This window comes from Eretmochelys imbricata, chromosome 2 (genome assembly GCF_965152235.1).
Source record: "Eretmochelys imbricata isolate rEreImb1 chromosome 2, rEreImb1.hap1, whole genome shotgun sequence".
NCBI classification, from domain to species: Eukaryota; Metazoa; Chordata; order Testudines; family Cheloniidae; genus Eretmochelys; species Eretmochelys imbricata.
Genome location: NC_135573.1, coordinates 78,840,443 through 78,912,531, shown reverse-complemented (window position 1 = coordinate 78,912,531; position 72,089 = coordinate 78,840,443).

Below are 72,089 nucleotides of genomic sequence, written 5' to 3'. Positions count from 1 at the left end.
GAGTAATTTTTCTGTGTTTCTGAGCCTATGAATTAAATGGTTAGCCTCCTTTCTTTAAAAAGGAAAGTTTCTCTCCCACTGTGGCCACATTTCTCTTGACAAAAATACTGAAGTATCATGGCAATTTTTTAGACACACACACTAAAACAGAAAACTTAAAACAAGTTAAGACGACAACAATGGGTTTCCCCATCACATCATTTGCAAAATACAAGCATTTAAAAGCAAGGGAATGACTAGTTAAGGAGTTCATAAATTGTACAATGGCCACACAAAACACACACAATTCTTATCAAATATTTAGAAATGCATATTTCTTCACAATACAGCAATCAGAACTTTAACTGTGGGAAGGTTTTAATGTACATTTATCAACTTGTTTTCAGAAGCTAAATATTTTCCTAGAGTGGCATTGTTAAGTGGAAAATATCAATTGTTAGATTTTTCAACTGACAATATATTTTTTTAGTAAAGTGCTTAGACCAGAGGTGGGCAAACTACGTCCCGCAGGTCGCTCCTGCCCGGCCCCTGAGCTCCTGGCCCAGGAGGCTAGCCCCCGACCCTTCCCTTGCTGTTCCCCCTCCCCTTCAGCCTCAGCTCACTGCACTGCCGGTGCAATGCTTTGGGTGGAGAGTTCTTGCTGGGCAGCACAGCTGCAGACCGCGACCCGACCCAATGCTCTGTGCTGCGCGGCCATGTGGCTGGCTCCAGCCGGGCGGCGCGGCTGCCTGTCCTGGTGCTCTGGGCGGTGCGGCTGTAGCGCCATCAGCCACTGATGGTCCAGGCAGAGCGGTAAGGGGGCAGGGAGCAGTGGGGTTGGATAGAGGGCAGGGGAGTCTGGGGTGGTGGTCAGGGGGTGGGGGTGTGGATAGGGGTCAGGGTGGTCAGAGGGTGGGGAACGGGGGGGGGGGGTTGAATGGGAGCAGGGGTCCTGGGGGGGCAGTCAGGGGATCTGGGGGCAGTAAGGGAGAAGGGGTAGTTGGATGGGGCAGGGGTCCTGGAGGGGCAGCCAGGAATGAGAGGAGGGGTTGGATGCGGTGGTAGGGAGCAGTTAGGGGCGGAGGTCCTGGGCGGGGGGTTGAATGGGGCAGGAGTCCCAGGGGGGCCGTCAGGGGGTGAGAAGTGGGGGGGGGGTTGGATAGGGGGTGGGGCCTGGCCACGCCTGGCTGTTTGGGGGGGCACAGCCTCCCCAACTGGCCCTCCATACAATTTCAGAAACCCAATGTGGCCTTCAGGCCAAAAAGTTTGCCCGCCCCTGGCTTAAACTACATTCAAACATTAGTCTAATAGGAATGTATATAGTATCAGTTTATGGTAAAGGCAAGTATATCTGTAGAGTTGCATTTGATAGCAACAAACAGCAATGTTTACATCTGTTGTAGATTTATATTTTGAGGTTACAGATGGAAGAATAATATTTATTTTTGTTCACAATTAAAGTGATATGCACAACAGTACACTGTTTATGTGGACAGTGTAAGATTTACAGTCTCCTCCGCTATTTGGTTCTGTGATTTTGGATCCTTGGCTTTTGTCATTGATGTGATGTATCTATCAAATCATCGACAATTATCAGTCTTAATTATAGAGACTTATTTGTAGGGTTTTCCAACTTTCTTTCCTAAAAAACCCAACCTCTTTTGAGGAGGAAATGAAAGCATGCTAAAATATCTAAATAAATGAAATTCCCAGGTCACAAGATGACTAAAATTAAAGTAAATGGCACTTGTCAAGCTAAAAGTGGCTTTGGTGAAGCCCTGCTAGAAAAGAAACAAACAAACAAAAAAAACCAAAACCAAAACCAAAAAAAAAAAACAAAACAAAAAAACCCACTCTTGTTCTCTAGCAAGCTAATTTAGCCAGGAGTATATGTGCAACACATCCTCCCTTCATTCTGAATGCTGGCAGAATGCCAAAATACTACCAGGATATCTAAGTATCCCATCCACTATTTGGACTTTGGCTCCATAGCCAGTGTCTAACCAACTAAACATTCAAATTAGTCAGAAGATCACGGATGTGTTCTTCACTTATTCTGATCTGCATCCCTTCCCTTTTATTGTCTATTATAATTTGCTAGTTATCCGGTCAGGGTATATTTTGTGTGAAAACTGAAGCAAAGTAGACATTGAGCAGCTCTGCCTTCTCTTTTCTGTTACCAGCTCACCTTCTCCATTGAGCAGTGGACCCATACCATCCCTGATCTTTCTTTTTTGTCAGACATATGTGTAGAACCCTTTCTGCTCATCTAACATTTCCCAACTTCTAACTCACCCTTTGCCTTGGCATTCCTGATTTTGTCCCTAAATGCTCACATATTCCAATGTATACTTCCTTAGTGACACGGCCCTCCTTCCATTTGCTGTATGTATCCCTCATCAGTGAAGCTCTCTGTGCCTTAGTCAGGACATCTGAAAAGCATGGATTTGCCTTTATTCAGTGTACTGTAGCTCTCCAAGCACCTTTATAATAATTGGGCCTACAAATTTACCCTGATTGTGATTCAGCCCTAAAAAGTGAGTGTAAGTTCATCAGATATCACAATAACCTGTAATAAATGTTGATGGGAAAAGGTCTGAAAGGACAGACAAAGACTGGATTTTGTCCAAACAATGTAACTCAAAGACAGTGTTAAGATTGGGCTTGGTAAACAAGGAAAGCGTGGAGCTAGAAGTCTGTGAACCAAAAATTGGTGTGTCAGAAACTAGACCTAATTTGTGGACAAAATAATGAGGAGATGGCCTCGTCTGCCCACCACGCCCTTTTTGGGTTCTTGAAGACAGACAGAAAAACTGGCTATTGGAATGAGCTTCACCATCATTGCTGCTAACCTCATCATCTCCTGAGACACTGGACCTTTGTCAACCCAATACTGAAAGATGTTCTGACCAGACTGGGCCAGAGAGAGGAACCCATCTGACATTGCCTCCTCTACTGGCTCCAGCTGAATCCAAACCACCACCGAGAATAAAATGGGACTGAACTGTACAACAGCTTCAGCCCATTCCAACTAACTACTCTTTCCCCCCCAAAAACAGTTACCACCATCTTTGGTACTATTTTAATCTGTCAAACAAGGGGTTTTCCCCTGCTTCCCAAAAGTCTCTCCAGCTAAAGGAAACAAGGGATGTTGCTGAACTGAAAGCCTTATTTAATACTTTACATTTCAAACGCTTTAACTGTTTTTTCCTTTTCTTTATTTCTAATAATGGTTAAAAATATTACCATGGCAACCACCATTACACTAAAGCTGAGGTCTCTGTGTACCAAACCTTGAACCTTGTTTAACACTGTTTAGTGTTGAACAATCACTGGGTCATGTTAACACCACTCATGTATTCCATCTAAATCAATACAATGCACCTTACTTGCAAGGTGGACAAGAGTTCTCTCTATTTTACCACTGGTCTAAGTACAGAGACTTGAGCCAAATTTGTATGATAGGCACTGTGGTCTAATAGATAAAATATGGAACTACTGCTTAGGCCAGATTCCGTCTCAGGTTCATGTTGGCATGGGTGGTGAGGATATCAGTTGGGAAGGCCTAAGGAGATTTCCCTTTTGTGTAGCCCTCTTAGGCATTGGGAAGAAGTAAGGAGCTCCCTTGCTAATCACCTGGTGCGTACACTGCCCCAAAAATCATGAGGAAGAGGCAGGAGAGGGCTCTACCCTCTACTATGCATAACCCAGAAATGTCTGTCTGCAGAGGAGATTAAGCTGCAACACTCACAGTGAGATATCAGAGCACAGGGTGTGTGGCTTCTCTGGGCTAGAGAGTGCCAGGGAGAGTATTTCCTGGTGTTCCCTCTAGTTAGCTCTGCACTGCACCTTACTCTGCGACTGTGCCTACAAAGAACAATCAAGCCCTCAAAGTGCAGTGTTCTGTTCCTAGCTCTGACACATTTTCTATATAACCTTTGGTAAGTCAGTTAAGTCCTAAGCCATGGGGGCATTTTGGTAGGAAATGCATCTGGAGACACTTCACCAAGGACTCTGGAATTTCCTCTCACACTGTTAAGTGGCCCTGCCGTATGCAGAAGGTGCTATTTATGTTTTTTCCTTAACCACTTAATTGACAGGTCATGTTTTGTAGTTCGTATAATGACGATTCCTTAACCAGTATACAATACCAACTCTTGGAAATTGCTCCTTGTAAGAGGCAATGCCAAAGTTTACTTGTGTTTCAGATGTTGTGGTGTAATGTAATTTTGGTGACAATGAGGATGCAAGGAGACAGTTTTCAAAGAGGAGCCATCTTAATCTCAAAAAGAACATAATCAAAAATTCCAGAAACATTCTAGTTTCCAATGATACTTAAACCTGCAAGAGTTGCAAGGAGGAGTTTTCCATTTACTCACATTTACAAGGGCCATGAAAACCTGCTGTACATATTGGGACTGTGACTGCACTCTTATTATTGAGAGACTACCCTGTTGCATAATAAAGTAACACTCAGCCTGCAGAGCAGAGACTGACTCTTCAGCCTCCACCCCAAAGCACTGGGACTATACCATCCACCAGAGGGCAACATGCTTATATCTCTCCACAATGAGAAAAATCCTCATGCTAGCTAGAAATTCACTCCACAAAGACTATTAGAATGGCAGTTATCCTGCTCTTATTCCTTACAGAAGCATAGAGTTCTGGAAAAGGGACTGGAATATTTTACTTATAGTGCAGATGGTTTAATAAAAAAAAAAAGACTTGGACAAAAAGTAATAAAAATCATACCTAGAAGAGACAGTAACTCAGACTTCAGGATTCATCTACTTTCTCTGTCATCAGTCTTTCACCTTATCCTATAAGCCTTTTATTGCTACCCTTGCTATCCCAAAATGCCCAGGTATGGGGTGGGGGCAGGCGGGGACGACTGCTGACTGCCCATTTTCCAACCACTGCTGCTATGGTGCTTCAAGGCCAGCATTTAGACCAAGCAGTTCCAACCTGGCAGTCCTGCAAAAGATACCTTTCCACAAATAAAAGGAAAAAACTTAGTGGTCAGAAGAAAGTTTTTTTGCAACATAATTTCTTTCAAACCTCTCATTGCCAGTTTGTATTTGGCTTTTTATTTAGAAGCCAGTGCAACTCAGGCTCTCAATTTATCAAAATGCCAGAGGAAGAAAAGCTCTATTTTGATCTAAGGAATGGTAGGAAGGAAAACAGCACAATACAGACAATGGATTTCAAGAAGGCAGACTTTAGCAAATTCAAGGAGTTGGTTGGTAAGTTCCCATGGGAAGCAAGTCTAAGAGAAAAACAGTTCGAGAGTTGGCAGTTTTTCAAAGAGACATTATTAAAGGCACAACAGCAAACTATCCCACCGCGTAGGAAAGATAGAAAGCATGGCAAGAGACGACCCTGACTTAACCAGGAGATCTTCAATAGGCTGAAACTCAACAACAACAAGTCCCACAAAAAGTGGAAAGTAGGTCAAATTATAAAAGGATGAATATGAATAATACAAGTATGTAGGGAAAAAATTAGAAAGGCCAAAGCACAAAACGAGATTGAACTAGCTAGAGACGTAAAGGGTAACAAGAAAATATTCTAAAAATACATTAGAAGCAAGAGGAAGACCAAGGACAGGGTAGGTCCATTACTCAGTGGGGAAGGAAATCAATACAGAAAACGTGAAAATGGCAGAAGTGCTAAATGACTGTGTTTCAGTTTTCACCAAAAAGGTTAGAAGCGATTGGATGACTAACATAGTAAATGCCAGTGAAAATGAGGTAGGATCAGAGGCTAAAATAGGGTAGACACAGATGTCTTCAAGGTCACCAGGGTCTGATGAAATACATCCCAGAAAACTCAAGGAGCTGACTGAGGAGATATGAGCCATTATCTTTGAAAAGTCGGGAGAGATTACAAAGGACTGGAAAAGGGCAAATATAGTGCCCATCTATAAAAAGGGAAATAAGGACAACCTGGGGAATTACAGTCCAGTCAGCTTAACTTCAGTATCTGGAAAGATAGTGGAGCAAATAATCAAGCCATCAATTTGCAAACACCTAGAAGATAATAAGGTGAAAAGCAACAATCAGTATGGATTTGTCAAGAACAAATCATGTAAAATCAACATAACAGCTTTCTTTGAGAGGGTAACAAGCCTTGTGGATGCGGGAAACCAGTAGATATGGTATATCTTGACTTTAGTAAGGCTTTTGATGCTGTTTCTCATGACCTCATAAACAAACTAGGGAAATACAACCTGGATGGAGCTACTATAAGGTGAGTGCATAAAAGGTTGGAAAACTGTTCCCAGAGAATAGTTAACAGTGGTTCACAGTCAAGCTGGATGCGCATATTCAGTGGGGTCCCACAAGGATCAGTTCTGGGTCCAGTACTTCATCAGTGATATAGATAATGACATAGAGTCGTGGTTCCCAAACTTGTTCCGCCGCTTGTGCGGAGAAAGCCCCTGGTGGGCCGGGCCGGTTTGTTTACCTGCCGCGTCCGCAGGTTCGGCCGATCGCGGCGCCCAGTGGCTGCGGCTCGCTGCTCCAGGCCAATGGGAGCTGCTGGAAGCGGCGCAGGCTGAGGGACATACTGGCCGGCACTTCCAGCAGCTCCCATTGGCCTGGAGCAGCAAGCCGCGGCCACTGGGCGCCGCGATCGGCCGAACCTGCGGACGCGGCAGGTAAACAAACCGGCCCGGCCCGCCAGGGGCTTTCTCCGCACAAGCGGCAGAACAAGTTTGAGAAACACTGGCATAGAGAGTACACTTAAAAAGTCTGAGGATGATACCAAGATGGGAGAGGTTGTAAATACTTTGCAAGATAGGATTAAAAGTCAAAATGATCAAGACAAACTGAAGAAATGGTCTGAAGTAAATAGGATGAAATTCAATAAGGACAAATGCAAAGTACTCCACTTAGGAAGGAACAAGCAGTTGCACACATACAAAATGGGAAATAACTGCCTAGGAAGGAATACTGCAGAAAGTGCACAGAATCTGGGGCTCAAAGTGGATCACAAGTTAAACAGAAGTGTAACACTGTTGCAAAAAAGCCCAAACATCATTCTGGAATGTACTGTATTAGCACGCGTGTTGTAGGCAAGACATAAGTAGTAATTCCTCCACTCTACTCCGTGCTGAGTAGGTCTCAACTGGGTGCCACATTTCAGGAAAGATGTGGACAAATTGGAGAAAGCCCAGAAAAGAGCAACAAAAATGGTTAACGGTCTAGAAAACATGACCTATTAGTGAAGATTGAAAAAAAAAATTGGTTTTGTTTAAGGTTGCCAACTTTCTAATTCCAGAAAACTGAACACCTTTGCCCTGCTCACTGCCCCACCCCTTCCCCGAAGCCCCACCCTCCGCTCACTCCTCCGCCTCCTTTTGTTGCTTACTCTCCCCCACCCTCTCTTACATGCTCATTTTCAATGCAAGGCCCAAACAGGACTATTTATTGTTTTGACAGATGTATTATACTAAGTTCAGGTTTTATTTGTTACAGGATGCTAGAACTGGCAGCAAAATAGTCAAAAAAGGTAATTTTTAAAAAAAATGAAATTTCACAAAGGTTTTCATGATTCTTCCCATTTTTCATAAACAGCTCCATGGTTTTTCTTTTACTAAAGTTATTGTAATTGTGTGTGGAATTAGGACCACACATTATCACAGCTGCAATGGATCCATTAAAGGCCCAATCCTGAGACCTAAATAAAAATCCATAGAGCACAACCACCTGTCCAGATACCTATATAAATAAATCTGTAGAAACCAACTCCCACACCTACATGCAGATAGGCAGATGTATTCGTGTACACAAATCTAGCATGCACTAACACATAGGGTGACCAGATATTCCGATTTTATAGGGACAGTCCCGATTTTTAGGTCTTTCTCTTATATAGGATCCTATTACTCCCCACCCCCATCCTGATTTTTCACACTTGCTGTCTGGTCACCCTACTAACACATATTCTTCTAGACCCCAACTAAGATCAGGGCTCCAGGTTGGTAGGTACTGGACATACACATAAAGAGAGAGAGTCTGCCGCAAAGTTTATAATGTAACAAGACAAAGGTGGGGAGAAATGTATGATACATTGGCTCTTCTGCAATTCCTAGTCAACAACATTCACTTTTTAAGAAATAATAGTTTTCTTTTAGAGCTCCCTTCTCTTTTAAGAACTTGTTATGAAATGAATACACATTTTATGTCAATTTTTTTGTGCAAGCCATCAAAAGGAATAAAAGTCAAAGAGTTGGGCTGCAAATTTTATTCACACAGGTATACACACATGCGGCAATACACACACCTCCCTACACAAAGACACAGTCTCTTACACACATACAATGCATGCATGCATGCACTTGCCTACACAGAGACACTTTCATACACTTTCAGGGGCTGCCTAAATCACCCAGCCAGGAAGGGAGGAGGGTGGACTGGAGGGGAAAAGATAGGGCGGGGGATTTGGAGGTGGAGAAGAGGATGGGGAGAGAAAGAGGCAAGGACGAGAGCAGGGTGGAGGTCAGAGGGGGGAAGTGAAGGAGAGAGGAGGAGGCTGGGGTGGGTATGTGGGGTGGATGAGGATGCAGGGGGAGGCAGAAGGCTACAGCTATGTGAGGATGTGGGGGGCACAGGGGTGTATAGGTATATAATGGGAGTGTAGCAGTGTATGGATGTGAATGGGGTGCAGGGCTGTGGGAGGTGGAGAGGATGGGTGGAAGAGCACAGTAAGGGATACAGGACTGGGATGGGTAGGTGTGGGGGGCAGGACAGGATGGGTCAGGGAGGGATGCAGTGAGGGGGATGGGGGTGCAGTCCCATTCCCAGCACTTGGAGACAGAGATACACATACCTCCAACTCCTGGGTGCTGGCAATGGGGTGACAGACAGACCACAGTTCACTGCAGGGCACATACCTCAGCTTGAGCCCAGCCACATGAGGAGCGTGGGGAGAAGAGGGCCAGGCAGCAGGGGGAGAGGCGCGCACCACAGGACCCCTCAGCAGCCACCTGCTGAGCGCTTGCAAGTCATGCTCGCACTAGTTCCTCCCCTGCTCTGACCCAGCCAATGGGAGCTGCACCTGTGGGTGGGGCAGCATGCGGATCCCCCTGGCCACCCCTACGGCTAGGAGCCGGACATGCCGGCTGTTTCCCAACTCGGGAGCTGCATGGCTGTTTCCCAAGCAGGGAGCCTTCCAGCCCTGCTGCACAGCGCAGCCAACCGGACAGTCAGACTGGTCAGTGGTGCTGACTGGAGCCACCAGGGTACCTTCTTGATCAGGAGTGCTGGTCCAAAACCAGACACCTGGTCACCCTAGGTTTGTTTGATTTGGAGAAGAGAAGACTGAGAGGGGACATGATAACAGTTTTCAGGTACATAAAAGGTTGTTACAAGGAGGAGGGAGAAAAATTGTTGTTCTCCTTAATCTCTGAGGATAGGACGAGATGCAATGGGCTTAAACTGCAGCAAGGGCAGTTTAGGTTGGACATTAGGAAAAATTTCCTGTCAGGGTAGTTAAGCACTGGAACAAATTGCCTAGGAAGGTTGCGGAATTTCCATCAGTGGAGATTTTTAAGAGCAGGTTAACACCCGTCAGGGATGGCCTAGTCTTGCCATGAGTGCAGGGGACTGGATTATATGACCTCTTGAGGTTCCTTCCAGTCCTATTATTCTACGTACTGAGAAGCAATACCAACAACTATCTTAGTTCATTGTAAAATACCATGCATGAGTACTGAATTGATTATTAAAGCTATGACATTGGCTTCTCGGGGTAATGCCATAAATGGTCACTGCGTTTGCATTCCCAGGTCACCACTAAAAGTAGCCAGCTTTGTACTATACCAGTCTAGATGTTAAAGAAACTGCTGTAGTTTATTTCGACCAGCTCGGCTGAACATTACAGTCCTTTCCTTACTGTGGTAGGACACCATTCTCAGCAGGAGTTTTGTGCAATGACCCAATTCCTACAGGAAGGATAGAAAGCAGATATGTGTGTCTGAGATCTTGTTTACCAGCAGGAAGAAATGGAGCGATCAGGATTATTTCAGTGTTTTAACATACGCTGTTGAAGAGAAGAGAAAAAAGGCATACTGTAACTGGAAGTAGAAGTCAGGTTATGTTCTTTATGAAATCAAAGATACAGACAAGGATGTATTCATTCCTAGCTTCATAATACATGCAGGGATCACTTTACATTAAAAAAAAAAAAAGATACCAATGTGATCTAATATTTTTGTGTAACAGCATACTTTCTTGTTCACCACTGATTTTTCCCCCTTTGCTGTTGGAATTCCTCAAGGAGCCATACTAGGGCTCTGAACCGGACTTCTGGGTCACTTACATTGACATGAGCTGGACCTGTGGGGACTCATCAAAATGGGGGGGAGCAAGGGGGGAGGAAGAAATGAAGCCACTGTCCTTTTCTATTCTCTGCTTCTTGTTCTTCTTTTGCAGACTTCAATATGTCCAGCCAGCATAGTGTGGCTAGGGAAACAATTAGCCAAGTCTACAAATTAGTTGTTGCAATTAAATTACTTGTAATTGCCTAGTGTTATTATATTTATATATACAGCAATTATTAGATGTACGAGATAAACGCCTTTAGACAAAAGAGCACTTACATTTCAATCTCTATATCACATGTTGCCACTGTGGAAGACTCACCACCGATGTGTTTCCTCATGGCTAGACACAGCAATACAGCTCTTCCTGTCTAGTACCCCGTGCCGACAGTTGCTCTGGCCCTGTAGTGGTTCTCGGCCAGGTCATTTATAGTTTCCCCTTCCAGAGTAACAGGAAGTCCAACCAACAAAAGTCAAACAAATCATTCCATGACCTCATGGCAAGGCCTCCAGCCCCTAACACTGGGCCCAGTGGACTTATACTCTTCTCTCTAGGCTCTGGGTTGTCTAGATCCCCGCTATGTCAGGAGGCTTCCCAGTGGCTGGTAGGCAAACCCAGACCCTCCCTCTACAATGGGTTCCAGACCAGGGACTTTGGAACAATCAGCCCAAGTCTGCTGTGTCACAAATCTTGTTGCTTCCTTCCTATCATTAGTCTTTCCTGAGGCCTTCTCCAGCCCCTTCCTGGGCTCATTGTAATGACCACCACCTCCTCAGACATTTAGTTCCTGTCCTTGTATGAGGGGCACACACAGGAGACCACGCCAATCCTTTGTCTTCCAGGTATCTCCCCTTTCTAATGCCAAGAGAATGACTGTAGAGTTCTTCCCTCTCTCCGTGCAACCCCTCAAACTTCAGTCCAAACACACTTTGGCTTTACCATCTCTGCCTCTTGGGGCTTCACTGCTCTGGCTTCCTCCTAGCTCAGGACAACCCACCTCTGGCCCCTGACTTCATTGCCCTCCTAGGCTACCCTTGAAGCTTACTCTAGTTCAGGCCTCCCCCATCCATTAGCCCAGGAGTGGAAACTCCCAGCTACCTCTCAGCTAAGTTTCCTTACTTTCCTACACTCTCACTGCCTTGTGCTCCTTCCTTTATGAAGGTCCAACTTCTCCCCAGCTGTGTTTGATCATCAATTATGCCTAATCCACCCAGTGGCCTGACTGGACTCAGGGTCCTATTGCTCTCTCCTAGAAGGGAGCACCAGCAGGTGAAAAGGATTTGAGGGAAAGGATGCTTTTGGGTCCAGTATACGGCTGTGCAATAGTTTCCTTCTAACCCTGACACTTGGGCCAGGGTCACCAATTTTTGATATTCAGTTAATTTAGACTACGTTTTGGGTTAATATGGGTCAATTAATGTTTTATGGGTGTAACTCAGGCAAAATTCAGAGCTTTCAGCAGAGTTTCAAGCTGAGTTTTGGGGAGTTTTGGCGAGGTGGGGTACACTGCAGGGCATTTCTGGCTTCTGCTGCTACTGGGTCCATATATTTATTGCTGAGGAAAATGTGCTTCAAACTACTTCAGAAACATCTAAGCCCATAGCAGAGCTATTTGCGGAGGCAGACAGTGGGACCAAATTATACTGTGAAAAAGAAATATGGAGGCATTGCTCACCTTTCTTCTACCGACTTGACTTTTTCTTGATAACAGAACCATTGTGCAGAAAATCAGTGTCAATTTCAGGTGTTCTGTCATGGATAGAACATCATTTGCATCACCTGAATCAGAAGGTTGCCTCTCCCTACAACTCTGTAATTACATGCTTGAGCAATTTCTGGAACAACTGAAACCTATGCATGACTCACAAAACAAGCATACGAATCAGCAAGAGGTTGATGTTTTGATGCACAATCTCTGCCACTCTTTGGAAATGCTCAGCAGATCAGTGAAAATGATAAAATCCTTAGAACTGAGTATTGCTGCATACAGTGCCATTTTTAATCTGCTAATAATCTTGCATTATTTTTGAGATCTCCCCTGATTTACAGCTTGGCAGAGGTTGCTAAACATGGGGAGCACATGGAGAATTCTGTTTCCAAGCTGGGAGATGTGGTCACACAGTGAAGGACATGTGAATGTCTCAGATACATTCACTGCTAGGCTTGCTACACAAACTTGCCAGCCACAATCACTTACAGGAGACTATGCCTGTTGGACTATCAGTTTCTTAAGCAATTTATTAATAATAAAAAAAACCAACCATGCACCTTTGGGTCAGTAGGGGCTTTGCTAGAAATGCAAAATATGTGTTAGTGGAAAATATATGTTTGCAGTGTTGCTCAGTTCATGCTTCCAGAGAGAATGGAAACCACAGGAAGCAGGCAGAGATCACTAAAACTCCTTTGCACATAGATTAACTAGTAATTCACTAATTCATACATTTGGGAATATAGCTTCTCATATTAGCTTCAATGGCTTTTCTTCAGCTATAATGTGGTTTATGCTACTGCTATTGTATGTTAATAAAAACCATGAGATTAGAAATCGTCCCCTGTGATTACTGTCCCAGAGCTGAAATGCGAGATGTGAGAAAATAGAGCATATACAATACCCAGAAACCAATGTAAACGCAGTTTTAAAAAATTAAGAGATTGGATGTAATGTGACATGGCTTCTCATGGGATATACTAATCCCACTCAGAAGAATTAGCCTACTCAGTTGTCCCTTTGGGACTTGCAAATAATGCGAGTAATGCACATTTAGGTGATAAATTTTGCATGCGATCAGAAGCAGTGTCATTTATTCTGTGTGGTTTCTCAGCGTAAATTCTAATTATTAAGGAAATTCTAGTCACATTATTATGGTATTATACTATCGGAATGGTAATATGGTAGGCAGCATCAGCACATTGGGGCAGACACTATCTTTTTGTTTTTGTTTGTACAGCACCAAGCACGATGGGTCACAGCCTACACCCGGGGCATCTACGCGCTATGGTAATACTAATAATAAATACCATCTAGTAGTTATTGCAAGCCCCTGGACACCAGGAAACATGGGCTTTTATTCCCAGCTCTGTCATGGTTGGCTGAATAACAGAGTTAGCCACGTAAACTATCTAGGCCCCTCACTTTTAAACTAGGGACAGTAATGTTTACCCACCTTTGTAAAGCACTGAGGGTCGAGTCCACACAGGGACTTAGGCACTGCAATGCTGAGCATCATAGTACCCAACTTTTAGGTACCTAGAAAAAAAAATCACAGGAACAACACTGATCCACAAAGCCTGATTTAGACACCTAGGCTCCCTATACACTGCATGGCGGGAGATAGGCACCTTAGAATGAAATCCACAACACCCCAACACGCTAGGTAGGGAGCTGCCTAAACTAGCCAATGGGAGATGTCGACAATAGAAATGTGCCCTCTCTCAGAGACAGGTGCCTATGTCTGGGCTACAAGAGGTGCCTAAATCTCCTTGCAATCAACAAATGGACCCTGCCTCATGGAATCAGGCAGCTCAGGCTCCTAAGACACCTCTTGTGGGAATGACTTGGAGGAGATGGTAGCACCACCAATGTCTACCTGGTAACTTTTAGCCTGCTCACCGGCTAGGATATAGAAGACCCAGGTTGAATTCCCCCTCTCTGCTACAGGGGAAGAATGGGAGACCTCTGTTAAAATCCTTTTTCCCTCTGTAGCAGAGAGGGGGAATTGTACCTGGCTCTCCTATAGTCTAGCAGGCGAGTGCTCTAACCACTGAGCTATGGGACATTCTAATGCCATGCTCCCTCTGTCTCTGATTGAAGCTGTTCCCCTGTGGATTAAATAAACAAAGGAGTGACTGGAGCTGGGCAGCCAGGAAAGGGACAGGACTTGGGGTTTCCAGGTTAGCCTAGCCCGGGCATGAGCAGCCACACCACAAAGCCATACCTGGGTTACTAGGTCCCCACTGGTGCTGAACTAGCCAGCGTTCTTAGTGCTGCGGTAAGCCGAGCTGCTCTAGGATTCTTTTCCAGGGAACTATGGGAGAACCTGTCTGCCCTGGGTACATGTGGGGAATGGTGGGAAGGCACTGAAGACCTATCTGTACTCAGCCTTCATTCTCGTTGCAAAGAGGGTGGATTAAAAGCCTAAATGCAAGCTTCGCCTAGGCTTTTTACCTATCCCGCAAGTCGGGCCAGCTAGCCCAGGTTAAAAGTGTTATGTTCATAACATAAAACACAGATAAATCAGATTAAAAATCACATTAAATACTCTTGCTGAAAGGTTGCCACATAACGATAACACACAGTAAGCAAAAACATCATCAAAGCAGGCTGTTCCCTCAGGCACAAAGACAATTTACCCCACCTTGTGTTAGGCTGGTTATTTCCAGACTGCCCACTGCTACATTACACACTTCACTGCAGAGCCCCTTAGCCTGCAAGCAGGACAAGGGGGGAAAGCGCCCTGGGCATTTAAGCGGTAACTTGCCATTTTAATACAGTTTTCAAAAAACCCCACTAAACTCAGGTCAGCTATTTGTGTGTGAGGATGTGAGGGTGGTTAAGAGCAACTGCAGTGAAGATGTAGCCTCACTTATGCTGCTGCCACCAACTCCAGCTGCTGCTGCTGGTCCCTGGCTCTGATCCAGCAGGGGGAGCCAGCAGCTGGCTGATTGCTCAGCAGGAGCCTGAGACATGTATAGTGGCTAAAATTTGCAACAGCAAGCAAAGGCCTGAGGTGGACGAGCCAAAGAGGTATGTCATCATCTCTACAGCTGTGTCATTCAACAGTTCCACTAATGCTTGGGACATAGAGTCCCATCCTCTGTGCTTTCCGACTGCAGCCATACAGTCTACGGTTCAGATGCTTGACCAATGGGTAGGATTGAAAACATACATTCCGTGGCAAGATGCTCTCAGAAATCTATGGGAGAGCGGTCCTCCTTGCTTCTCCCAGGCTGGTGCTATCCTTTGATTTCTGCATCAGGAAACTGATTGCACCTGGGAATTGTCATCACACAAGAAATATTCATTGCCCATGTTGAGACATCAGTCCTCAGTCCCAATATCACACCCCTTATTCCCCACTTGCACTCAATCCACTGCAGGATAATAACTCTTTAAGGAAAAAGAAGCAGTCCAACAGATTTCCTCTTGAAAGAGCTCTATTGCCAAGTAACTAGCCACGTCCAGCCCTAGTGGGTCCTGGAAAGAAAGAAAAGCCACTTGCAGGTAAGCTTCACTGTTCTTAAGTTGGGTCAGCTGCACACCTTGGGTTTGCATTATGCATAGGGTGACCATATTTCCCTTAACTGAAAATAGGACATGCGGGGCTGGCCCAAGGCACCTGGAGTTGCCACTCCCCCCGGCCCCCGAACATTCCTCCATGCCCCCAATTGAGCCAAGTAGCAGAGATGGGGAGGAGGGAAGAGCAATGGGCATTGTATGGGATCTGGGCAGCAACGCAGGGTGAGTGTGTGTAAGTACTTTTTGGCTCAGAGCCAGGAGGTGAAGCTATTGGACTCTAATCCAGCTAGCAGTGCAATGCCCTTTGGGGGCTGGGATAGCAGAGGGGCAGGAAGGAGGCTCTGGGTAGTGGGAGGGATCAAGGAGACTCCAGATAGCAGCCCTCGGGAGGTAGGGGGAAGCCAAGATGTGGCAGAAGCAGGTGACTGGAGGCGGAGTGGGGAGGGAAAGAGGCCAGTTGGGGCAATGGAGAGGGCTCCGGGAATTGACCCTGAAGGACAGAGGCGGGGGGAGGACATGAGGCCCGGGTGGGTGCTCCTGGGGCAGCTCGAGGGCCAGGGGCCAAGGCATGGGTGGGGACTCGGCGGGTTGGGGCATGCCGTGTTTGGTGCCCTGGCACAGGCAGATGCTGTGGAACCTCATTGGGCACTTACCAGCTGGGTTGCCTGGTAGGGCCTGGGGCCCACAACTTGCTGCTGCATGGCCCAGCTGGCCTTGCTGTCTCCATGGAAACCAGACACTACACGAGGCGGACACCAAAGAAGATTTTTAATTAGGACCCCAACAGTGCTGACCTCTGATTGGGCCACAGAATGAGCATGACACACCCCATTGCTCCCTGATTGGAGGGGCAGGGCATAGAAGAGACACATCAGCCAGGCTCCGGCAGGGCTCCAAGCACAGCACCTGCGCAGCCTCTCCGTGGTGGGTAGGGCACAGACCTCGGGCTGCCTGGGCCTCTCTCTGTGTGTGTGTGGTGTATAAGCATCCCCCCTGAATGTTGCCACTTGGCCCCTAAACATTTCTCTATGCCTGGTTTTCAAACAGTGGGGCATTTGTCCCATTTGCTCTTGTCAATTGATGGCAAGAGCAAATGGGACAGATGCCCAGTTTTGCCAAAAAAAAAAAAAAGTTAGGACATCCCAGAGAGAGCTTAAATAAAAGGGACTTTCCCAGCCAAAACAGGATGTATAGTCACCCGAATTACACCACACAATGTGACTGTAAAGGTTCTGAGTCTGAAAAAACTGTCACAAATGTGTCTGTCACGTTAGCAGCAGAGTCACAGATCAAGCTAAACATGAAGGATGCCCCAAGAATGAAATCCTGGCTATTCGCCTCCATCTGTGAAGCACTGGCTATGATCCCTAACAATCAGCAGCTTATACATATGTAACTCATCCTTCCCTGTACTACACTTCAGCAAGTCAGGTACTGTAACACTTGGTACAGCTCTTAAAACATTAGGTTAGCGTACAGGCTGGAATCCAGCACTGTAAGACATGAACTGATGACAGATTGAAGACATTTGGATTTGAAATAAGCCAAGAATCAAAGAATCAAAACAAAAATCAATGTATAGGTCTCCATAACTTCTGCCAATGAAGCAGAGCCGCACTGCTTGGCTGGAAACCCATTGCTGCCACCCAGTGGTGATGTAACAGCACTTGCCACCTTGCTGCTCCTGTGTGGCCAATATTGTGAACAGACAAAACAGATTATGGAGGCAACACAGGAAGTTTTAAAAGATGAAGTATTGTGCTTTTGGGATAATAGAAAAATGAGGTGGAGGCAGTGTATATAGATATTAGTTTTAAACTGGATAAGTATTAGGTGGTTTTAACAATTAGGTGTCTTTTCTGGCATTTCAACTGTAAACAACACACCTAACAACCTCATCAGGAATTAAGGTGACTAGATGTCCCGATTTTATAGGGGCAGTCCCAATATTTTGGGCTTTGTCTTATTTTGGCATCTATTACCCTCCCCTCCTTCCTGATTTTTCACACTTGCTGTCTGGACACCCTGTCAGGAATGGTTTTTGCCCCCACAGATGAGGCATCTGACATCTGGATGAATGCTTCTGCTAGGGTGACCAGATGTCCCGATTTTATAGGGACAGTCCTGATATTCAGGGCTTTTTCTTATATGGTCACCTATTACCCTCCACACACTGTCCCGATTTTTCATATTTGCTGTCTGGTCACCCTAGCTTCTACCTGCTTAACATGTAAGCATTCCAAGACACAATAGCTTTAAGAAATGTTGTGTATGGATGAAGATGGGTAAATAGAATGCCTTCTGCAGTATTCTGTAATACATTCAAAGTACTCATTGTTTATTTACTTTTCTTGAGGATGCTGCTGTTGCCAGCTTACATACACACTAACAATCAATTGTTTAAAAAAATACTTACATTTCACAGGAAAGTGGAAGGAAATACTATATTTATAGGGATGTTGGGCAAATAAAAAAATACTGTAATGGTAAAAGAGACCACCATATTTTATTGACATCATCTCTTAATTTGTCATCTTGGGAAACTTTCTTTATTTTTGAATATTATCAATATGCTACAGGTCCCATTTTCAAGTATATCCTGAACACACACACACAATACCCTAAACATATCTTGTACACACATGCACACTCTATACCAGTAGTTTTGAAACTTTTTTCCTGGGGACCCAGTTGAAGAAAATTGTTGATGCCCGTGACCCAACGGTGCTGGGGATGAGGGTTTGGGGTATGGGAGGGGCTCAGGGCTGGGGCAGAGGGTTGGAGTGTGGAGATGAGGGCTGCAGATTGGGGCAGGGAATGAGGGGTTCAGGGCTGGGGGGGGCTCTGGGCTGGGAGTGCAGGCTCTGGGGTGGGGCTGGGGATGAGGTGCTTGGGGGTGCAGAAAGCGGTTCCAGGTTTGGGGGGGGCTCAGGGCTGGGGCAGAGGATTGGGGTGCAGGCTTGGGGCACAGGTTTACCTCCAGCAGCTCCTGGACAGCAGTGCAGCCAGGGTGCAGAGGCAGGTTTCCCACCTGTCCTGACATCGCTGACGGCCCTGTACCCCAAAAATCTACCAGCAGCAGGTCTGGCTCCTAGGCAGAGGCACACAAGTGGCTCCATGCGGGAACCAGCCAATGGGAGTGTGGAGCTAGTGTTCGGGGCAGGAGCAGCGTGCAGAACCCCATGGGCCCCCCGCCTAAAAGCTGAACCCACTGCTGGCCACTTCCAGAGTGCAGCACGGTGTTGGAACAGATAGGCACTAGCCTGCCTTAGCTGGGCAGCACCGCTGATGGGACTTTTAATGTGCTGGTCAGCGGTGCTGACCAGAGCCACTAGGGTCCCTGGGTACTGAGCAAGGCGACCCAGTGCCTTATATTCCAAATATAGTGCCCATCTATAAAAAGAGAAATAAGGACAACCCAGGGAATTACAGACCAGTCAGCTTAACTTCTGTACCTGGAAAGATAATGGAGCAAATAATTAAGAAATCAATTTGCAAACACCTAGAAAATAATGGAGGTGATAAGCAACAGTCAGCATGGATTTGTCAAGAACAAATAGTGTCAAACCAACCCGATAGCTGTCTTTGACAGGGTAACAAGCTTTGTGGATGGGGGGAAGCGGTAGATATGGTATAGATCTTGACTTTAGTAAGGCTTTTGATACGGTCTCGCATGACCTCATAAACAAACGAGGGAAATACAACCTAGATGGAGCTACTATAAGGTGCGTACGTAACTGGCTGGAAAATCATTCCCAGAGAGTAGTTATCAGTGGTTCAGTGTCATGCTGGAAGGTCATAATGAGTGGGGTCCTGCAGGGATCGGTTCTGGGTCTGGTTCTGTTCAATATCTTCATCAATGATTTAGATAATGGCATAGAGAGTACACTTAGAAAGTTTGCGGATGATACCAAGCTGGGAGGGGTTGCAAGTGCTTTGGATGATAGAATTCAAATTCAAAATGATCTGGACAAACTGGCGAAATGGTCTAAGTAAATAGGATGAAATTCAATAGGGACAAATGCAAAGTACTCCACTTAGGAAGGAACAAGCAGTTGAACGCATACAAAATTGAAAATGACTGCCAAGGAAGGAGGAGTGCTGCGGAAAGAGATCTGGGAGTCATCGTGGATCACAAGCTAAATATGAGTCAACAGTGTAGCACTGTTGAAAAAAAAAAAAAGCAAACAATTCTGGGATGTATTAGCAGGAGTATTGTAAGCAAGACACGAGAAGTAATTCTTCCACTCTACTGCACCCTGATTAGGCCTCAACTAGAGTTCTGTGTCCAGTTCTGGGTGCCACATTTCAGGAAAGATGTGGACAAATTGGAGAAAGTCCAGAGAAGAGCAACAAAAATGATTAAAGGTCTAAAAAACATGACCTATGAGGGAAGATTGAAAAAATTGGGTTTGTTCAGTCTGGAGAAGAGAAGACTGAAGGACATCATAACAGTCTTCAAGTACATAAAAGGTTGTTACAAGGAGGAGGAAGAAAAATTGTTCTTCTTAACCTCTGAGGATAGGACAAGAAGCAATGGGCTTAAATTGCAGCAAGGGCCGTTTAGGTTGGACATTAGGAAAAACTTCCTAACTGTAAGAGTGGTTAAATACTGGAATAAAATTGCCCAGGGAGGTTGTGGAATCTCCATCATTGGGGATATTTAAGAGCAGGCTGGACAAACACCTTTCAGGGACGGTATAGATAATACTTAGTCCTGCCTTGAGTGCAGGGGACTGGACTAGATGACCTCTCAACATCCTTTCCAGTTCTATGATTCTATGCTACCACCCAGTACTGTGTCGCAACCCGAATGTTGAAAAACACTGCACTATACAATGTTTATACAAACAGTGTTCACCATTATAAGTCAATATTTACCCTCCACCTACAGCACGGTGGTATTTAAGGCACTTGGATACCATGGTGGTGGGCATGGTAAAAGAACCATGATAGAAAAAAAGAAAACCACAGTGGTTATTTCTCTACACTTATAACAGCAAGAAACTGCAGTGTGTTAGAACCGCTGGTTGGAAAGTATAGGCAAATGTATATATTTTTTTAAAAATGCCACATGTAAAATTGAATCTCTGTGAAAACTTAGCCTATAGTTTCATTTCATGTAGTTTCTTTAATGACATTGCTTTGTTAAGCAAAACAGAGAAGTTGACTGTCACAGCTCGGGGAAGGACCTGCAGGCCAAGGAGTAGATTCTCTTTGAAAGGTACATGTTCACTGTGACCTTCTAGGTGATTAGTAGTGTTCAGATATCTAAATTACATTGCACTCCAAATTGACCATTTTATCCAAGATCATTAAAGCTTACATCCGCTGACAGACCATGCAGCTTCTGAATGTCAACTTTTTAGCCAGATGACGTTTCTCAAGACAATTCACAGCACAATGTAACTTAAAAATATTTTCCTGTTGGAAACACATCATGGTTGAGAAACTGCTGCTTATCGGAACACCGTCATTATGATCAGTTTTTACAGCAAGGACTTTTTCAGTGCCACAGATTGTTTTGAACGTTGCTTTCTTTGCACTGTTAAGCAGGAATGCAGGAGAGGAACAAGGGAAAGCATAAGTACATAATTACATTGGAGATATATAAAAGAGGGTGAGGATTTACCTATATAGTGGCTAAGATGGTGTGTTTGCAGTCATGCCCGTAGTAAGGGACTGTACATTGCTGTGTTCCTCCAGGGTTGCCCCAGGGGTAAGATTAGGATATACAGTCTCTGTGTTGCCCTGGGGAAGGCATAAGCTGCGACAGGCCTGTACCTGTTACAATGTATGCTCCAATGTGCTGGCATAGCTAGGCCAGGAGGCATGTTGGGGGACGTGGAGTTACAGGCTCTCTGCACCCTTTCACCCACTTGTGCAAGTGTTTGTGTGCAGCACCTAGCAGCTGTGCCCCAAAGACTCCTTGATGCCAACTGGCAGAGGGCACAAGGGAGCATAAGGGTTCCAGAGATTCCTGGGGTCTGGTATCCACAGACTAGTTCACCAAAGAATGTCATGCAAGGTCTCTATGAAAGTCTGTCTCACACGGGTCTTCATAATCACTGCAAAATGTACGTATGGGTAATATGTAAGAAGCTCTGTATCTATGCTGAACATTTTGCTCTTAAGGTCTGAGAGTTGGGGCAAGTCGCTAGCAGTTTATAAACAAGTTTCTTTCAGGCAGAAGATGTTTATCTAATCAGTCTGCCCACGTGTAAATTAAAGTATTGTATGGTTCACAGTCTGAGCAAAGTGCTAATCAAGTGATTGCAAAGTCTCCAGGGGAGATCTGAGACAGGAAAACACAAGCAGCGGTTGTTATCCTTTTTGCAAGTGCAGACGATGGATTTTTTTTTTTTATTGTAACTGTACAGACAGAGACAAACTGCATCCTTCCACTGAGGAGCAAGAGAACAGCATGACTGGTCTCATGAATGGAAGATCACATCCAAGCCTGGCTGTGATACGCAAGAAGGATTTTGGGTGAACGTTTGCTCTGTATGCCATGACAATGTTATGTTCCGTTCAGCAAGTTAAGTTCAGGCTCCAGTGTGCATGTTACTATTTTATGTTATGTGTCACCCTTTGTTTCCAGTGTTTCCACTTGTTATCTTTCAAATCTCTGTTCTTTGTTAAATATACTTAGATTTGTTTGTAGAGAAAGCAAGTGTAAGTGCTGTGGGGTAAGTGGAGCTATGTTCCACAGTGTAACTGGTCAGTTGTGGTACTTCATAAATGAGATTTTCCTACTAGAGTGAAGTCTGCTGGAAAATGCACAGACTACACATTGATATTGTGGTTTGCACTGACATGTGAATTTCAAATCAAGAGCTGTAGCCAGCCAGCCCCACAGAGCTCATGAAGTTTACTGCTATTTGCCTTGTAAGTTCACTCCTCCAAAGCTAGCAACCTGAATGCACCAATTAAGTTTGCCATGAAAAGCAAGCCTCAGATAAAGGAATTAACAGAGGCACGAGTGATCAAGTACTGCTAAAGTGAAATGTGATTCAGGCTGAGAGAGAAAGAGAGAGACCACGCGCCAGTGTGTGCCGATACAGATGCAACTGAGTCGGTGGGTCACAAGTCCGAAGCTAGGCTGGCATGTTAAGAATGGTAATGAGGGAAGAAGGTATGTAGATTTTGTTTTTCTTAAAAACATTTCAAAGAACCTCAGAGGAAAAGAGGAGGCTGGATCAATGATCTTCTGCTTTTTCATGCTAATAATAATGATGATTAGCCTTTATGTCAGACTTTTATCCATCAATCTCAAACACCTTTACAAAAGGAGAAGTAAGTATCACTACCCCCTTTTACAGATGAGGCAACTAATGTACAGGGAGGAGAAATGACCTGCCCAAGGTCACACAGGCTACAGGTTGTTGACATTTGAATTTTGAAATGCAGACATTTTGAAAATTTGGGTGGTGGAGCTGGAGAATTTTGTTATAACGTCAGGAATTTTCTCCCCTCTGTCCCCCCAGCCCAGCTCCGTAAGTGACAGAGCAAGAAACAGCCCCAGATCTCCTGACTCCACTTCAGTGCCCTACTCCTTGAACCACACTGCCTGCCGAGTTTTTATTGTTACCATAGGATCTTTCCCTCTTCCAAGGAAAAAAAAAAAAAGGTAAAATGGATACTCCATGCAGATCTAGAATAATCAAGAGAGGAAAAGGAACAGTTTATTCAAGTACCAGTTATCTAACTGTGAAGTTATGACTGATTTTTTACTGTAAAGATATAGCAACATTAATTAATGATGGAGCAAATAAAGTGTTAACAGAGTTTGAGCACAAGCTGTAACATTCTTTTAAATATCCATTAACTATTGATTCGTTGATAATAAATTACAATGGGGCGTGTAAAATCCACCTGAATGCCAAATAAACTTCTTATAAAAGAGGTGCTAAAGCAAGAAATGCTAGATGAATTCATAATGATGAGACAAATGCCTAACCATAAAATAATGATTCAGGAAACCAAGTGAAACTGGTTTTTACTACATTTTCTTCATCATCTATCTAAAGACTCATCTCAAAAACTGCATAGGATAGAAATTAATGTATTGAGTAAAGCAGATTAAAAAAAAAAAATCAGAGAGTGGCCACACCTCTGTACACACCTCTGTATCCCATTTGGGTAGAGGCCACTGTAGAGAGGAGATTTAGATCCTCCAAAATACAAGGGATAAACTTTATCAACATTAATGGGAGTCACAGTTAAGGAAAAAGGATGCCTTTGTTTGGAACAGATGAATTAACTTCTCTCCAAATTTATCTGAGAGAGGAAACAAGCATGAATGGAACCTGCTATGACTGGTCTCTGAAGACTCAGCAGCCAGACCCATAAGATTTTCTTATCTTGCATATTCAGAATTGATGGAACACTGTGCAGACACACATGTAACATTTTCTGTTTACCAGTAGAGGCCGCCACACACTTCATAAAATTATCACATGTATATGACCAATTAGTGTATTAACTTAAAGGGTAGAGTCAGGTGGTGACCAGAAGCTGGATCCTCATCAGTCCCAGATTGTTGCTCTGTCACTTTTAGCAAAAATAAATGGCCTCTCTTAGCTTTGTTTTCTCTTGTGTGTTTTACTTGTTTTTTTTCTAGTCTCTCCTCCAACTAAGGGCATATTTTAGCTCGAGTTTAACCTTCAAACAATAAGACACGTTGACAATCTGGATGGCAAGTATAATTTTTGCCTCACATTTGTTACAGTTTGAGTCACCGGATATTTTCTGCAGCCTTCCTCACCTAACAAAAGACACTGAGGTTATGGTACAGGTTGATGGGCCTTGGCTCAATGGCAATGTAATGCATGTGCTTTCTTCTTCTTCTCCTCTCTTCAGGCATCCCAATGGAAGAGAATCAAATTCTGCCCTCACAAATGACTGCAGAATATGACCCAATGTATTTGTTATGGCCAACATTAGAAAAAAATGACACTTCTCAGGTGTGTTTGAGTTCTTACAGGTCTCACATACTGCAGTGTAACTTGACATTCATGTAAAACAGTCTTCCAGTCTTACATCTAGGTTTGTAGTCATTTTCATGCCTTCATAGTCATAAGGCTACTGCTGGGGTGTTTGGTGAATGTGTCCAGCCTGTACGTCTGTTTTAGGGGTATTTTTGCAGCCATCCAGGAACAGCCACCTGTCCCAGCACCTGAAGTTTTCAGTGGTAATTGCATTCAATGAATGTAGAAGCTTTAAAAGCAACAAAATAGCAATTTCAGGACTGGTTGACTCACATTAAGCTCATTTCCCAGTTTTGGAGGCTGTGAAGTCTATAGGCCAAACTGCACTTGTGCAGTTAATTAAGAGATACAGCCAAAAAGAAGGAATTCCTTCTTTTTTCTCTTGAAATCCACTACCTCTAGGCCATTATCTAAAGCCTGCCTAGATGCCAGCACGCTGGCATATTTGGGATTTCTTGCTGATTAATACAGTACAGCTAACATACTCAGCTGTCCGTGTTCAAATAATTACATAAAAATGCAGATGTGCCCCAAAGTCAAATACAGAGGGATACAGGGCCCGTTATTCATTAAATCCTTCTGGCAGAACTCCAATGGTATTGTGAGACTCTCTGCAGTGTATTAAATGCTCTTTCAGGAGTTAGGTGTAAGTATCCTGTTATTTGAAATATACAGTATGACAGTATGCAAGTATGATTACACAGAACAACGAATATCTGGGATATTGAAATAGCTAGGCAGAAAGTTGAGAACTGAAGGGGAAAGGATTAACAATGAGTGATAAAGGCGGTTGACTTTTCATTAATGCTGCTTCTGTGTGGAATTATTCTGAAGCTCAAACTAAAACCATTTTATACTGTATATCCCTATAGTGAAACAGGGATAATACAGCAGATATTAGAATACTGAGGCACTGTACAAATCAAAGTCTGTATTCGGTTTTCTATAGACAAAGAGCAACTATAAGGCCAAAAAAAAAAAAAAAAAAAAAAGGCAAAATGCACGTAAAATTCCATTACGAAAAAAAGTTGATTTTAACAGTTGCCTACTCTGTGCGCCATGGTCTATGTTTTTAAACCACTTTGGTTCTGCTACCTTTGTTAGATTGAGCTCCTTGAGTCTATCAATATAGGGCATGTTTTCTAATCCTTTAATCATTCTCATGGATCTTCTCTAAACTCTCTCCAACTTATCAGCGTGCTTCTTGTATTGCAGGTACCAGAGCTGGACATAGTATTCCAACAGCAGTCGTCAAAAGCCAAATACAGAGGTGAAATAACCTCTGTAGTCCTTGAGATTCCCCGATTTATGCACCCCAGGATCGCAATAATTCATAGCCACAACTTCACATTGGGAGCTCATGTTCAGCTGACTATCCATTCTGCCCCCTCCCCCCCACCACCACTCACACCCATTTTATTTTCAGTCACTACTGCACGGGATATCGTCCCCCATTCTATCACTATGGCCTACATCCTCTGTTTCCAGGAGTATACATTACATTTAGCTGTATTAAGACACATATTGTTTGCTTGTGCCCAGTTTACCAAGCAATCTAGATCACTCTGAATCAGTGACCGGTCTTCTTCATTATTTACCTTTCCCCCAATTTGTGTGTCATCTGGAAACTTTATCAATGACGATTTTATGTTTTCTTCCCGGTCACTGATAAAAATGTTAAATGGCATAGGGCCAAGAACTGATCTCTGTGGGACCCTACTGGAAACAGGCCTGCTAGGTGAGGATTCCCAATTTACATTTTGAGACCCATCAGTTAGCCACTTTTTAAATCCATTTAATGTGTGTCATGTTAACTTTATAGCATTCTAATTTGGTACCGCACAATATTTTGATTACAAGTCAAACACTTTACAGAAATCCAAGTATATTATGTCAAAACTATTACTTTTATCAACCAAACTTATGATCTTATATAAAGATAAAATTAATTTTACAGGATCTACTTTCCATAAATCTATGTTGATTTGCATTAGTTGCATTACCTTTCTTTAGTTCTTTATTAATTGAGTCCCATATCAGCCACTCCATTATCTTGCCTGGGGATCAATGTCAGGCTGACAGGCCTGTAATTACCCAGTCATCCTCTTTACCCTTTTTAAAATTGGGACATTAGCTTTCCTCCAGTCTTCTGGAACTTCCGCAGTGCTCCAAGACTTATTGAAAAAAAATCAACATTAACCATCCAACAAGCTCTTTTGCCAGTTCTTTTAAAACTCTTGGATGCAAGTTATCTGTACCTGCTGAGTGAAAAAATGTCTAACATCACTAATTTCTGTTTAACATCCTCCAAAGATACTAGTGGAATGAAAAGAGTGTTGATGCAGTCTTATCATATGTTGATGTCTGTTTTTCTCCAAATAGACAACAGAAATATTTATTGACCACTTCTGCGTTTTCTGCATTATTATTGATAATCCTACCATTTCCATCTACAAATGGACCAATACCATTGTGAAGATTCTTATTGTTCCAAATGTATTTTTTAAAAATCCTTCTTATTTTCCTTATCTCTTCTGGCCATAGATTTCTCCTTGTACCCCTTGGCTTCCCTTACCAATTTTCCACAATACTTAACTTCTGAGTTATATTATTAACAACTTCCCCTTTTTTTCCCATTGGTTGTACATTTTTTTTACAGCTTCCTTCACTTCCCCTCTAAAGCAGGTTGGTTTTTTAACCAGGACAGTCTCCTTTCTCACTTGTGGGATTGTGGCTTTTGGGGCACCTAGTAAGGTGTGAATGATAATTGGGGAATCATTTAAGAACATTTTTCTGCTTAAATTCTTCTTCCCAACTGAATTGGCTTATAATTGTTTTCAGCTTTGTGAAATAAGGCCTGTTGAAGCACCAAATATATATACATATATTAATGTTCGAGACTTTATTCTTTGAGGTTACCTAGATCCAATGACTACAAGCTCTTTCTTATTGAGCAAGCTCTTCTGTGCCATGGCAGTGGCCCAGGTCTGTATCTCTATGCCCAAGAGAACCACTCTGTAATGGTCTTTCCCCTCCCCCCATAGCTGTGGTGCAGGTTGGGGTGGTTTGAGAGAGAAGGTGTGGGATGTGAATGGGAACTGAACCAAATCAATCAATGGTACCGTCGCTCTTTACAGATCATGGTGTATGCGCCGATGAATTCTTTGGTGGCTGGTAAGTCCAATGTCTGAGTGACAGTCCCATCCACATGTAGGACTCACTCATGCACTAGCAATGCTCCGAATCTGATCGGCAGATTCTTTCCTTCTCTGATGCCGGTCATCGCAAAGCTTGATGCAGTCCGCCTCGCAACACCTCGCTCCATCTACAAGTGGACACCACCAACCAGAGCGGCATTCTACACCCCTTTCCTGATCATCCACAGAGATTCCAAAGGACAGTAAGTCATCTTTGCAAGCATCCCAAAATCTGCCCAGTGGTCTCTCTCTCTTTCTAGATGCTTCGTGATTATAGTACAGCACACTCTAGGATCCTGTAATCCAGCATTCGCTTGACATGTCCAAGCCACCTGAGTCTTTTCTTACTAATCAACATTCCCATAAATGACATACCAGCACAATTTAACACTTCCACATTTGTTATCCTGTCTTGCATCTTATTCAAAGAATTTTATGCAAGCATTTGATATGAAAGTTGTCTAGTCTTTTGGTATGTTTGGTGTAAGTCGTCCATTTTTCTGAGCCAAAAACCAAACCAAACAAACCAAATCAAAATCTTCTTCTGATGGGTGGTAGAACTGGTCAGAATATGAGTGTCCCCCTCAAAAGAAAGGTTGACTTTTCAGTGCAAAATCAAAACCTGAAAAGTTTTGGCCTAAATCTTTCAGCTGAAAACAAACAAACAAAACAAAAAAAAAATTGATTCAGAAGTGCTGTGGCAGTGCCTAAGAGGAGTTGTGAGTATTTTGCCTCATGCCTCTGCTGTCCTCTGTGTGTTGGGGACCCTGGATGGATTACATCTCCTGTGGTGCTCCATGTTTTGCTCTTTTCACTGACTTGGACCAGGTTCCTTTCATCCAGATTCCAATTTCTGCTCTGGACAGGAAAGGGCAGGCTATTATTGGCATATTGAGGACATTACCTGTGAAGTCACATGACCTTCCATAACACTCTTACACAAATGCTGAATAAGAGAAATGGGATGGAATCTTCGAATATTTCCTGGATAAGAGTGGGGAGAGAATGTAGTTGCCCATCATAAGCCCCAGACCTGAGAGGAATGAAAGACGACTTCAAAGCAAAAATCCCCATGCCCCTAGAGTCTCACAGGCAAGTCAGCCATGTCAAAAGCCACTAAAAAGGTAAAGCAATATTAGCATGGGATGTCTCATATCTCTTCATAGCCACAAGCAGGAAACTCAGTAGTGATACCAGGGCAGTCTCTGTACCTTAACCAGTCTGAAGCTTCACTGGAGAGGGTCTAAGATGGTGGTGGAGGTCAGATGCTGTGATAGTTATGCTACCATCTGCTATGTGATTTTGTCAAATAAGACCATGTGGCAGCTGGAAAAAACATTGCTATCAATTCTTAATCACAAGCTGGGGCCATTTGTCAAAATGTGGGGCAAACCCATCAGAAAGAGTGAAGGGTTTTCCAAGATCCTGTATGATCAGCAAAATTCTAGCTGCTGTTTTGGATCCACTTCTCCAAGCTGTGAAAGCATCAAAAGCAGGAAATGTAATAGGGCAGCCACAAGTGAATTGCCAGTGAAGCTAGATCTTGTGGGAGTTCTAGGTCTATAATTTTTCAAAGTGATGGTGAGGTAACCCTGGGGCTTTATAAATCTGTCAAGAGAAAACATTCCCCAAACACCAAGTTACTGTACATATATTTGTCAGCATTTCTGATGATAAGTTCAGTCCCTAGATTGAAGTGAAACTGCAAAGTTTAAACTATGCCCACACCTCTGTATAACAGTCTCTGTTTATTAGAACTCCCCAGTGAATTGGGTCTGTATGCATGTGAGTTTTGATGTAAATCCAAAGTATATAAATTTTACTAGCAACTTTGTAGATTTGACTCTTGAAAAAGTAATGGTTCCACATAAGACAATCATCTTCAACTTGTGCTTAGAAAAGCCCTAAAACCAAGTTAATGTTTTTCAAAGGTTTATTAACCTTGCTTGCTTAACAGCTGCTCTCCTTTCATTAGAAGGCTGAAAAGAAGCCGTAATGGCCAGTATTTGGGGAACAAGCATCCTACACACTTCAGAACAATCTCCCTCAGTGAAGGATGATTGGCAAATGTCAGCAGTGTGAGGACATTTACATCTCACTGATGATGGATGCTGCAGTTGTACAGTAAATAGGGCTACTGTGAAATGTAATGGCTGCTTTTAGATGCCTCAGTTCTTATTAGAAAAGGTCACCCATCGTCCTAGTTCACATGATTAATGTGAGCTCTGGTATTGTTATGGGAATAAATCTGCAAGTAGGATATTTCAGACTATACCAAGGTTTAACACTCAACGTGAATTTAGATTTGTTGTTGCATTACAAGCATTTTTCCAACAGGCTTGTGTAAGCTGTCCTGCTGGGAGGACGCTTAAGTCTTGGGGCCTAAAGAGCACTTGTAGCCCACTTTAGTATAATTTGCCCCAGCAGGCTTGCTGAAATTCATGCTCACAACACCATTTTAAATAAAGAAATTGCTAAATCCACGCAGCACTTCTTTATAAGCACTCTGTGAATTTAAAACAGGATTTATTATGTTCCAGCGTCTGGGCAGCTTAAAGTCATCCATGTAAATTGGGGGCACTAACAGGTCCTCATTTCCCACTCTCTTTGTCAGAAGACAGAAAGTTGAAAGACACCGCTCTCTGCCTGTGGCTCTCTTTCCGAGCATATCAAAAACAATATGGGATAGACGCTTCTTAAAAGGAAAATGTGGTGGAGCAGATAGGCCCCATACTGCAATGTGTGGTTAAGGAGAGCTGCCCCACTACCCCTGCAGCCAAAAAAGGGGAGTTAAAGGAAGACCTAGCCTAGTTCAGGACTGAGCAGGAGGGAGAGCAAAACTCAGCTATCTCTGATGAGGAAAAGCTGGTTCCAGCCAAGAGCCTGAGGAAGCTTGCTACCTGGATAACCCATTTGGTGGGTGGGATGACTAGGCCCAGGGAGACTGACAAAAAGGGACTAGCTGCTTGGAGACAAGCCCAGAGCTGAAGGACAGGGTCCCACCAAAGAATCTAAGGACAATCCTGGTTTTGAAATAGATGGTTTTCTTTTTTGTTTTGGACTCTAACGCCCCAGAAGGGGTGGCACTCACACATGCCATAGTGGGAGGGCTAAGGCACTATCGCACTGGTTCTGTGCGGGGTGACAACTGACTGTCAGGGCCTTGCAGTGGAGTGAGTTGTGCCCTGATGGGCCTGAAGGGGGCACTACCTAGACAACCCCATTACAGAAGAGACTGCTGCATTTGGACTAGATTTCTGACAGATAGGCATAGACTAGTGGGCCCGGTCACGTTTATTTTGGGAACTCTAGCAACCTCTTATTCAAGAGGTTAAATATACCATAAGTTAAATACACTCAGTCTCCTTTACTCAAAAAATCCATAGTGGATAGCCACATACACATTCATCAAAATACAAGTCTTATGTTCAGTTACAGCCAAACAAATCCTAGAGGACCATCAGTTTAACTGAACTGCAGAGAATACCTTTTTAGATGGGGGGCGTCTAGGTTGGATAATCGGAAACACTATTTCACTAGGAGGGTGGGGAAGCACTGGAATGGGTTACCTAGGAAGGTGGTGGAATCTCCATACTTAGAGGTTTTAAGACCTGGCTTGATAAAGCCCTGGCTGGGATGATTTAGTTGGGGATTGGTCCTGCTTTGAGCAGGGGATTGGACTAGATGACCTCCTGAGGTCTCTTCCAACCCTGATATTCTATGATTTTAAGTTCCCCCAAACTATTTAGACACCTCTTAAATTGTCAATATTTTTATACTCTGTGAGCAAGATATATCCTAACTTGTTCTACCCTAGTATTTGTATTAGCTTATCTCCCTTCAAAGTCTTTCACAGGAAAGACAGCCTAGAATAAGAAGTCTAAGCAACAGGTGTAAATATGTAAAGCAGATGTTATGCTGCATTTGCAAGAGGCAGGCACCCATAATATAGCTACGTCTTTAAAACAAATCAACCAGCATTATTCCTCTCACCCCCACTACCACCTGTGAGTAACTCTCTCAAGCTCCCAAGCTATTAAATGGGGTACATAACTTTACGAGATTTTTAAAAGACAGGAATTTGTACAGAATTTTTCAGGCTATTATGAAATAAAGTGGGAAAAAAGATCAGCCTAAGAAGTTTGGTCACCTTAGCGTTTGAGTGTAGTTTCATGAATCATAAGCTAAAAGCCCCAAACTTGACTTTGCTTCTCAATATTGAGCACCTAGAACTCCGAATGGTTGGAGGAGTGGCTCCCATTTATTGGCATAACTGTCCATACATACAATACAGCACAAGCATTATACAAAAGACAAATGCCTCTCTGCAAGGGAAAGGTTTTACCCAATATTCTGCAAGGTATGAAAAATGTAACTGCCATTAGTAGAAGATTAGGTGCAATATGGATAGCATTTATTTACCACAATTTAAAAGATACCAAGAAGTTGTCAGAATCAAATCAATTCTCAGTTAAGTAAGGTGTATTAATAATTCCCAGTTGATTAAACTAATATGGATTTTATTTTAAAGTGAGGGAGAATGAAATTATTTATCATTATCATGTCTATGAAGTTTAGAGGAATTATTGATTATAGGTACAGGAAAAGTGAACAGACTTCAGATGTTTAGGCAATTGTCAAAATGAAGAAGTATGAACAGAATTGAATGCAGACGTATGAAAAAATGGATTGGGTAAGTTTACAGATAAGGAGAGTTCCTTGCCTGCTAAGAACATGATTTAAGATCATTCTCGGGTACTCTGAAAAATGAACTAGGAGGAACAATCTCAAATCTGTACCCTGCAGTATTCAGTAGCAAATAATACACACCCAAAACAACAGTAAGGAAGTTATAGAAAGGATTACCCCTTTCTTTCAAGTGACTGCTGGGGCAGTCTACAGAAGCTTCCATTTTTACTGCCTGCTCTACTTGGCTTCTTTACAAAGCCAAGTGTGTACAAGACAGTGCAGTATAGCAGGGCTTAAGCCCTCAGATGAAATTAGGGCCCCATTGTTCTAGGCACTGTATAAACACAGTAAATCCTGGCCCTAAAGGCCTACGATCTAAACAGACAAGATAGGCAAAGGATGAGAGGGAAAACTGGTATCTATGTGTGGTTGCAAATGCCTTGCAAAGCTCATCACTTGTTTTACTGTAATATTGCAATGATTTGATGTGTTGATTGGCATACATCAGTGGGCACACGATCAACAGACCCTCAGTTGGTTAAATCAGGGTAGTTCCACTGACGTCAACGGAACTATGCCAGATTATACCAGCAGAGGATCTGACTTTAGGTTTTTGAGTATTGTTTTCCTTTTTATATAAAAAGGAATTCAAGTACCAGAGATAATTTCCCTGTGAATGTCTCCTTTGCGCCAAATGCCCCTGAAAACCAAACAGCCTGTATGTTACTGGTTGTAATGATTCTTCTTTGCGAGGCATCTTTCCAGCTAATTTCACTTCCCAAATATGCTTAATTGTGAATGATGAGTGGTGCAAGCTGCTTTTAGTGGTGCAAGCAGTGCAACATGCTAGCTTGTGCAAGAGGATAGTGGTAAATGAAATCATGGTGACTAACTAAAAACAATTTGACAGTGCAATTATATGTGCTTGTCATAGGTTGTCAAATTCATAATGCCCTGTTGTAGACACGGCTTTTGATAATTGTAGATGCTTAAAGAGTCCAATATTGACATTGTCTCTGGAACATTTTCATGGGGCTTGAGAGAACATACAAAGTGCTGCTAGAAAGGTTATAGATGTATTGATTTCATATTTAGAGATGAACTACAGAATTCTGCAGTCCTTGATTGTTAAAAGCTTATTTAAAAGCGGTATATGTTGTTCTTGTGTAGCTGGGTGCCCTTTGTGAATCAAAATGCCTTTTCATTCATTGCTGATTTTTAGTCTAATAGAACATTTGCTTGTTAAGAAATCCTGGTAATTGAGAGGAAACACAAGCTCAGTTTTATCCTGGAAAAAATTAGCTGGTTGTAGATTAGCTAGTGCTAGAGTTTCTCTTTTGGTTTTTGTCCACGGTATTCCCTTAGAAGATGAATTGGTACAATATTCTGCAGTAGCTAGAATCCTTTAACACCACTATGGTAAGCAACCATTTTGCAGACCATTGTCTTGGGATTTTCAAAGCTGACTAGCGAATTTAGACACATTAATTTCACAACCTCAAATGTTCCTGTCTATGGTGTATAAGGATGTGCTATGAAGTGGGAGAAAACCTTTAAATCTCAGCTACACCAATATTACCAGAATGAGGCAATAGATCTCTTCCTGTTACAAGAAAATCAGTCAAAAAACTTTAGGAGAAATGAGCATTGGATTATCCAAAGCAGCAACTTACTTCTCAGCCATTTCAATGAACTGACGATGACTAAGGAACTACACTCAGTAGCGAGTGGTTTAACCGGGATGATTTCATTACAGTACTCTAAACCAGAAATGCATGATGAATTTACTGCAAAGATCTCAAATCTCCAGGTAGAGGAGGAGTACATCTCCTAAACTTCTTGTGGAGATCCACCAATTGGACCTGATCGCTGCTCTTGAAGAGATCGCGGTTGGAGGAGCTCCTCTGTAAAGAAGGGGGCTTAGTTCCTCTGTGGCATTTTCCCCCCAGCCTCCAGATCTGAGGAGGGTGCTCTGCAGGTCTGAGGTTGGTAGAAGGGAAGAAAGCAGAGAATGAACTAATCAGGAAAGGGAAAGAGTGGGTGGATGGCCTGGGGATACAGCCAGGTGGATGTATGCACATTTTTCCATCCTCTGGACCTGCAGAGCATATTCCGAAAAGCTAATACAGCCTGGGACTGTATCATCATTCCATGTAGGCCTCACTCCACAACTCCTCAGACTGTATTATCTTTTTCTAGATAAGCGCCACAGAAATGGGGATCCATAATAAGCATCTTTCCAGTCCTGGTTCTTTCCCACCCACTCCTCCCACAGCCCACACCCAGTCTCCCCCCTTTTCCCACACCTAGACGCCAGACAAGCACAGCATCATCCACAAGGTCTGGAAGTCAAATGGACAGATTTCACTAGGGGTGTAAAGGGACTCTGCATCTGGAGAGAGCTCTTTTCATGTATGTATCTTGACGGGAAAATCCAGGCTAGCTAATGCACCCTTCACTCTTATGCCTTTTTAAAGATTTTCCTACCTGCCCAGCGTCCATACTTTTTATGGATGTTTTTCAGAATAACTTGAACTAACACATTTTGTCCAATGTGAATCATTGGTCAACAACTCGCAGCATGTCTTATTAAAAATCCAGCTTAATTACTTTCTCCTTACATCTCCTTAAAACATTACAAATGCTTGGTTCACCTGGACAGTATTATAAAAGAATTACATTTATTTAAGACTATTGTTACAGCTGGCACATATGCTAAACAAAATTAGTTGGTGCTTTCTAGTAGGCTTACAAAAACCACATTTCAGTCTGTCTGGCTATTCATCTAAATCCATTTTAACAGTGTGGAATTTGAGAGCACTGTGGAGTTTGTCAGAAATTTTGTAAGTGCCATTTTCCCTTCTTTTCTTATTGCTCAGATTGCCGTTTTTATTGTATCCAAACTGTCTCACCTGATTTCCCACCAGGATTCAGGATTGCTAATTGTAAAAAGAAGGAAATAATTAATGATCCATTGATCTCTGCCAATTCTGAAAGGTCATTTACCTGGGGCTTTCAAATGTTTCATAAATTACTCGCCATCACTGCCAAGCCAGCATGTTAACATAAGCCTACCATAGACTGTACAAATACATTCCAGGGTTCCAATTGTGCACTGGTACAGCCCATCACAGTGGATCTTCTGCTCAATTTACAATATCCCCAGATGTTACTTAGGATTCAGAGTTCACTGTGCTGCCCTTCACATCCCTGTAATCACTTACACCGAGTAAGAAACTCGTTTTTTTGCCTCCTGTTACACTTACACATATCTCACAGCTATGTTAGCAGAACTCAGATGAACTGCAGAATTTTTGTTCTATTATTTCACTGAGGTCATGTCTTAATGAGTTTAGAAAATGAATGACTAGAGTGTGAATTATTTAAATTCAGAGAAGTCTGGGTTATTCAGAGCCTTTTGCCTTTAAAAAGTTAATGGCCTCTTTTGCTTCACAAAACAGTGGAAGTGGACTAGATGCACAAAGACGGCTTTGTCATTTATAGGCTGCTCAGTGTTCAGTACTGAGCCACTCCTGTGTGTGGTTCAGTGTCTTCAGGATAAGGAAGGCAGGTTTCATTCTTTCTGCCCTCCTCATACATCACAACTGCTGCTGACATTTCTGAAATCTCCATCTACTAGTATCAATGGCAACCATTGCTCTTTGAGTCAGATGGTCCCCATTCTGGATTAATGGTGACACTTCCACGTTTGGGACTCACTCAGTGAGTGCATGACCAATGAGGCCCCTTTGTGGTTTGCCTAGAAAGCATCATTAAGGCAACGGAAGTGCTATTTTTGAAAAACTAGCATACACAATCTGATCCAGTTTCTCAATATATGTGTGAACCTTGAATTGAGATCGACCTTTCATACATGGCCGTAAAGCTGTAATTTTCTAGGAGTAATCTTATGGAAAATGTCAGTATTTTAATAAAGAAATGGAGCACCTCTCTGCCTTTCCCTCCCTGCTCAATTCTGTGTACATTTTCCAGCATCATATAACCAAAGCAGGAGAGAATAGACAGAAGCACCCCTGTTGCAAGACGGTTTACATTGGTTCATTTCAAATGACTTCAGATTTAGAAGTTGTTTTATTGTTCAAATGACTAACAAAACTAGCCAGGAGTTAGGTCACATCCAGGAAGAGGGGGACATTCTAGGTCACAGCTTTTTACAGGGAGATCAAGAGGTGACTGGTGCCCTTATTGTATGTGATGCTTATGCTCAGACCTAAAGAAAAAATGAACATTTTATTCACAGTGGAGAAAGAAATTATCCCATCAACAGTCCCATATTGCCATTTCAGCTGGCGGTCTTCCTAGGAAGACACTGTAGTACATTTATGAAAAGATGACTAGATGGAGGTTAAAAAACAAACAAACATACAAATGAATTAAAAATCACAGTGCAACAACACTCTTCTGCCTATCAAATTCTGGCAGGCGAAAAGTGCAAAACTGGCTACTGTGGGAAAGGATTACAAATGGCTCAACAATGCTTTTTGCTACAAAATGTTCTATTTCTCACTAGCAACTGGGCTCCTGCTTGCTATTATTAGAGCACTAGTAGTATGTTTTCTGAGAGCTGTATTTGGACAAAAAACGATGCAGTATGAGCAGGACTCAAAGTAGGAAGGAAAAATGCATATAGGTGAGGAAGCTCTTGTGTAGTTTTGCAGTCAGAGCTGATGAGCGGAGCACAGGGGAGCCAAGGGATGCGGTAAAGTAGGCATCCATATGAAAGATCAAGTGCCATCACAAACTTCCTGCATTCCTAGGAATGCATTCCTTATTCTTTTTTATTGAGTTCTAATCTAGATTATTACCTCTAAACCTTACACTTCATTCTTTCAAGGTACAAATCATTTGTCTTGAACAAGTGAAGGCAAAGACCTTTACTAAATTCAGGGTAAGTGTTGGCACTCAACACCTATTGGAAGAAAGTATCACAACTCTCTCTCTCTTACAGCTTGTGCTTCCTTTGAGCACAGGCAGAAGAGAACAACAGCTAGAGCTGCCTGAAATTTGGTGGTTAAACTTTGCACGGGCTGTTGCAAAAAGCTTTTACTTCATTTATGAGCACGGTGGCTCCACAATCCCCAAATTTCACTTTCGGATTGGAGATTTAAATGAACACAAAAACTCAAGGCAAGACTGAGGAGTTTTTCTTGGTTTTATGCCAAATCCATGCAAAACCACTGGTTACAAATACTCTTAATTCAATGTCAAAGGGTGTCGAAGCCTGGCCTAATTTTTAGTTAATACCTTGTTTATTGGTTACACAGATTAACCACACTTCCACTCAGCCCCTCTCCCATGCTCTCTCCACCCCAAAAGGGTTTGGCTGACAGATATAAAAACACATCCAATAGCATTTCTGAAGCAGGTGCATGGGTAATACAGCCATGCTTGTCACATATGGAGAGAGAGACGATGTTGGCTCCAACAGTAGAATCAACAATGGCTGGTTACAGGAATGCTGTTAAAGCAAAAAATAGACCTACCTTTATTGTGGTTTGTCTATTGTAGTTTGGTAGCTACTGAAACGTTCAAAAATCCTGCATATATTTTAAGAATCCTGCCAGCTCACACAAAGGGCAGTATGGCACAGTATAAGTGACGTGGTAGAGCTTGATACCTTGTGTTTGACTGTATGGCACCTTGCATGATGGTGAAGTACCATAGAGTTACTGGTGCTACCAAGTAGCTAGGATTTTTGCTATAGTCTGATGCTTTTTAGGAAGTACAGATTATTTTTCCAAATGTGATCTGTAGGGTTGCTCCTTAAATACATATTCATCTTGGGTAACATGTGGGTATGGTATTTTTAGCCTGTTCTGTTTTTGACTGGACTTTGACACCCTAACTACAAAGCCAGCAGGACTTTAAAGGCATCGAAAAATACCTTTGGGGTAGAAACAATTTAAGCATTTCATGACATTGTCTCATAAAGCAATGGCATTGTAACGTGATACAATGGCAAAAACATCAAGACATTGCAACCCAAAGTTCTATCATCCAGAATAAAGAGGTCATTAAGTTCAGTTGCTTTATGCGGGATTTACTGTCCTCTCCATTTATTTTTTTTAAATTAAAGGTCTTTTATCCCTCTTGCTGGTCCTTCTGTTAAACTTGTTCCAGTTGTTTCATTGAGCTTGGACTGATATATGATATGGCAAATTATTATCCTGTTATCCCTCGCTTATTTGTGTTTAATATCTTTTCACTGGATTGCTAGCCTTCCTTCTTTGCTTCGATTCTCATGCCTTCTCTGTAGTATGCCAGCATCACATATCATTTACAGATGTGTTTTGCAAGATAAGGGCAATGCAACAAAGATGCCAAAGAGAGTGGTTCAGTTTTGAAGGGAAAATTAATCAATTTTTTAAGTGAGGAAGAGAACAACCAAGCAAGAGTTGGGTCAGATCAACACAGGAATCAGATAAAGTGCGTACTGGGAAGCGCGTGGGGGTAGTGGGGAGAGAAGCTGTTCAGAAAAGTGATAGAATAATTACAGCCAACAAATGGTTTTTCATTTTAGTGCTACTGATCCACTAGTTTTTCATTTTATAATATTGAGATGAGAGATTGCTGGTGGGATTAATAAATATGAGGAAAGCACAAGCATAAACACTCACATGCATCACCTAATAGTGCTGAAAATACTCTCAAATTAGCACTGGTTTTGTCACCGCCCAGCAGTGGAATTTCATTAGTCCATAACAAAATTTTAAGGCTTGGGATACTTTGTCAATTTACAGGGTTTTGCTTCCTTTGAGGAAGGCAAGGCAGCGTTTTATAAAGATCAGATCATGGGTCTATTATGGAGGATATAATTGTATTTCAGTTGACTACAGACTAGATCCAATCGCAGTCTTTCTATTGACTTCAAAGGGCTTTGGATTTAACCCTTACAATGTTTCTCAGGACATGCAAATTAACCCATCTTGAGAATAATGGCTCCTATCCTTGCCCAGCCAATTGGTCCAGACAGAGAGAAATTTCAGTGATGTAGGTAAGAAGGGGAAGTGTGCCTATGCTAGGCTGAAATCTTAGCAAATGCCCACTGAGCATGGAGAGATATTCTTTCAAGTGAAACTAACTTATTTTAATCCCACGGCCATGCAAATAGACCTCCCTGAGGCTTAGTGTAAGTCCATTATTTATTATTTGTGTAACCATAGCGCCTAAGAGCCCCAGTCGTGCACTGGGTTTCCACTGTGCTAGGTGCTGTACAAACAGAACAAAAAGACAGTCTCTCCTCCAAAGCACTTACAATCGAAGTCTAAGACAAGAGATAGATGAATACAGACAGATTGACCAGGAGACAACAAGGAAATAACAAGCCAATAATGGTCAGCATAAGTTGTCCCAGCCCACCAGAAGCCTAACCCTTGTCAAGTTTCCACCTGCAACTGGTTTTCCAATGTCTGTGCTATACTAAAAAGCGTGGCTGGAATATTTTTTAACTGATTATTAGGGCCCTACCAAATTCACAGTCCACTTTGGTCAATTTTATGGTCATAGGATTTAAAAAATTGTAAATTTCATGAATGATTTCTGCTATTTAAATCTGAAATTTCATGGTGTTGTAATTGTAGGGATCCTGACCCAAAAAGGAGTTTTGGAGGCGGGGGGAGGGGGGTGTCGCAAGGTTATTGTAGGGGGAGTTGCCGTATTGCTACTCTTAGTTCTGCACTGGTGGTGGTGCTGCTTTCAGAGCTGGGCAGCTGGAGAGTGGTGGCTGCTGGCTCGGAGCCCAGCTCTGAAGGCACAGCGGCAGCCAGGAGAAGCACGGATGGCATGGTATGGTATTGCCACCTTTACTTCTGTGCTGCTGCCTGCAGAACTGAGCCCGCAGTCAGCAGCTGCCTCTCTTCGGCCACCCAGCGCTGAAGGCAGCAGGGCAGAGGTAAGGGTGGCATGGTATGGTATTGCCACCCTTACTTCTGCACTGCTGCTGGTGGGCTGCTGCCTTCAGAGCTGGGCATTTGGCCAATAGCCACCACTCTCCAGCTGCCCAGCTCTGAAGACAGCACAGAAGAAAGGGTGGCAATACCGCAACCCCCCTGCAACTCCCTTTTGGGTCAGGACCCTCAATTTGAGAAACTCTGGTCTCCCCTGTAAAGTCTGTATAGTATAGGGTAGAAGCACACAAAATACCAGATTTCATGGCAGGAGACCAGATTTCACAGTCCATGACACATTTTTCACAGCCGTGAATTTGGTAGGGCCCTACTGATTATACTTCTCATTCTCAATAACCAGGAAGAGTTGAAGGGACTTTACTCAGTTATAACCCATAAAAATCTTATCACCTTTCAGCAAAGCCAAGAATGGAAAATTTCAACTGAAATTTAACAAGTTCTGAATGTAAAGGAAGGGAAGGATCATGGTTTTGCTATAAGGCACAAGATACCAGAGTACAACAATTGGGACTGCTAGAGAAAACCCACATCTTTGAGTGGCACACTATCCAGAATACCTCCTATTTGCATTAACTTTAGGAGTAACAATATAAAAGACCTTTTAGTTCATTTCCTTTAGAAGGACCCCAAAAATGTATGGATCACATCGGAGTCACTTGCAGCACTCAAATACAGCCATGGAACGTAGCAGCTGTTTTACAAGAACACAAACATTCCACAACAGTTTGCATGCCAAGTCTTAATCAAAACTGTTAAGTTATGAACCCATTAGAGCTAGTGGTTACTGCTTGAGAGAATGTTTCATTAGTGTAGTACAGAACTATGAATAGCAATAGTACAACAGGGGCTATGCTTGTTAATTTGGCGAGTGCAACCTGGCTTGAATCTTGAGGGGACCACCTACCCTATAGAGTACAACCACAGTGGCTCCAGAAGCTCCAGACACCATTTCCCAGCATGCTTAGAATCTGAGATGGAGATGAATAGACAGGAACATCTGCAAAAGCTAATACAGAGGCTTTTGATGGGGTAATGTATACAGTTTGCTGGGCCAATGAGGAACCAGGATGGCTCCATTCCTTTAGTGGGAGGGACTAGCCTGACCCAGGGACAAAGGGACTAGTAGGTTTAGTTTCACTTCTGAAGCTTTTGAGTTTGGAGCGGAGAGAGAAGCAGAACAGGTGAGGCTTGTCAAGACCTCAACAGGACTCCAGACCCCAGAGAGCCAGGAAAGGACCCCACTCAGTGGTGAAAACAGTATAAAAGGGCCTCTTTTGTTTTCTTTAATCCATCCAATGTTTTCAGCACTACACCACCCATCTGTGGATTCATCCTAAACATTCCATCTGCCTGGGAAGGTGGAGAGTTTGTTATAGTGTTAATGTTTTAGTATCTCTTAATCCTTTCCTTCACTACAGCCCGTGTTTCCTGTCCCCGGTAAAGTCCCCTCTTGTTAGACTGTGACATTTCATTTGTTGGGGTTTGTATTATTGTATTTTGTTGGTGGTGAGCTGGGTTATAATCCTTGTCAAGAATTGTAGTATCAATTATTTCTCCAAGGAACAGCAGCCCTTGTGACCTAGGTACAGTGAGAATACACCTTGGGTGGAGGCACCAGGCATTGCAACAAAGAACCCAGGACGGACCCTTACCCATGCGAGGAAGGAGGAGAGACTCCTCCAATTAGTAAGCTCCAGGGAGGAGGCTGGAGCTGTGCTTTGGGGGAGTAGCTACACAAGTAACAGTTACCACTGGATTAAGGAGATTTGACTGATTAATGGATCATTTAAAATTCCCACCACTTGTTTAAATAAAATTTCTGGAGAGTGAAACTTGGGTGAAGTGCACAGATTTTGTGAACTCCTTTTACAAAGCTGAGACTTTAAAGTGGTGGATCCCAGCCTTCCGTTGCTCTCTCTCCTTATGATGGATTGGCAGGTGGGTCTTGCATCTTTCCCAGCACCATGATTCATCTCTCTTACACAAACATACCCCTTCCAGTTGTCTTCAAGCCATGCCATTGCACAGCTGCCACTTTTCCTTTCTTCATACCCTCTTCCCGCACTGCCCAACCTGTCCTTTTCTGGATGTCACATTTAATTTATGTAGTTCAGAACTGCAAGTGCCTGCATACACTTGTGAGTACCACTGACCTGCATGCCTGCAAACTGCAATGAGTGTGCATGATCCCCTCAATTCATACTCAGATAGGTGTGCACACACAAAATAAGCAGGGGTACACATCTGCACTGGAGTTTGCACGCCCCCAAGCCGAGGGGGTCAGAGGAAGGCATATACTGACCCTATAGGATTGTCAAACTGAACAACTCTCAGTGTTGTGCCATGGTCTGTAAATATCATGCCTTGTTTGGCTGGGCTTGAATTTCTTTTTGAAGTGTTTTCCAAGACCTCATTTTCAAAGGTCTGTGGGTAAGACGAATCATCTTAGTAATCTTTGACCTATGATGAACTGAGATCAGATGACCAGGTAAATAATAATTTATATCTTAGAAAGAGTTAAGATGCTTGCTAAATTACTACATGTGAAACCAAAGCTATAACACAAATAGGAGTAAATGAAGAAACTTAATTGATTTTAAATAGGCTTTGCAGTGAGCCTGAGACCTAGTAATAGTTAGCATAAGAGCACATTAGGCCTAATATAAATTAGCAAAAGGAACCAACCTTGGGTTTGCAGATGTAGCAATATACATCTTTTAGTAGACTGTAAAGACTTTATTTAGCCATCCTTCCTTATCCACATTACACAGAGAACCGTCTATTTGTGCAAATGCTCACAACAGTAGTCAGGACCCCAAAGATAGATAGCAGGAATGACAAATATGGATAAGAGATGAAGACTTAATCAAATATGGTCTTGGAAATAGGTGGTTATAAGGAATACGTGCATGAAAGGGAGTAAAATCCAACCCTCAGTGGGACCTTGGAACGTCAGGATGCTTATCTGACTTTAAGAGTAACCCACAGCCCTGTAGATACATGAGTACATGAGGAAGATTCTGCTATTATCTTGTTTTTCTAGTTCTGTGATTTTTGCATATATTGATTGTGGTATTAACAAAACAAAGTCTCTATGTACATCTCACCAATTCTCTTTTTCACAGTTAATCTCTACTGCACCAAAGAATGAACCTGTTATTAGTGACAAGTGCATTTTGCACCCCAAATCAATCAGAAGGCTACAGTATTCACGATATATGAAACTACAGTACTCTGTAACATTGCTAGGAATACCAGTTGAAACACAATGTAACCACACTGGATTACCATTTTGCCATTGCAAATTATTCTGGGTATAAACTATGAAGAAACTACTTCTATTACTACAGCAAGCTATACACTGCAGATTCAAATTCTTGTCAGCAAGCCCTCTCCAAGCTTGAGAAGTCAGTCTCATTCACCCATTAACTGTTGGTCTTGCTCATGTTGTCACCTTCATGCTTACTGAGTTTATATTGCTTTAGCTGGGTACAGAAGAGATTGCTGCTGTTATCACTAAGCACCATGGTCTGGCTGCACTGGTATTTGTTGACTTTAGTCCCTGAATTCACTGACTTGGCTTTGCACCCCATACTACTCAAATAACTGATCTTTATCTAATACATATGTGCAATATTTCTCTTTGTATTTTTCCATTTGCAGCCAAGTCCCAGTGATATTTAAACTATAACCATATGCCAGAACATTGATGATGATGTGTAGTCAAGACATTTATCTACATAATTTTGTTTCATTTTCATTCAGGCTTATGACTTTGAGTAAAGTGATGACTCTATCAGTATTTACCTTCCAATTAAGAGATAACCTCTTAGAATTTAACTTTAGATATGAAAGCCCCTGTAGTAAATATACTGCCTTTGGCTGTGAAGTTTAATATGATTGCTCAGTATCATTAGGGATTACCCAAAATACTGCCATATTTCCCCAGTAGAAACTTTTGTCTCTTAATTGACTGTTTAACACTACAATTATTGTGACAAAGTTTCTCCTCTGCCTTGGTGGGTCCTACACTTATGGGCAGATTTGCTTGCCTCAAAGATTCATGGCAGCCCTCAGTTTGGCCACTTTTGCTAGTGGCTCAAACCTGCTGTTCACTCAGCTAACCTTGTCACTGGCCAGCATGGGGGAAGGGAGGAGAACAATCCCCACAGTCTCTGTTGACCCACCTAGCGGGTCAGGGGATAGGTCAGGGATCTTCCCCACTGGTGGGACCCACAGTCCAGGTCACCGCCTCTTGTCTCAAATCAGGAGTTGAGGGGGATGGGGGGAACCCAGGCCCACCCTCTATTCCAGGTTCCAGCCCAGGGCCCTGTAGATTGCAACTGTTTACAGTGGCTCCTGTAACAGCTGCATGACAGCTGCAATCCCTGGGCTACTTCCCATGGCCTCCTCCCAACACTTTCTTTACCCTCACAGCAGGATCTTCCTCCTGCAACCTGATCACACTTGTACTTCTCAGTCCTCCAGCAGCATACTTTCTCACTCCTTGCACACCCTCCCCTAACTGATGGGAGGTCCTTTTTAAACCAGGTGTCCTGATTAGTCTGCCTGCCATAATTGAGTCTAGTATGTTCTTAATTGGCTCCAGGTGTCTTAATTAGCTTGCCTGTCTTAATGTGTTCTAGCAGGTTCTTGATTGTTCTAGTACAGCCCCTGCTCTGGTCACTTAGGGAATAGAAAACTGCTCATCCAGTGGCCAGTATATTTACCTTCAAGCAGACTCCTGTACCCCACTGGTCTGGGTCTGTCACATTATGTATTAAGGATATTTACTTCAGCTGGAAGTAAGGTAAGTAAATACTACTTCCCCCACACACCCACCCCCTCAATAGCATTACAGAATGACATGCTGTTTCATTAGCTAACCACAGACAGCTGATTGCAGCCATATAGCTTGACTGCCGGCTGGGAATGTTACAACATTATGCATGTGATAAGTGTCAAAGAGATGGGGGATTGTGCCTTGGGAACCATCAAATCACTATAGACTCCAAATCTCTTTACTTTGCCTATGAAACTGAGCCTTGTCTTGAGCATGACAGTATCTGTTTAGGATTACCAACTGTGTTTAAACGTATCTATTTTTCCTTTTAACCTTAGACAGAATGCTGCACAAATTTAATCTTCTAAGTGTGTCACTTTTTTCCAGGCATGCTGAATGCCTGACTGACTACAGACACATGCCTCAGGAATGCGAAATTCAACAAACTGTTCCTCAGAGAGGCTTTTTGTTCATAATGACCTTCTTAAAAAGACCATTGTGGAATTAGGAATTGGTTTGGGGGAAATAATTGGACAGCTTTCCTCATTTTCCACGCAGAAGAGATTTCCCTTGTCTGCTTTCACGGGGCTAAAACATGCAATCTTTATTAAAGCAAAACTCAGCTTGAAGTGAGAAGAACTCTTGCCTGTGTAAGAGCCAAGTAAGACTGGATCCAAAACCAGTAACAGTTATAGAAAATTCTAGATTAGTACAGCTCCATGCCTTGGGGCATTTTCTGAGCTGATTTATTTATACTGGTGCAAGCCAGGAGTAACTACACTGAGTTAAACTGTTATAAAGCCCATGAGAGATAGGAAGCTGGCTCTTTGCTGAATGGCATCTTGAATTTTGAATGTTTTTGCTGTCTCACCTGACCTAGTTGTGTTAACTCTCATCCAATGGAGAGAATCGAAATCACTGAAATATGAAGATGGTCCTTAGCCATAGCTCAGCCCTCCTGACTATCCTGCTCTCCTCCTAAAGAATCTAGTTGAAAGATACCTCTTAGATACAGCTAGGTTTAGGCCATCCTCTGGACTGCAGCAAAGCACTCCTCACGCTTACTGTTGGTTCCACGGGACTGATGGGATCTGCATTCAGAACAACTTTCCCTATAAAGCACATCACTTATAAACTGTTTGGTAGCTGACACAGAGGCAAAGGCAGGAATCCTAGGGGAAGGAACTTAAACACAAAAATTAAGTTAAGAAATTCTTGTTTGAGATTTAAAACTTGATACACCTTCTTCCAGCCATGCCACAGGATAGGGTAATTCTACAAAGGACATTTAAGTATTAGTCACAATAAGAAAAGATGTCAGGACTAGGCATGCATGAATTGATTTGCATACTATGAAAGTTTATAGGGGGTGAAGGGCAAAGAGATGTAATTGAAGTCTATTCCTTAAAAGAAATAGATCTGCTGTAGATCTAAGCAAATATTTATAAGAAATAAATTTTTGAATTCAGCTTCTTTTTCTGCTCAGTGAATATCTGCCATGAGCCCAGCGTCCTTCAGTTTATTCATTGTCAAAATTCGACAGTCTTTTTGAATTTTTACTTTGGATTCATCACAAATCAGTTCAAGCTGTGTTGCTTAGCTGAGATTGGTCACACTAGAAACAATGCCCCAGGACTGTTATTCAACCATTTGCTTGTGTGTGAAAATTTAAAATTTGGTTTCTGAGAATGCTTGCAAATGAGATGCTGAAATTCATTTTCTACACACATTTGTTCTACTAAATCCCTGTCATTTGAAAGTTCGCCAAAAGTGAAAACAAAAGGGGGCAAATATTGATATTAACAGCTCTAAGCAATAGCAAGAGAAGCTGCCTAAATTCATCCAGTCACATAAGCTGCAAACATGCTATGACCAGAAGCCATACCACCTCAGGCAGTCATGGTCTCACAAGCTAAAATGAGTCAGGCTTGGTAAGTACGTGGATGGGAAACATTTAGTGTATGTCTACACTTGGAGATGAGGGGAGGGGGGAAGGTGTGACTCCCGGCTCGCATAGACATATTCATGTTTTGTCTCATTGAGCTAGCATCTAGTAGTGTAGCTGGGTTAGCACAAGCAGTGGTACAAATAGCCATGTTGCGTACAAACCCACCTGACCCCTATCGGTAAATACTTGGCAAAGCTAGCCTATGCCACTACTCTATTTTTGACACACAAGTACCATAAGAGCTAGCACAAGTATGTCTGTGTAAGCTGGGAATCACACCCTTAGCTCCAAGTGTAGACATAATCACAGTGAAATCCTGGCAATACATCAGGCAGTTTTATCGCCCTGAGTCCATTCTGAGCCAGTATTCCTGCATGACATGCCAAGCACTCAGGTGCTGTGTTTTACAAAAGATACAAAACCACGGTTCTGACTGTGGCCAATAAAAATCTCAGGGTGGTTTGTTTTTTTTAGGGGGTGGGGAGGGGTCTTTTAAACAAATAAGCAATGTTAATATCCTGGCCAAATTTTAAGCTTAATTACTTTCTACCATCTAAATGTCCCCTGAAATTTTAATTGGGTCCAATATTGTTCAATTCCTCTTCTAAACTGTGGTGCAGTGCTGCTATTATGTAGTTACAATTTTCCAACCCAAAGCTGGGGGCCAGGGGAGTTCATTTCAATGACAAAAAAGTTATTCCCTGCAGAGTAACTAGTTTGAGAAGTACTTTGGCATCCTTCAGGATGCCAGGTGCAATTTAAAGACCAGATATTTACCTAACTTTCTCCTGGATTGTTTTGTTATATATGAGAGAGGATAATACTATGTGCTTGTGCCATTCACATATGAATTGGTTTTACTTGAGCAGTAGGATGTCTCCTCCTATAGGAGTTGCTAATATAATTTTTAAATCAGATAGATATGGCTTTCAGTCTCAGAATTTTCCTTGTGCTAGATAACATGTAAATACATCAGCTCCAAGATTCTACAAGTTTCCCAATCATCCAAAGAAGAAGAGAACAGTACAGGTATCTACCACCAGAAAAGTCCTCAGCACAGTGCCAATACACAACCATTTTCTCATTAAAATGCTGAATGTGGTTGAGCTTCAAACAACAGCTGGATCATTTTCATATGCAAATTTTTATGCATAAAACACACACTGTTAATATAATGTATAATTTGATAATCTAGCTAGCTCTCAGTACAAGAAATTAATTCATGGAAAACAATCAGCTCTAAAGTCTGTGTTGCTGACTAAATACATACATGATGCAACTGATATAAATGTGTAACAAGAAATTTCCATACTTTAATGGCAAGTAATGCTAGAAATTATCCTAATAGTTTATGAACTTTCTATATTATAAATTGGTATACATCATGCAGGGGCAGATTTTCTAGTCTATTCATGACAAAGAACAGATTATTAATACATAGCACTTCATTTCTGTATATTTTACATTAACTATAGAAACACAAATAAGTTTCACCTGCTTGTGAAGTCTTAACCTAAGGCTTGTCTAACCTAGAAAGTTGTACTGCTTTATCTACACAGGTATAGGTAAAGTGGTACAATCCTCCCCTCCCGCCCCCAGTGTGGAGGAAATTATATGAGTATAAAAGATGCTTTTTATCAGTTTAGCTAGTCCCCAATGGAAAGGGTAATCATACCAGTATTAAGTCACCTTTAGCTTTATACAAAAACTGAGTCCACACTATGGCTGCTATACTGGCAATTTAAAAAAACAAACAAAAAACACCTCCCACCCCGCAACCAACAAGTACAACTTTTAAGTGTAGACTAAGCCTGGATCACAAATTAATACTGGTATTGTTATTGCCCTTCCTGTACAAGAATAAGCTATAAAGCAACTTATAGACTTACATAATTACATCCATACTGCAGGTAGTGGGGTGGTCTAGTTAAAGCAGTAAAATTTTCTGGTACAGAGAGGGCATTGAAGTGCAGATTGCTTTAGGAAGCTGAGTGTTTTGAATTATTCTGAAAAAAGAAAAGAAGGACTTGTGGCACCTTAGAGACTAATAAATTTATTTGAGCATCCGATGAAGTGAGCTGTAGCTCACGAAAGCTTATGCTCAAATAAATTTGTTAGTCTCTCAGGTGCCACAAGTCCTCCTTTTCTTTTTGCAAATACAGACTAACACGGCTGCTCCTCTGAAACCCTGAATTATTCAGTGCTTTATATTCAGTTGGAAAGTGGGAGGAATGAATATGGTTAAAAAATGTCTCCGCAAAATTTTCGCGCAACTTTGATAATTCTTGCAAAGTTTGTTTTTTAAAATTAACTAGATCAGTTAATTTACATGTCGTAGGATGTGGGGGAAAAAAAGATGAGCTTCAGAATCCCCTCTTCTAGGCAGAGTCCCCGACAGCAGGTTTGATCAGTCACAGGGCTGGAGAGAGGACCAAAAGAATATTCACAATCCCCTTTGGCTACTTGCTTCCAGGATTCCATCTCTCACTGCAGCCGAAACTAGGGAGCTATCAGATGTGATGGTCTGTTCTGAAAAAAAAAATCGCTGTTAGATGCTGACAAATACACACAGACTTCATTTCTCAAAGGCTGATTCAAAGTTACATAAAGGCATAAAACTAAAAGTTAGGTTCTACATCTTATAGGGCCTGCTTCTCGTATACACTCAGGCCCCTTACACACCATTCTGGCAGTGCAAAGGAGCCTTGAAATTGATGCAACTATGCCAACTTTAAAGACCTTTTATTCTGCCTGAGTGACATAAAGGGACCAGTGTAAGTGATAATCAGATTCATAGTGTTTATCACGCAGAGCTATCCGGGGGTTACTAACAACTTAAGCAAGTACCAGATAAAGCAATACCATAGAAGATTGCCCTCCCTCTGCAGGCTTCTTTCTTTCCACTCATTCTAGAGCTTTCTACTCCTTGGCAGACAGTGTAACAGGATAGTACAAAGAGATCATAAATGTAGCTTCTCTTAAGGAGACAAACACTTAGACTCAGCAGAAAAGAAAGCTTCCGTGACCTGAGTGAGTGAGGTTATCTTGATTTCACTGGTGTTGTAGCTGTGTTGGTACCAGGATATTAGAGAGCTGAGATGTGTGAGGTAATATATTTTATTGGACCAGCTTCTGTTGGTGAAAGACAAGCTTTTGAGCTACACAAGTTAATCAGATCTGCCTGAAGACCTCTGTGTAGCTTGAAAGCTTGTCTTTGACCAACAGAAGTTGGTCCAGTAAAAGATATTATCTCATCCACCTTGTCTATCTTGATTAGAGAGACTTCCCCTGCTACTTCCACTGACCCACAGATCTGTAAAACTGTTACCAAAGGATGCAATGTCTCCAGAATGGCCAGTATAGTTTAACGGAAGACTGTTGTTTGGCTAGAAGAGGAGCACAAAACTAAAAAAAAGTGGTAACTGCACAGAAAAGCTTGTCAACGTAAATATCACAACACTGCTTCCTTCTTTGAACCTAGAAACTCCACTTCAGGAAAAAAAAAGTTACTATATTTAAGTAATGTAACAATATGAAAGAGCTCACCAGCCTCAGTAAAACAAGTACCAGAGGTAAAGGTCACCATGCCCTTGCTGAGCTATAGACCTCCCAGCGTTCAGCTGGCAGCAAGCATGCATAGGCGGCCTTACAGATACTGTAAAACTCACTCTCACATTCACTACTAAATTTAACAATGGTTGACTTTACGGCTAAGATTTAAACTTTGGGCTTACCAGGAGTCCTAGGATGATTAACAAAAACAAACAATGTAATATGCACAGATTCAGTTACATTCTTGGAAGGTCAGATCGGAACAGTCTAATGGGTGTGCTGCTTCTATCGTTTTCTGCAGGAGTATAAAATGCAGTGTTCTTTAAACTGTCCCTCCCTTTTCCTCTGCTATTTACAACTTGTTCCCAGGGTCATGATGGAATACTGGAAACTGTCCTCTAGAGTTATTTAAAACATGCACTGTGTTTTGTTTGGGTGCATATTTGTAGTCTGTAGTCTTAGTTGACTATAAAAGAGCATCTGATCATCAGACAGCCTAATGATATGACAAATCCATCTGGAATTGTTCCCATCCTAGCTTTAATTCAGGTTAGTTGGAGCCACCTTGGAGTTCAGTACCTGGTGCAGCCATTTGATAAGGATAAACAAATGTCGGCAATGATGGAATGCCTTCAGGGTCTCAGTGCAACATTGATACATATTCTATTGCTGTATAATAAATAGGGGGAAACAGAGTGGTAAACCTGGATCTTAGTCTGGAGTCTAGTCTAGGTAAACCTTGAGTCCTCACAGACAGAAAGATGTTAGCCTCACGAATGCATTGGCCATTGACTGACACAATGGGGGTGGGAGGGGCTGCTACCTACCTAGCACAAACAAACCCTGAAAATGCTGCCACTAACAACAACCACCACCAAAAAAAAACCCCTAACCTGTCAAAGCACTATACAGAGAAGAGGAGAAATATTCAGGCAGTGCCAGTCCAGCTGCCACCAGGCACTCCATGATGTTTGTGGAGACTGACACTGCGAAATGCTCCTGAGAATTCCCCCCTTGGCAGTGTGGGAGAGTTTTTTTACATTTACCCCAAAACCACTTACTGAGCTATTTGCATTCACTGCCACAAGAGTTTCCATCAGGAGAGGGGACAGCTGACAGTTTTGCCATGAAAACATTACTTGAGGCTCAGTTTATTAAGAAATACAGGATATTTGAGCTTTCCAGCGTATTTCAGCCATGATTCTAACAAACTACCAAGTTTGAAAAGCAAAGTGAAAAACACACAGAGGCATGGTAACAGGAACCAAAGGAGGAGTTTTGATGAGAACAGAGAGGCCTGTATATGTAAGGTGAAAATATGTCCTCTTTGTTCACTACAACAAGAATGATTCCACGGTCATGTGTCAAGGCACCTTAAGTTCCCAAATCACTACCAAAATGGCAAAACATGAGGAAACATGCCTTAGTTTTCCTTTTCCTACTGTTCTTTGCAGGGATGCTCACCTAGGAGCTGAAGGAAAGTGAAGCACCTAAGCGTGTGCTTACTTTAAGGACATGAATAACTCCATTGACATTAACCAAGGCTTTGAATTCACTGGAAAGAAAAAAAAAAGTGTATTTTTTACACTGAGATTAGGGTGACCAGACAGCTAATGTGAAAAATCGGGATGGGGGTGGAGGAAGGGTAATAGGAGCCGATATAAGAAAAAGACCCCAAAATCGGGATTGTCCCTGTAAGAATTGGGACATCTGGTCACCCTGAGATAGATGTCAGTGTAAAATCCTGGTGGAGGCAAGGCACAGGTGTTGATTACAGCCACATAGTTAAATGAAGTAAACCCCTGATGGGAGGTATAGGGTTGATCTTGATTAGCTATATTGCAGTAAGAACTCCTTGCACGTTGTCTCCACTAGGATTTTACATCAAGACAGCTATCTTTACAGCAAGATGCCTTTTTTGCAGTGAAGCATAGCCTAACTCAGAGTCTTAGCATTAAAACCCAGGCTTAAATGCTTTGGTGGGTTGAGGCCCTTCTCCACTTCTATTTGAAAGTATAGAGCTTGATTATACCCCCTTTGAAGTGAATGCAAAACTCCATTAAAGTCATTGAGGTGCAGGATCAGTCTTAATATGAATCATCATTTTCCCCACAAAAACATTTGTTCTGTGAGATAGAAAAATTTGCAAATGATTTTGTCTCAGGAAAAAGATCCTATGAAAACAGTAGACAGCAAATATTTTGTAGACCAATTTTTAAATTAAGACTCTTCCTTTAGCTAAGGCAATGACTCTTAACCCTTCCCCCTTCGTTTGCATTTTCTCCTGTTAAAATCATTCACATGATAATCCTTCTCACATGCTTTCCTGTTGATAATCAAGCTAATCCTCTCTTCTGCCTGTCAGGAAATATATTTGGTTTATTTAAACACACACACACATTTCAGGTGTCTAGTGAAATAAATTTATAAATTACTCACCAGCCTGAGTGTTTAATCCTTGCATGTAATTACTTTATTTCTTCACTATTATCTGAACACACAGGTAGGGAATTCTTTTGAAACAGCCATCCAAAGTCGTGGCTGTCCTGAAGGTGTGCAATTCACATACATACCAGATACTTTGTTCATATCTGACAGGGTTGAAGCATTTAAGTGCTGTGCTAATGGAATTAAGCGTATTACTCCTACCATTGTCCATGGGAGTTGCGTCTCAGTTTCTATTTACAGTGTGGAACATTTCCACTAATCTATCACTGAGAGGGCCAATTTGCAAATTTGAACCACTCAATATAAAATAGGTTGGGACTTTTCCAATCCTTTTAGACAGCTTGTCTCACTCTGACCCTAACCCAATAGTTGAAGTATGTTAAATTATTTGTGCTCCTCATCATTCACAATCCATCACTCCCAATCTCTCTTTTCATCTCTAAAGGAGGAGCAGGAGGAAGAGAAGAAAAGCCTCACTCACACACACACAACGTACTTGATGCTAAGGCTTTTTAAAGAGGAGTCTCACCTGGATGTTTTACTTGTATCCTTTCCATTTGATGTTATTAAAGGCCTCTACAGATTCTTCTGTTTCATTCTTCTGGGCTAGTTTAGCAAGGGTGGTGACATACCATCTCAAATGTCTAGAGGCTTGTTAGCAAAGACCTTGTCACTGCAAGGGATCAAAGTGTTTTTGTGCTGAGTCCTTAGGGCAATGATCCTGGCTGTACAGCTGGACTCAGATGCAAGCGCCACATGGTCTAGCATGACAAGCGGCTGGATTCTCAAACCAACAGACAGAGAGTTGTTTTCTCTGATGAATGGCATTTCCCAAAACAGAAGGGAGAAATTGGCACTCTTTCCACTGTCAGAGAATCTCATTCAACTTATTTCAGCAACCTCTAAACTCCAAACAGGGTGAAACTTGTTGAAATAAAAACATGGCTCTTTTCGTTATGCAAACTAAAAGTGACGACTCAAACAGACTCACCCCTGCAGTTAGAAGCAATCCAGTAGGGATTTATAAGTCTGACTCCACTATTGTTCAATATACAGTCTATTAGGGGGATGGGAAAGGGAGACCAACTGAGAATAACTTTTAAAATAATTCTGCAAATAACTGTCATATCCAACCTGAAAATATTCAGTTGCTTCATTCTAACTTTGGTATGAAGTGCTCTGTCAAGAGGTTTCAGAGTACCAGCCGTGTTAGTCTGTATCCGCAAAAAGAAAAGGAGGACTTGTGGCACCTTAGAGACTAACCAATTTATTTGAGCATAAGCTTTCGTGAGCTACAGCTGTAGACCAAGCTGTAGCTCACGAAAGCTTATGCTCAAATAAATTGGTTAGTCTCTAAGGTGCCACAAGTCCTCCTTTTCTTTCTGTCAAGAGGGAGGGTGAAGGAAGATCAGTGTATGAACAAGCTTGCAATACATCAGGAATCAAATAATTGAATGTCTGACTGCAGAGCCCAATCGTTAGCTTGACACGCTCCTGACAATCGAGGAAACAGCAGTCCCTGTTTCTTGACAAAGCAGATATCGGTCAGAACTTCTGGCGAAATACATGGTACCATGGGTATCTTTAGTAAACATTCTTTCTTCTATTAGCGAGACAAAAAAAATGTTGGCCAGTCAAAAAGTATTTTCCACCCCTCTTTTATTAGTCAGTGGCTTGCAGTAGTGAAAGACCATCAGGGAAAACATATGCAGATTATGGCTTCATGTCTGAATGGTTCTATTGAAGTTTTCCTTTCTAGCAGGTGTTTTGACTCACTGTTAGAGTGAGTCCTTCTCTTTGGAAAAAAGAAAAGGAGTACTTGTGGCACCTTAGAGACTAACCAGTAGCTCATGAAAGCTCATGCTCAAATAAATTGGTTAGTCTCTAAGGTGCCACAAGTACTCCTTTTCTTTTTGCGAAGACAGACTAACACGGCTGCTACTCTGAAACTTCTCTTTGGAGACACAGCTCCTGAGTGCCAACAAATGAGGTGGCTTTTTGAAAAGTAAAATATTCCCCTAGGGAATAAGCACAGGGTTGGTAGCCAGCTGCTCATTTGTTCTTTAGTCTGGTTCAGATATTGAAGCACTGTGCCATTGAACAAGTCACTTCACCTTCTGTCTTACTTTTCCCAACTATAAAATGGGAATGATTTGCCCACCTTGTTCACTGGGGCCTCGGGAAGATTAGTTGGTTCATGCATTTACTGTGCTTTGAACATACAGAAATGCCAAGTACTATGGTTATTACTAATTCATGTTTGCATAAGAATTTCAGGATTTAGGCCTATGTTTGTTATGTGGGACCAGTTTATTACATCCCCACATTTTACCCCTACTTGCTAAACCAGCTTACATTTTATTTACTGAACCAGATTCTGCAGGATGTCAATCCTCCCAGCTGAAACAGTACTGCCAAGCAAATGCCAAATGGCAAATACCTCAGCCCTTTCAGCGACATAATGAAGCCTATGCAGGCACCAAACAAGTTCAGATACAAGGGCCAGGAAGATGGCTCATTCACCTCAAAAAAATCAAAATAATGAGGTACAGCAGGTCAAATACCAGGAACGAAGGCCTTGCATTAGGCCACAAGTCCATCTAGCGATGCATTCTGTCACTGATGCTGGCCAACACAGAATTCTTTAGAGGATGGTGTAAAGACACCATTGTGGACCATTTTACAAAAAAAAAAAAAAAAAAAATCCTGGAGGTCTGTACTCAGACAAATCTCCGGTGTCTTCAATAGGAGTGTCCAGAGTTAAAATGGAGGAAGGACCACAAGATTTGGCCTGGTCTGAAAATGGTGCACTGATTATCTTCAGAATGTATATTGCAGGTAAAGACAAACGAGAAGCATACCTAGACTTTTCTGCACAATAACCAAGGCTTTGTATTAGGTAACAAAATCTTTAGAACTATATTTACATAAGAGAATGTCACATTTTTTATAAATCTTCTTCCCTGCCCAGATTTCTATAAATCATCTTTTCAGATTGAATGCTGCATGTGGAATTCCAAATGTAAAATGTAACCTCAATGTAATCTGTCAGCCTGGTTATAGCACTTTGTATGCTACAAGGGTAGCTGAGCTGAACTTAAGGAGCCAAAAATCAATTCATAAACAACTTTAAATTTGATAACTGTCCACATGTTCACCGCTTGGGTGAAGATAATTGTAGTTGCATGCTTTTCTGAGATCCATGGCCAGGGTAAAAATAGGGATCATTCAATAACTCATCTTTCAGCAGTAGCTGTAAATGTACTGGCTGATCTATAAAGATGGCTTGGATTATTTTTTGTATTGGTGCTATATCACTCCCTCTGCCCGTTCTTCATTTCTTCCTTTTTGGTACACTCCCGGTCTCCCCCTGGAATTAGTTTTAATTTGCACAGTCCCTGTAGTACACATCTGCTACACATTTATACCTCAGCTCGTTATCACAGCACGTGAAAGGCTAGAACGTGTTATCAGCATGATTGTATGTATGCAACAAACACTGGGTAAATCGCTATTGCAAATGAATGCTTTTGAAAGATGAGAAAGGTCTGGGATATTTTTCATCCCAAATCAATGGAGGTTTCTAGGCCTGTCTCAGGGCTGTGCAGTTGTATAGACAAGGCATGTAATCGGGGTAGTGCATAGCTATACTTCAAGGAGAACACTGAGGCATTCAGAATGCTCCCTGGAGCTTGCAGAGGCTGGATATGCTCCTTACACCCTGAGGGGGGACAGCTTAGTCTCCCCAGCCCATTTGGAGAATGGTGCCTCCAAGAAAGAAGACAGGGTGCAATCGAAAGAGGGCAGAATCTGGCTCTTAGAGTAGAGCGATGAGGATCTATCACTTCCCCAATAATTCCACAAATAGGAATAAGAACAGGAGTACTTGTGGCGCTTTAGAGACTAACAAATTTATTAGAGCATAAGCTTTTGTGGGCTACAGCCCACTTCATCAGGTGCATAGAATGGAACATATAGTAAGTATACACACACAGATAAGGTGGAAGTTGCCATACAAATTGTGAGAGGCTAATTAGTTAAGATGAGCTATTATCAGCAGGAGAAAAAAACTTTAGTGATAATCAAGATGGCCCATTTAGACAGTTGACAAGAAGGTGTGAGGATACTTAACTTTAGGGAAATAGATTCAATCTGTGTAATGACCTAGCCACTCCCAGTCTCTATTCAAACCCAAGTTAATGGTATCTAGTTTGCACATTAATTCAGATTTCAGAGTAACAGCCGTGTTAGTCTGTATTCGCAAAAAGAAAAGGAGTACTTGTGGCACCTTAGAGACTAACCAATTTATTTGAGCATAAGCTTAAAGCATCCGATGAAGTGAGCTGTAGCTCATGAAAGCTTATGCCCTAATAAATTGGTTAGTCTCTAAGGTGCCACAAGTACACCTGTTCTTTTTGCGGGGACAGACTAACAGGGCTGCTACTCTGAAACAAATAGCAATAGTTATTACAAGAGCCCCCACACACATGCAGAAGCTGTAGCACAAGCCAGGGAAATTTAGATGCATCTTTATTTGAGCTATAGCCTTGTGTGTTCAAATTGTCTTATCCCCCACCTTCCCATCAGTTCCCCTTAGTTCTGTGTATCTGCCCCCCTGATTAACATAAGGCACACACCTGTGGTGGCTTTAGTGAAGCCTACTGCACCCTGGTCATTCACCCATTACAGTATCTTGTCTGTCTCCTTGTTCTGTCTTTCCCATTTCAGAAATGGTGGGAGAATAATCATCCGAGACTATGCAATTAGACTTCTGGTTTTTTTTTCAGATGTTCATATTTTCTTACCTTCCATCCTCCCACAAGCCCAGTGCATCTCTGCCAAGGCCTGTACAGGGATGTAAAAGTTAAGACTGAGTGACACAAACTTCCTACAGAGGCAGCACTCATTATTACTTAGATAACACCAAGTGTTCAGCCAGACAGATTCTTTACGGTTCTTGCATTAACATTTCCCCCTCACTTCCATACCATCTCTCTGTGTCCATTGCTAAAGGGAAGAGACAGGACTTCATTGTGTAAATACATGGAGGGGGGGACCTCTTTACTGAGACTCAGTTCCTCATTGCCTTGATCCTTGTGCAATCATTTCTACCCAATCCAGTGCCATATTTCTGATTGTGTCTGGCCAGATGCTCAAAGGTTTTTAGGCACCTAACTCCCATTGAAATAAGTGGGACCTAAGCATCTACCTTTGAGGATCTGGGCCTAAGTGTTAGGGGGCTTATTCCTTCACCCACTTACTTCCCTGGTCCTTCTTGCATGAACAGAGAGTAACAATACCCAAAGTCCAAAGTTGCAAACAATTTGATGTTTATTGGGGTGAACTTCCAGCAAGTATGATTCCAGTTTCCTTCCTTAGTATCTGCCTTCCCAGCTCTGACACCACAGAACCTTACCTGTGTCCCTGTTCCCATTCCTGCCCTTAGCTAAACATGATTCCAATTTCCCCCCCCCCCCATTCCCTGTTCCCATTTCCCTCCCCCGCCCAACTCCTGATTGACTGCAGCCTATATAGTAAAACTTGAGTTCTGCTTAGCTATACCTTAACCATTTTACTGAAATTTAACCAATCCTAACATATTTGTAACATAATTATTTAACCAATTATATCCCACCACCTTAATTAGTTTACACCCAGAAAAATTAATTATACAGCAGACAGAAACAATCACAGAACCAGACAGAGATTATACAGACAAACAATAGGGAAATGGGGACTACAGTGATAGAACAACAAAGAAATGAGGATTTCACATCCCAGCTATTGATAAGTGAGTTCTTGCCAGACAGGATGCTATCAAACTAAGTTTCCTTTTACATCTTCTAGGCACTTCCCTTTCTCTGGAGGCGATAGGCATTATCAGGACAGGATTGTATTCCAAACAGCTCAATAGCACCTGATTTCAATGTGACCGTTCGCTTCCCAGGTTATGGCTGCCTGTGCTGCTTAGCCAAAGATCTTAGCCTAAACACAGGACCTTAGACTGTCACAGTAAGAGAAGGCCCTTACACTGGCAGACAGTGATTTTGATTCTTTCTTTTATACCTCTATAACTACCTTATATCTATATCTTAACACTAAGTGACAACATAAAGGCAGTGAAGAATTAGGCCCAGCCTCTGCCAGGTTCTTTAACTTGAAGATTGATGAATTCAGATTTCACTGCATGGTGCTACCACATAGGGTCTGTCTCAATCTTGAATTAATGGATTTCTGGCTATACTTCATTTCTGTGCCACCCAGTACCACAGACATCAACCCTATTGTCAGTTCTGTGCAACAGTACAAACCTCTTCTGCTTTATATTCTGTTATACAGGGGAAAAAAACTACATGGAAAAAAACCTTAAGGTTGCAAACTCAAGGACTCCAAAGTTAGAAAATCCCAGAATTAAGGCTATGGTTTGTGTATGTAATATCCTAGACATTTTGAAAAAAAGAAAGATCATGCCACCCACATGGGTCATGAGCAGAGTTGGAACCTTTAGATTCACATAGACCTCTGCTAGTTGAGCTAATGAAGTAACTGATAGCAATAGCGGGTTATCATCCTATATGTGGATCAATACTAGAGGGAGAAGAGAATATGCTTTGCCAGTAGATTTCACAGACCTTCACCAACAGCAGAAAGGCTGGACTCAGGCTATGTCTACACTAGAGAGTTTACAGCAGCCTAGTTGCACTGATGCAGCTGCGCTGCTGTAAGTTCTCTAGTGTTACCACTCTAAACCAAAATAAGAAAAGGAGGACTGGTGGCACCTTAGAGACCAACAAATTTATTTGAGCATAAGCTTTCATGAGCTAAAGCTCACTTCATCGAATGCATTCAGTGGAAAATACAGTGGGGAGATTTATATACACAGAGAACATGAAACCATGGGTGTTACCATACACACTGTAAGGAAAGTGATCAGGTAAGGTGAGCTATTATCAGCAGGAGAGGGGAGGCGGGGAGAAGAAGGGAAACCTTTTGTAGTGATAATCAAGGTGGGCCATTTCCAGCAGTTGACAAGAACATGTGAGGAACAGTGGGGGGTGGGGTGGGGAGGTAATAAACATGGGGAAATAGTTTTACTTTGTGTAATGACCCATCCACTCCCAGTCTTTATTCAAGACTAAAGTTAATTGTATCCAGTTTGCAAATTAATTCCAATTCAGCAGTCTCTCGTTGGAGTCTGGTTTTGAAGTTTTTTTGTTGAAGAGTTGCCACTTTTAGGTCTGTAATCAAGTGAGCAAAGAGATTGAAGTGTTCTCCGACTGGTTTTTGAATGTTATAATTCTTGACATCTGATTTGTGTCCATTTATTCTTTTACGTAGAGACTGTCCAGTTTGGCCAATGTACATGGCAGAGGGGCATTGCTGGCACATGATGACATATATCACATTGGTAGATGTGCAGGTGAACGAGCCTCTGATAGTGTGGCTGATGTGATTAGGCCCTATGATGGTGTCCCCTGAATAGATATGTGGACAGAGTTGGCAACGGGCTTTGTTGCAAGGATAGGTTCCTGGGTTAGTGGTTCTGTCGTGTGGCGTGTGGTTGCTGGTGAGTATTTGCTTCAGGTTGGGGGGCTGTCTGTAAGCAAGGACTGTCCTGTCTCCCAAGATCTGTGAGAGTGATGGGTCGTCTCAGGATAGGTTGTAGATCCTTGATGATGTATTGGAGAGGTTTTAGTTGGGGGCTGAAGGTGACGGCTAGTGGCGTTCTGTTATTTCCTTTGTTGGGCCTGTCCTATAGTAAGTGACTTCTGGGTACTCTTCTGGCTCTGTCAATCTTTTCTTCACTTCAGCAGGTGGGTATTGTAGTTGTAAGAACGCTTGACAGAGATCTTGTAGGTGTTTGTCTCGGTCTGAGGGATTGGAGCAAATGCGGTTGTATCGTAGATCTTGGCTGTAGACAATGGATCGTGTGGTGTGTCCTGGATGAAAGCTGGAGACATGTAAGTAAGTATAGCGGTCAGTAGGTTTCTGGTATAGGGTGATGTTTATGTGACCATCCCCATCAACTTAATGAATCTACCCCGAATGAGTGGCGGCAGCTATGTCAGCCGGCGAAGCTCTCCCACTGACATAGCACTGTCCACACCGGTGCTTAGGTCAGTATAATTTATGTCGCTCAGGGGGAGTGGCTTACTCACACCCCTGACCTGCGACATAAGTTATATTGACTTTAGCTGTAGTGTAGCCATAGCCTCGGGAATCCTGTGTGTCATTCCAGGTTGTGGAGAGGTGTGTGCTCTAATAGGCACATTCCTGATGTAAAGGCCACCACTCCTGCCAAATTCCAAGTCCTTGCTCCAAAGCCAGGGAAGGAGGGGAAGGCACTAGAGCTTTCTGAATAAAATATTGAAAAAAAAATCAATATATTCTTGCCCCTTTTGACCCAAGTGGCTAGCCCAAGTTTGGGGTACTGCTGATATTCTAGCTGGGAGTAGAAATTGGTGGCCGTCAGGTATTTTTTTGATGCAGTTTTGTTTATTTAGAAAGAATGTACAAAGTCCTGTGTCTTTGAAAACAGAAGGAATCAAATATTAGAAAACAGCTTCTTTTGCTCACAGCATCAAGAGCATGCTTTTCAGCCTTACTCAGGCTTCTTCCAGGGTCAGGCTGAGGGCATTCAGCATTCAACTTTTTGCTTGCTCCCTCTGTTTCTTGTCTGTTCTCCCTTTTAAGTTCTGCCTTCACACACACACACCTTACCAATACCCAGCAAAAGGCTCCTGGGTGGGTTTACACAATCCTTTTCTCTTAGGTGGGGGGAGGAGTTCACACCTATTAACCAGCAAGGTTCATCCAGCTCATGACAGTATATTTCTTTTCAGAGTAACAGCCGTGTTAGTCTGTATTCGCAGAAAGAAAAGGAGTACTTGTGGCACCTTAGAGACTAACGAATTTATTTGAGCATGAGCTTTCGTGAGCTACAGCTCACTTCATCAGATGCATACCGTGGAAACTGCAGCAGACTCTATATATACACAGAGAATTTCTTGAGCTTCATACTCAAACAGCTGAACCGTTTTGACCAAAGCTTTCCAAAAGTGTCAGCGTGAGGCAGACAACTATCCTGAAAATTTTTTCAGTCCAAGTTGTTAAAGTTTTGCAAAGTTATAAGCAACTGCAAACAGGATCTTAAAATGTGATGTGTCAGGCACTCTTAATAACAGGTAGAGCTACCAGTTCTACCTAGAATCAAGCTACAGATCTACATTCTAAATAAAGGATCTTTCCTTCTCCCATAATAAATATTCCAGGAATCCCTCATCATCCTCCATATTGAATATCACACATCTCTGCTCTTGGAAAAAGAAAAAAAATATCTTGTTGGTGATGGTGGCTGGTGTGAGTCTCTGTCATATGCAAAGACCCAGCCACTGGAAACACTAGTATTAGTTATACCCTCAACCTAGATGGTTGCCCATATAGCTATTCCTAACAACTAGCATTCCTCCACATCCACAATGCACAGAAAGGATCCAGCAATGGGAATTGGGGGAGAGGATATAAAGAAGCTGGAGGCAGTGAGAGGAATCAGATCTCCGCCCCACACCCCAAGCTCCACCAGCAGCTAGCATATCAGATGGCTGTAATTCCATTACATTGGGTGGCTACAGTGCTGGACGGGCATACTTTGCCATTTCACCAAATGAGCAGCTGCCTCTTTCCTCTCATCTACACCTTGCACGTATCATGACACCTTGGCTTTCTGGAAGCAGGTGCTGGGGTGGTTGCCCTCTAGCAGTGTGGGGAACATAGATGTAGGCAGTGGTGTAATGGTAAAAAAAAAAAAAAAGGTGGGTAAACTAACCTAAACTAACCTTCATATTCCCCAAACGAGAAGTAGCTAAACTTCTTTGGCCAATGTTTACCCTCAACTACACCACTGGATGTAGGTCAGCAGGCTGGCTGCAGCTTAACACAACCAGGGTGGAATTCTCATTCCCAGCCACTAATGGGACAGAAGCCCCTACACTGCGATACATGCAGTGACTAAGAAAAACTCCAAATCTGAATAGGTCTAGAGTGCAGTTAACATTTTTTTGCATAATGCAATCTCCTAGTCCCTTAAGAGGAGGAACCATGATTAATTCCCTCCAATTTAATTACCATTATTCTAGCATAGTTGTGGCCAGAACTTCACACCGAATCCTGGGTGTGCCTGCAACAGTGGTGCAGAGACACAAACTGATATTGCCCTACTCCATGGTATGATGTCCCTGTAAATGCTACTGAAAACTGCATGAAGCTCATATCTAATTTGCTGCCTACTATCTCCTCTCAATCTCCATCATCATTGGTACTTTCCAGGATTCTCCCTCCAATCTATTAGTCTTCCCCCAAATTGTACTACCCTGCATTTTTCCAAACTGCTTCTCATTTTATTTCTTGTGCATATATCTAACCTCTCTAGTTTCCTTTCTTATTTCCCCATCAATTGATTCTGCATCCTCTCTCTCTTTAAGACAACCTGTGTAGGCTATGGGCCCAATTATGCCACACTCAATCAAATTCTGTGATACTGCACTTGTGAGTAATCCAATTTATTTTAATGGGACTATTAAAAAAGTAAGAGTGCAAAAATTAGGCAGTGAGTTAATTAGGCAAAAAAGGTTATTCTTAGCTTTAATAAAAAGGTGCTAAATGAAACTGGGCCTAACACAATCAAAAATCTTCTCTCAACCCAATCTATTTCTTGGAGTATTTCATCTATATGGCAGTGCTATTTCCAAATGATTTTTTCAAGTATGATTTCATAGGACACTGTATGTGTTCTACTAAAGCTCTTTGAGATCTATTGATAACAAGCACTATACAAGAGGTGGGTATTAATACTACATCTACTGCATTTCTTTCAACCATTGATTCTGTTGTTCACTTCCTTGGGATGGGTAAAATTGTTCAGACATGATTTGTTCTGTACAAGCCATGCTGCAAGATGTTTGCAGTTCTGTCATTTCCTAGGTGCATACAGAATTTCTCTGGTTCTATTATTTTACTAAAATTTGGAGTTAGATTTGTCAGGAGTAATTAAGAACAATATTTAATGTAACAGTGTGCATCAAAAACATTTTATAAACTGCAGTATATAATTTCATCCACAACTAAAATGTAGGTCTTATGTTCCTAAAAGCTCATGCCTCAGGGTTTCTGCTGGCCACCTGCAAGGGTCAGGAAGGGATTCCTCCTCCCTCTCCCAATGTATTATGGGAGTGTAATAGGGTTGGGTGGCCAGGCAGTCTAGTGGTTAGATCGCCTGTCTCTCAGCCCCACTGCTGACTGGGTGGCCTCAGCCTTTAAGGCTGAGTGGGGCAGGTAGTAAGGGGGTCTCAAGCCCTCGCTCTCCACCAAGTCCCAGCCCAGGGCCATGTGTATGTCAACCTCAGAACAATGGAGGTTGGTGTCCCTCTTGTCAGGGAGTTAGAATCCACTGCCCTGCACTATTTCCTACCAATCTGTTCAGTTTGGGGAATGGTCCCTCTAGTACCATCTACCGGGCGACTTGCTTCCCACAGGATTCCCTCTGTAGTCCAGACAGTGCCTTGCTGCAATCCCAGCTCCTTCAGGCAGGACAGCTGCAAACTGGCAAGGGTGAGCCCCACAGTGTCTCTGGGGTTCACTCAGTCAGTTACCTCATGTGCTGGGGGTTCCTCTACACAGCCTCCCTTGGCTGGGAAACCAGTGCTTACTTCCAGGTGGCTGCCCTGGCTGGCAGGCCACCACTCCATCCGTTCAGGCACAGAGACAGCTAGCTCTTGCTCTTCACCAGTCAGCCCTGAACTGAGCCAGGCTCTCGTCTTTTATCCCCCCTCTAGGCTTGGCATTGGCTACAGGTATAGTGGGGTGGGGCTAGCTGGGTCCAAAGACTCTCTTTAACCCCTGCTGTGTTGGCTTGCGGTTTCTCTGCTTCCTCACAGGGAGGTTCTTTTGGTCTCCTTCTTCTGAAACATCAGAGATGGCTGGAGATGGGACATTGGACAGGGTGGGTCAGAGCTCTGAGGTGGCACCGAGCATTCTCTCTCTCAAGGGCTTGGATAGCTGGTTCTTGCTCACATGCTCAGAATCTAAGTGATCTCCATATGAGAGACTGGAAAGGAATTTTTCCCCATTCAGATTGGGAGTGACCTTGTGGGTGCAGGTCATTTGTCCGGATTATCTGGGGATCTCTCATGTAATTATTCCCCTGCCATTGTGGGGGCCTCAGGCACTGGTGTGCCTCGGTCCCTTCCTGTTCTCTTTCTGTGGCACATAACCATCTAGTCTCCTGTGGGCTGTAATACTTTGGTCTCCGTCAATTGTTGGGGCTAGTGTGTGGGTGCTGGGTGGTATTGGTGGCCTGTGATATACCGAAGGTCAGGCTAGATGATCTGGTCCCGTCTGATCTTAATATTTCTGACTGTAAAACACAGCCACCTCTGAAGTGGTGCTTAGCAACCACTTAACAGCACACAGTAGCACTACAACCTAGAAAAACATTCAGTTGAAACAACAGGGGCTATTGTGACAGAAGAAGCATAGTTGCTGAAACTGCTAACTCGCTGTTAGCCACTGTGTAACACACATGCCTCTTGCAAAAACCATGCCATGTGGCTAAGCAAACCTAAGGGCAGGTTACCAGGTAGTTGTCCATTATAATGTTTCTTGAACTTTCCTCTGAAGCATCTAGTATCAGCTGTTGGCTGAGACAGAATTAGATGGACCACCTATATGAGCCATTATGGCAATTCCTATGTTTGTATCTTTCAGGAGAGGATGTGATCAGGAGCTTTCTTCTACCTCTTCCCTGGAAGATGACATTTCCAGTAACAGTTAGCCATCCTGGAGCATTGCTTAGGATTTACTTAAGGAATCTACAACAATCACTCCTTTCTACAGCATGCTAAGTGTCCCCTTAGATCTCCCAGCCAAGAACTGACTAGGCCCAACCCTATCTTGTAAGAGCCAGGAAGATCACATTCAGATATTGTATGGCTGTGGGCCGGTCAAGGTCTTTGCCTTTGTACTTCATTTATTTTTTCCCAGTCTTCTGCTATGTGCCTAATTCACTATAACTTTACTACATCACTGGCACTTATTTTGGAAAATTTGTAAGATAAATTAAGACTAAGATTCAAATCATGCCAACCTGCTAATATATGTACATGTAATTTCTCCCAGTTATTGCCTTCATTTCTGTTTATCAAACATACTTATTGGCAAAGTCATTATTTGGCCTATGCCGCCTTTCCTTATTTTTATTAATAGGAATTAAATATAGCTGTTGTTGAACTATTTTGCCAGTTCTTTTATTCATGTGCCTAATTTTTAGTATTTATTTTCTCCATTTGATAGAGCTGTAAATGCATTCTTCTCTTTAATCCCTTTGGGCAGTAATAATTTATTCTGGTTTTTAGCTGCCCTCATCTTTTCCATGCAAGCATTAACCAGGTCTGCATGAGCTACTTACTTTAGTTTCCTAGGCCCTTCTTAATTTCCAGGACAGACTCTTGATTATTTTTTTACCCTCACAGAGAATCATAGAATCATAGAATATCAGGGTTGGAAGGGACCCCTGAAGGTCATCTAGTCCAACCCCCTGCTCGAAGCAGGACCAATTCCCAGTTAAATCATCCCAGCCAGGGCTTTGTCAAGCCTGACCTTAAAAACCTCTAAGGAGGTAGGAGGTAGGAGATTCTACCACCTCCCTAGGTAACGCATTCCAGTGTTTCACCACCCTCTTAGTGAAAAAGTTTTTCCTAATATCCAATCTAAACCTCCCCCACTGCAACTTGAGACCATTACTCCTCATTCTGTCATCTGCTACCATTGAGAACAGTCTAGAGCCATCCTCTTTGGAACCCCCTTTCAGGTAGTTGAAAGCAGCTATCAAATCCCCCCTCATTCTTCTCTTCTGCAGGCTAAACAATCCCAGCTCCCTCAGCCTCTCCTCATAAGTCATGTGTTCTAGACCCCTAATCATTTTTGTTGCCCTTCGCTGGACTCTCTCCAATTTATCCATATCCTTCTTGTAGTGTGGGGCCCAAAACTGGACACAGTACTCCAGATGAGGCCTCACCAATGTCGAATAGAGGGGAACAATCACGTCCCTCGATCTGCTCGCTATGCCCCTACTTATACATCCCAAAATGCCATTGGCCTTCTTGGCAACAAGGGCACACTGCTGACTCATATCCAGCTTCTCGTCCACTGTCACCCCTAGGTCCTTTTCCGCAGAACTGCTGCCTAGCCATTTGGTCCCTAGTCTGTAGCTGTGCATTGGATTCTTCCATCCTAAGTGCAGAACCCTGCACTTATCCTTATTGAACCTCATCAGATTTCTTTTGGCCCAATCCTCCAATTTGTCTAGGTCCCTCTGTATCCTATCCCTCCCCTCCAACGTATCTACCACTCCTCCCAGTTTAGTATCATCCGCAAGAGGGTGTGTTTAAAAAAAAAATCACAAAGCAGTGCTTCATAAATCCTCTTTGGGTCACTTTAGGTCCCTTGCATTTTTCTTTTTCCATGTAATTGTCTTCATTTGTGCTCTTATTGCTGTGTATTTATAATCCAGCCTTCTTCTAAATTTCTGGATGGTAATCGGGGCCATATATTCTTTGAGACTTCCTCTGTCTACAAATTATCTTTGTTAGCTGAAATGTGCCACTTCCACATAAGCCTATTTGTTTCTTCTCTCTCCCTTGTCTCATTCAGGGAGACTACAGGGCCTTCTTCCTGCATCCAGGAACTTTCAAGAGGATAATGGAGAAGCAATGGAGGAGCCTCTCTTCCACTTCCAGTGGCCATTGATGGGACTCTGTGGGGATTTTCCCTCCACCAGCAGGCACAAGGAACTCCTTGAGTTCCATGTGCTCTGGGACCCTTTAGTGATGAAATAAGTATCACTATCCTCTCCCTTAATTGTGCATTCTGAACTAAGATAGTTCATGGTCACTATAACCAAGCTTCAATCTTGTATTGTCACTCTCAATCAAAAACAATGAGGAGTCCTTGTGCCACCTTAGAGACTACCAAATTTATTTGGGCATAAGCTTTCATGGGCTAGTTCCTCCCCAGTGGTGAGAGGAGGATTCAAGATGAGTTCTCTTCTTTCTGGACTAATAAATCATGCTTTGCTCAGATTAGGAATCCCTTTGACAAATAATCGTTGTTTAGCTGTATTGCCCAACACATGTCAGAGTAGTTGGTTTCAAATTCCGTGATATATTCGATTTGGGAAATCCTTTTTCCTCGGATTTTCCCCTACCAGCCTGTGGTTCTCCAGCGGATACCCACTCTGGTTTCACCTTTGTTTTTCATTTCTTGTATGCTAAGCTAAATCATTTCACCATTTTTTATGATCAAGTTGTGTTTCTCTTGTTTTGTAAATGCTTTTGACACCCCACCACTTCTTCCCTCTTTTGCATAGACTGTACCTATCGATATCATGCTTCCAGCTCTGTGAATCATTCTTCCAAGTGTCAGTGCTGCTCACCAGGTGATACTCTCCATCATTTAGTATTACTTCCTAGCTCTTTTTGCTAATTTCCCCTTACTTCTTGCAGTTGTGTATAGAAACTCTCATTTTGTTATATCACCATTGTTTGAAAAATCATTTCTCTTTTCTTATTCAAATTGAAAATCCATAACAGAGCGTTGGAGTTAATTAACCCTCCCTACCCTAGTTCACAGCATGTATAAAAAAGCTTTGTCACTTGTGAACACAACTTGTCAAGCCTCCCAGCAGAAGTGGGAGTTCCTTTAACAAAGGAATTTTCTCGCCCTCCCTTACCTTTTTTTTTTTTTTTGGTTTCCACATAGGCCAACCAGCTTCCTCTCTCTCCCCAGCTGCTCCCAAGCCAGCTGAATGCTCTTCCTGGCAGGACTACAAAGTGGAGCTTTCTATAGGTTTCATTCAGCCTTAGAGCCAGCAGCTGTATGTTCAGCACAGCACGGCTGGGACAACTGGACTCTGCTCCTTTCCCATGTGGTGAGCTCATTCTGCTTGGAGACAAAGTGAAATGACTACCTAGCAAGACTCATTTTGAAGTCCTACTGGGCATAGAGGGCTAGGGGAAGAGTAGGGGCAAAAAGAGAGATACTCTGAAGCAGGGAATGGAGGATGAAGGGAGGCCACAGACAATGGAAAGTGCTGTGGGTGAGACTTGAAATAATTCCCATGCTTGTGAGATTCTGGACAGGGGAAGCCCCTTGGCTCCAATTTTCCTGGCAGAGTCAGAGTGCTTTATCAGCCTATTTCTCTCATCAGCACTCCTCACAGTGCCTGAAATATAAGCAGAGCAGGGATCCAAACACTGATCACATGTGTGTTAAACAGAACACTCTGCTCTCTCCTCTGCTCAGCTCTCCACTCAGGAAATGTGTATCAGGCAGAGCAGGGAGAACCCTTGATTGTAATGATTAGAGAACACTGGCCTTGATGACAAGGAAGGGAAGAGAGGAGGAGGTCTGGATGAAGACAGCAAAGCAACAAATAAAAAAAGAAACAAAAATTCTTTCAGCCCTTTCCAAATCTCTCTCTCCAGCCAATGTCTGAAACCTGACAGCTATGTAAAATTGGTGCACTCTCCTTCCCTGCTTTAAAGTAATAACCTAGTATACATCTGAGTCTGTAATCCAAACAATCACCTCTCATCACAGTGACAGTGTGCGTTACCCCTTCCCTCTCCACTGTCCATCTTCTCCTTTCCTCATTCGCATGTAGCATGAGCAGGATCACAATGAAAGTCACCAGCATTCACACTCTGCTTAGCTCTCTGCCCAGGTCTCTTTTGTCAGACGTTACTGAATCAAGTACTAAACATAGGATGACATTTAATTTGCAGTACAGATTGTATATCATTCCAGAACAGTGATGTACATAGGAATTCTAATATGTGCTATATAACTGTTTGGTAGCACTGTATTTAGGAAACACTGTAAACTTGCCATCCAGCCAATTTCAGATAATGAATTAAAAGCAGTTTCAGTTTTTACATCTGCTCCCACAACTCCCAGGCAATTTACCATCTCATTTTTCTTTAAATATTTCTTTTCTCCTCTGCCTTATTGTGTGAGCAGAGAAATGAACAGGAAAACAGAATACCTGACTGTATAGGGGAAAACAGTGAAAGTGACTTTTGAACTAGAGCTTGTTGAAAAGGGCACCTTTTCACAAACTATACAATTTTTTCCCCATTTTTCAATCAGGTCTATTATACACAGAGTGCGACCAACTGTCTAAAATCACCAGAAAAAAAAAAAGGGGGGGAAGTTATTTTCTCTTATCTCTATCAGAGTAGGTTCGGTATTACTTGCAACAATGAGAGGGAAAACATTTTTAGAGCGAAGTGATATTTAAGTTGCATTGCCTCTTTAAATGCAAAGTACAGTCTTGGATTTGGGCACTAATCCAGCAAAGGCATTCTGTGCCTGCAGATCCCATAGCCCACATGTGGCCCCATTGAACTCCATGGGGCTTCTCACAGGTGAAGGAGTCCACTCACACAGGACTTCTTCCAGGACTGGAGCCTAGGTTTGGAAATATAAACAGATTTGCAAATACATAACAGCAGCATCTAACCAACTGCTGCCAGATTTTTTGGATGTGTTTGGTTTATTTAACAGGGATGATCATGTGTGCACTTTAGAGAATTTAAAAGTTACATTAAAGAGATAATAAAGTAAAGTAAGCACGAGAGTGGAATCATCAGTAGGAAGCCTCTGTATAAGAAGACATAAGACAAAGGAATCCCTTGCCTTCAGTGTCAGCAGGGCTTAGTGTTTGAATCTACATATCCCATTAGAATATTTCAGTCTTCAGAAGACAACCAGATAGATTTGATATGGAACTGATATTTTAGTTTAAATTTGCTATAACTTCAGATGCAAACAGGATATATTTTATCATAGGGCCTGCATCTCTACTGCCTTTCCCTCTTTTGCAGTTGTTCAGAGCTATCTCGAGTTAGTGTAAATTGCTACAAAATAGGGCAAAAACTCATCTATGGGGAAAAAAAACCCTCTTTTCCCAAACAGCTCTACTGCTAAAAATGGTAACATTTTACACCCATTTTGCAAACGTGCAAACTTTTACACAAAGTCCAAGACCCTGGAAGTAGGGCCCAGGGCCTTCTCTGCACTAGATTTTTTCACACCCACAATCCTCAATGGTTGTGGCAATCTTCTTTTGTACACTCATTATACCTTCTGTTTCCAGCTTTATAAACATTTTTAAAAAAATACTTCAAGGCAAAAATCATAAGGGGCTGGGACTGCTGCAACCTTTTAAAACGTGTTGTTTGATTGAAAAGCTGTGAAGCAAAAGCAAGCAGCTTGTTGTTGAATTCATCTGCATGAAACATTTATAATGAAAAGCTTTACCCTGTCTATAGCAGGGACTTTATCCTATGTAGGAAAGAAAAGAAAGAGAAAGAAAGAAAGAAACCAACCAACCCCAGGCCATTTGCCTGCAAAAGCCAGAATCCTGTAAATGTGGCTTCAGAAAAACAATGTTAACAAATGCAATATCACTGTTATCCCAGGCAGTACACTCCCACATAACTGAATTACTGTGAGGAGTGGGGGAAGGGAAGGGTGCCCTATGAGATGTAATGAATCACCCTGCATCCTGCCATGAGCAGAAATGTAAATAAAAATCAAAGAGACCTTTGTACCGCTGACAGTATGGCATGCCAGGTCACATGGCCTGATATTTTAAGAGGATTAGAGCTAAATCCCTGCAAACTTTGAAATGACCCAACCAAGCTTGTGAGCTTTTCAGTTTAAATGGATGCACAGCATGACTTCTGTGATCATTTGGAGGTTGGCAGGTATAGTGGGGCAAACTCTGAAGCAATGCAAAACACTGTAGTCATTGGTTTTATGTTAATTTGGAGCAACATGGAGGTGATAACTGGGTTAGATGAGACAAGAACCCCTATAACCACATCTTATCACATCTACATAAAAGATCACAAGATAGGAGTTAGATGGGGAGGAAATGTACACTATTTATGGTAG